General features: G+C 45.2%; 1 long non-coding RNA gene across 1 annotated transcript; it reads left to right on the top strand.

Moving 5' to 3' along the window:
• Positions 1–15,162: 15,162 nt before the first annotated feature.
• LOC130601605 (uncharacterized) lies at positions 15,163–47,075 on the top strand. Its single transcript, XR_008972719.1, has 3 exons — positions 15,163–15,340; positions 45,423–45,506; positions 46,901–47,075. It is a non-coding gene; the product is annotated as an uncharacterized LOC130601605 (long non-coding RNA).
• The last annotated feature ends 19,673 nt before the right edge of the window (positions 47,076–66,748 follow it).

The raw sequence follows: 66,748 nt of genomic DNA, 5'->3' as shown, positions 1-66,748 counted from the left end.
TACTTTAAAATTTTCTGGCAACAAGAACATCCCTGTAGATAAATTCAGAGATGAAATAGCTTGGAAAAAATCAGAAATGAACCAAACTGCAAGATTAAATTCAGTACATACACATGCAAAATACTAAACTTGAGAATGATGAACCAAAGGCACAGATGCAAATGAGGAACATGCAGGTTGATAGCAGTGCAGCGGAAGAAGGTATGGAGTTAAAATGGATCAGAAAATAAAGATGCGCCAACAACGTAAAGCTTTCTGGGAGACAGGACATAATTATTCTTTTCTGGCCCACAGTAGAGAAGCCTCAGCTAGATCACTGTGGCTCAGTTAGTTAAAAAGAACGCAGATAAACTGGGAAGGCTAAAGCATGGCAGCCAGAATGATGAAAGGATTCAAAACTATAACCTATAGGCAAAGGGTTTTATTTTGTCTAATAAAGAGAAAAGCAGTCAGAAATTGGAGCTTTTATGTAAAAAGGGCAATACTGAATTATTCCCCAGGTAATGTGTGAGAAAGATAAAACAAAATTAACCTTTGCAGCAAGAAAAATGTGGGTAAGCTACTGCATACCTGCCTGTACGGGTATAGACCCCTTGACATAAACAGGAGATTTCAGACAGAATAAATATGCTTAGTCCCATGTCAGTATTCATTAAGATTAATCCCATTCACAGGGAGTTGCACTGCTGGGCTGTGCTTATCTAGATTCATATCTGAGCCTATGCTGAACACGGCATCCTAAGCAGTTAGTGCTGAATAGCTGAGAGTGACTGGGAGTGAAAAGCTGCAGTGATCTGCACTGGATGGGTGTGGGATCCTCTGCTCTGCTGAAAGCAAAGCTCATGTGTGGCTTTCCCTAATCGTGCGTCTGATGGCACAAGAAAGGGAGCCTGTGCCATGCAGGGGCTGTCTTGATGATTCACATGAAGGTTTCTTGACTGTGCTTCTGGAGAGAGAGAATCTATTGTTGTGGGATACGGAAGTGAAAAAGGGGGGTTGGGGGGGTGGTCTTTAAACCAAGGAGACTGCAAATCATGCCTAGATGTAGAGAGATCCTATCTACACCACTATACAGTGTTTAACTCCACGAAATCAGAGTGGAAACAAATCTCACTTGATGCAGCTGTGGAAAATGCAAGCCTTTTCTACAGCTTGATCATAATCTATGTGTAAGTGCAAAAGAGCAGAGAACACAAAAGGAGAACACTGAGGGCTGTCTACTTCTGTAGCCTTCTGATTGTCTGGACATAATTATGGAACGGAAAAGGTTACCCAAAGTGAAAACACTGTATTTTTAAATAGAATCATAGAATCAAGGAGGTGATCTTGTCCATCTACTCTGTTCTTGTGAGACCTCACTTGGAGTATTGTGTACATTTCTAATGTTCTCAACATAAAAAGGACATGGAACTGTTGGAACAAGTCTAGAGGAGGGCCACAAGGATGATCAGGGGACTGGAGCACCTCCTGTATGAAGATAGGCTGAGAAAATTGGGGCTGTTCAGCATGGAGAAGAGAAGGCTGCGTGGAGACCTCATAGCAGCCTTCCAGTATCTGAAGGGTGCCTATAGGGATGCTGGGGAATGACTCTTTGTTAGGGACTGTAGTGATAGGACAAGGGGTAATGGGTGCAAACTTAAACAGGGTAAGTTTAGATTAAATATAAGGAAGCAATTCTTTACTGTGAGGGTGGTGAGGCACCGGAATGGGTTGCCCAGGGAAGTTGTGAATGCTCTATCCCTGGCAGTGTTCAAGGCCAGGTTGGAGAGAGCCTTGGATGACATGGTTTGGTGTGAGGTGTCCCTGCTCATGGCAAGGGGGTTGGAACTAGATGATCTTAAGGTCCTTTCCAACCCTAACTATTCTATGATTTTATGATTCTATGTGGAAGGTCCTACAACTGGGTCAGGCATCCCAGGCAGAGCTGCAGGGTGCGAAGAGTAGAGATTCAGAGAAGCCCTGTGGAGAAGGACTTGGGGGTGTTGGTTGATGAGAAAATGAACATGAGCCAGCTTCAGTGTGTGCTCACAGCCCAGAAAGCCAACCGTATCCTGGGCTGCATCAAAAGGAGTGTGACTAGCAGGTCGAAGGAGGTGATCCTGCCCCTCTACTCTGCTCTCATGAGACCTCACTTGGAGTATTGTGCAGTTCTGGTGTCCTCAACTAAAAAGGACATGGAACTGTTAGAACATGTCCAGAGGAGGGCCACGAGGATGATCAGGGGGCTGGAGCACCTTCCATATGAAGATAGGCTGAGAAAGTTGGGGCTGTTCAGCCTGGAGAAGAGAAGGCTGCGTGGAGACCTCATAGCAGCCTTCCAGTATCTGAAGAGGGCCTTATAAGGATGCTGGGTGTGGACTCTTCATTAGGGACTGTAGTGAAATGATTAATGGGTGAAAACTTAAACAGGGGAAGTTTAGATTGGATATAAGTAGGAAGTTTTTTCCTGTAAGGGTGGTGAGGCACTGAAATGGGTTGCCGAAGGAAGCTGTGAATGCTCCATCCCTGGTGGTGTTCAAGGCCAGGCTGGACAGAGCCTTGGGTGACATGGTTTAGTGTGAGGTGTCCCTGCCTATGGAAGTTGGTTGGAACTTGATGATCTTAAGGTCCTTTCCATCCCTAACTATCCTATGATTCTGTGAAAACAGGGCTCCAACATGTAGTAGCAGCTTTTTTTCCTGGGGTTTGGCCATGCGCTTGGGATTTCCAGGTTAAGTGCCCATCCCAGCACTGGGCAGCCTTCCATAGAGGCATTCCCTGGAGCTGTCTGTGGTACACACAACTTGAAGAATAATCCTCTGCCCTCGAAGTGAATGCTTCCAAAGCACTTCCCCTTCTCTGTTCCTTCCACTGGGAAGGCAATGAATTAGTCTGGCTTTGGAAAAGTGAAGCTTTAAAATTCTTGGGCTGTAGCTACTTCTGCAAATGGTGTCATTCAGGCAAACTTCATAGCACTGGACTTCTTGGCTTGTTATCACCCTTTATAAAATACATATTTTCTTGATAGGTTGAGCACCAGCAATTCCCTTGGTTCCATAAGGGACATAAAAGAATGGGTTTTGATGCCTCAGGGAGCTTGCAGTGTGCAGCGTTTTAAGGGAAAGGCTCTCACTTCATGCAGTGCTTTGGATTATTGTTCTTGAATATCCTGCTTCACATTATTTGTTTCTGTAATTTTTTTTTTTAATTTTCTTATTCCCAGGCAATAAAACACATTTGGTATAACACAGACAAGCCAAAAGAAGAAGAACTGTTTCACTTTAGGGATGTTTTGGTTCTGATGGACTTCATGATGGCTCCTGGCTCTCCCAGCATGGGGCAAACTGGAAGTCCAGAGCCATACACTACAGAGAGCATGGTTCTGGCCCCATGCACCAAGGCTCTTTTCTGTTTCTAGGTAGCTGTTAGCAACTGTGAAGGCAGAGCAAGGTGCACCTTTGCTTTCGGAGCAAGATTTCAAGGTAGGCATGTGTGAATTGGATTGTAAATAAGAAACAAAGCAGTGTCTGGCTTTCTCAATGCAGTTGTGTTGATTTCAAGAACACTTACCCTGATTGTTGCCCTTGCACAAGCAGATTTTGCCCCATGTGCAGGCTCTTGACTTGCACAATACAAGGAAAAGTGATGCCAGAACATAAATTAAGAGGCATGAATGGGTAAAATACAAAGGAGATTATTTTGTACTAATGGTTTAGCAAAGGCACTCAGACACTTCTAAAGTTAGCACATTGTGCTGCCAAGAGAAACACTGCAGCAGGGGAAAAATACCTCACTGGATAGCTGTCTACCAGCAGATACATCCCGTTTTTCAGCCCAAATAAAGCGTGACTCTGCCAAGTACAGACTTTGGTTTTATTTGCCTTATGTGGGATAAATAATTCCCCCCTCTTCCAAAATTATCACCGCAATTAATGCCAAATCAAAGCTGTATCTGATAATAATGCAGTGCATTATCTGGAGTAAAAACCTTCAGTCGCAGAAATTACCTTGTCTCATCAATTAGCTGAAACCTCGCTCAGCCTGTAATAGAGACTACCTAATTCACACGGGGCTTCTGATTGCTCTTCCCAGCATTGCTAATAGCTTCAGTTAGCATTGTATCAGAGACAGAACTGTGTGAGAAACAAAACAGATTTGGCAAATGCACATTTTATGAACAAAAATGCTGCTCTAAAAATACGTTGCCTTGCTCATACTGATAACTGAGAAGGTAGCAAAAGTCATGTTTGAAGTTGCTGTACAGCTTGATTTGAGCTTCCCCATGCTTGTTTTATAATACAACTATAAACATGAGAGCATGTAATTAAAGGCCTTATCAAATACATATGCAAAAGTAAACTAAATGAAAGACATGTTAGCAATCTTTTTTCTGGCACTTCTCGACTTCTGAGTGCCTGACACTGTAGTTTCAATGCTCAGGCAATCTAATCTTTGTGTGTGACATAGACAGTATTAAATGTTCCTCAAAGTAACGCCACCTGCCACTGAAATATCAAAGGGTCTCAGCTGTTCACTGTGTACTGTAAGTAATTACAGTAAGTAACGAGTCTTTGTTATTTTGCTACCACATAGGGCCCAAGGTTAGCTGGGTCCCCTTGAACATCTATCTGCAGGGTTCCTTGTCCTCTCTGGTGTGGAGCTCCTCACTGCAGGAGCCAGTGGTATCCCCAGGAGCACCTCAGAATCTCTGGGGTGACAGTAGATTAAGAAGCTCTTTCTCCAAGTGGACTGGGAGCACAGAGAGTTAGGCATGTGCATCTGCAGAAACAGGGTCTTCGTTGGAATTGTGACCCTTTTACCTTTAGCCTAGGGATACCATTTCAGTATATAAATCAGTGAAAGTTTTGGCAGTGGATTAACTTTATATAGGCCACATAGCATTCCCCCCCCACCAACATGCCCTGTCTGTAATTTATATTATTTTGTTTTTGATGGATTTCTTTTCTGAGAACAATTTACATCACCATTCATTTTGAAGATAGATCGTTTTGCAGTGTTTGAAAGATCAGCCTTGGCACTTGGAAAGCTGGCATCCAGATGTACAGCTTGCAAAAAAATATACTCTTGTTCAAGGGAGCAGTGGTGGTATGAGATAACCTTATATGGACCTTGCTATCTTCCCCTGCTAGCAGAGAATTGATTTCTTTTGCAATGAAAATTCCTCAAAGCAATCCTTTATCCTTGTAAAAGACATACAAAATAGGAAAGTACAAGCCAGTGAATTCAGAGTGAGGAATTATTAACAGTAATGTAACTTACTGGCATGACAGCAGGGATAAATTTGGACTGAGGACTCTCGAGTTAAGGTTTAAGAAATAGCAATCTTTGTTTAAAGATGCAACTCAGGAATTAATCAGGATGAATAATATGCTAATATATGAACAGCAGCGTTTAGATACTCCTAAGGGTTTCAAGGCTTTGTTGAACCAAGCACACATCCTAATAGACAGTGCTGCCTCAGACAGTTTACCATCTTGTGAGTTGAGGCTGATATCAAGTCAGATAAAGGAAGGATTAATATGCTCATTTTGTAAGCAGGGAATCAAGCCACAGCATGATTAGGAGCTAAATTTATAAAAAGGGTGCAGACTTTCTAGTGCTTTGCTCTCAGGTGCATTGATTGCTGGAGGCCAGCACAGGGCCAGCAAACTTGTGCCTCCTGAATGGCTGCATGGGGGAAGTGCCAGTGGATGGGATCTGCTGAAAAAGAGCTCATGGTGCTTAGGTGGTGTGATTCATCCTCAGGGAAACAGGGAAAGGAGGTGGGAAGGAGACATCTCTTTGTGAGGAGACCTCAGCGTTTGTTGCTGTGCTTCAGGGCTCTAATTCAGCCTCTTTGCTCTCCCTAAGTCATTTGGCTTCATACTCAAGGTGCCAAAATGTTTGAGCATATTTGTTCTGAGGAGCTGACTAAGGCACTATAGTTAGGTTTTGTGTTTGCTCTGCTCTTCAAGAACTTTCACCAAACAACAAACACAGTTTGGGGAGCAAGCGGTCTGTAGGTGTGACTGGGGCAGGTTGGGAGGTGGGCAAGCCACAGCTCAGTCCTGTCCCTCCTGGCACAGCTGGATCAGCAGTTGTAGGAGCAGCGGGGGGTCAGGTACAGTGACAGCATACAGGAGAAAATCAGGGGATCTTTCCCAGCTGTGTAACCTCGTGCAGGTCCCACCATGACATCCCTCCTCTGGATCAGGCCCAGGACTCCTGCTGTCAAAACAACTGAATTTGCTGACTGAATTTAACTAATATTCCTCTGTTTGTCATGCAGTTTGTCAGTGGTATGTCATGTCACAGATGACAATCATGACAAACACAGCCTCTTTGCAAGGGGGATCACAGAAATCATGTGTCCTGATAAGAGAAGCCTTCCCCAGAGCTTCACTTGGGCAGTGAAGAAGCTTTTGTGCCAGTGTCTTACCCTGCCACACTTTCCCTCACAAAAATCCACCTCTAAAGTTACAGTGCATCATGGGGCATTAGTAATAAATAAATGCAGGCTGGGTTTAGCAGAGGAGGTCAAGGATGCTACAGCACCCCTGCCTCCCATTCCCACCAGAAGAGATGAGGATCTGTTGTGATACATCATACCCCCATCAGAGCTGTGCCCACGCTGCTGCGGAAGTTGCCACAATGCCAGGTTTTTAACATCCTCCCCCAGGAAATAACTGTGGAGGTGCCAATGCTGTTCCCAGCAGCTGATTATCAGCTGCTTAAGATGTAACCCCACATGCACAGGGTAAAATCCTGGCCTGAAGTGGTCTGCGTGCAGGTGAATCCTGCAGACAGGCAGAAATCTGCTTCAGCCTTGTCCTGGTGAGCTGCCAGCATGAGCTGAGGGCCTCCCAACACTGCATTGCGAAGGAGCCTTTATTCCCAGGGAGCCCGCATGTGAAGCCCCTACTCACTTTAAACTAGTGCTTACTGGATGTAAAACATATGCAAACCAGGCAGGGAGAGCTGACTAAAGGTCACAGGAAAGTGAAATGGATCTCAACTCAAATATAACGCTAACTGTTCTCAGACAGGGAAGAGGATCACTGTTTTTCTACACAGTACTGCAGGGAAAGGCCATAAAAACTGGGGTCTCACAGAGGGTGGAAGTGGTGCTGCCCAGAGCAGGGTCTGTAGGCTGGGTCCTTTTTCAGTGATGCTTTGACATCAGTTATCTATTTTTCTGCCATCAAATTAAAAGGAGATTTCTCTTCCTGGCAAGAGAACCCAGTAGCTCAAATTCCTCTCTGCTCCTTGGACTGAATTATTTAAGCACAGTACTAAACTGTCTGAAAGACTGCTTTTATACATAAGCACTGCTTTATAGTCTGTTCTGTTCCTGTTTGACCTTCCTCTACATTTCCACTTAGCTCTTAATTTTCTTAGATGCTACCTTACTGTATTTATGTTTATTAGGACACAAATAAAACGTGTTCTTGAGAAAGAATGTTGCAAGTTTGCAGGCTTCTGCCTTCACTCTTTAATGTGCTTTTCTCCTCAGAAAAGGTGGTATACTTGAAAAATGTTAACTGAACATATTTTATACTTACAGAAGGAAATACATTTTCAAATTAGACATGAGACTCTTTCAAAACCTTTGAGGTGAGTTATTCAGCTGGGATTGAAGTGCATTATGTCTCACCATCAATAAATATGTCTTTTAAATGAAAGGCAAGGCCGTGTTTTCTCAAAGCTACGTTTTGACACTGCTTTGTTTTATAGATAGATGTTACTTCTAAGACTGCTCCAGGTTAAAATTTTCCTTATTTCTTTAGTAGGAATGAATAACAGAATTTTGGCTCTTCAGCTTGTAGAGAAAGGATCTATATACATGTTGCACATTTTCACTGATCTGGAAACAGGGTGACTTTAATTAGGCTCTATAGACGAGACATTCATGAATGAGAAAGAAATAAACCCCCCTTTATTTTACATGTTGAGTTCTGACACCAAATGTAAGAACAACAAAGCTCCTATCCGTGCCTCCCCAAAGGTCACTTATTCTGTTATGACTGTCACAGACCTCCAGCTAGATTCTGCCCCATTGACCACAACTCTCTGCCTTCTTCCTTCCAACCAGTTCTTGATCCACTTCACTACCTGATCATCAAGCCCACACTTCCTTAGCTTATCTATGAGGATGCTGCGGAAGACAGTATCAAATGCCTTACTGAAATCTAGAAAAACCACATCTACTGCTCTACCATCATCCATCCACCTAGTTACTTGCTCATAGGCGGCTATAAGGCTGGTCAAACATAACTTACCCTTGGTAAAGCCATGTTGGCTGCTCTTAATCACCCCCTCATCCTTGATATGTCTAGAGATGGTGTCAAGAATAAGTTGTTCCATCACCTTTCCAGGGATGGAGGTAAGGCTGACCGGTCTATAATTACCCGGGTCCTCCTTCTTGCCCTTCTTATAGACCGGCGTGACATTTGCCATCCTCCAATCCTCAGGCACCTCTCCTCTTTCCTGCGACTTACCAAAGATGATGGAGAGTGGCTCGGCAATGACCTCTGCCAGCTCCCTCAGCACCCGCAGGTGTATTCCATCCGGACCCATCGATTTATAGATGTCCAGATTGCTTAACCGATCCCTAACCCAATCCTCATCTACCAAAGCAAACTCCTCCTTTATCCTGACTCCTTCCGGGGCTATAGGAATCTGGGTCCCCCGGGGAGAGTCTGCAGGAGTAAAGACAGAGGCAAAGAAGGCATTCAGCACCTCTGCTTTCTTTATATCCTCTGTCTCCAGGGCACCCACCTCATTCAGCAGTGGGCCTATATTGCCTCTTGTGTTAGTTTTATCCGCTATGTATTTGAAGAAGCCCTTTCTATTGTCCTTGACCTGACTTGCCAGATTAAGTTCCAAGGAGGCCTTAGCTGTCCTAATTGCCTCCCTACATCCTCTAACAACTGTCCTATATTCCTCCCAAGTGGCCAGCCCCTCCTTCCATAATCCATAGATTCTCTTTTTCCGTACGAATTTGCCCAGCAGTTCCTTGTTTAACCATGCTGGTCTCCTGGCTCCCCTACTTGACCTCCTACTCATTGGGACACTCTGATCCTGAGCTTTGAAGAAGTGGTTCTTGAATGCTGACCAACTGTCTTGAGCCCCTTTACCACCTAGTACGCTTTGCCATGATACTTCCCTTAGCAATTGATTGAAGAGGCCAAAGTTTGCCCTTAGGAAATCCAGAAATGTGGCCTTACTAGGTATTCTATTCCTCCCACACAAGATCCTAAACTCCACCATCTCATGGTCACTGCAGCCCAGGCTGCCATTGACCGTCACTACTTCAACCAGACCCTCCTTGTTGGTGAGTACCAGATCCAGCAGCGCTCCTCCCCTAGTTGGTTCGTCCACCATTTGCAGTAAGAAGTTATCATCAATGCACTGGAGGAAACTCCTAGACTGTGAATGACTGGCTGTGTAAGTCTTCCAGCAAATATCGGGGTAGTTAAAATCCCCCATAAGGACCAAGGCATGCAGTCGTGAGGCTGCTTTCAACTGCCTGTAGAAAGCCTCATCAACTCCTTCGTCCTAACCAGGAGGTCTATAATAGACCCCCACAGCTGTGCCACCCGTACCAGCCTGTCCCTTAATTCACACCCACAGACTTTCCACTTGGTCCTCATCTGCCCCTGGACAGAACTCAATACATTCTAGTCGCTCTTTCACATAAAGAGCAACTCCACCACCTCGCTTTGCTGATCTATCTTTCCTAAAAAGGACATAGCCATAGCCATGACCACATTCCAGTCATGTGAGCTGTCCCACCATGTCTCTGTAATTGCCACCAGGTCATGACCTTTAGACCGCACACAGACTTCTAACTCCTCCTGTTTATTCCCCATGCTGCGTGCATTGGTGTACAGGCGTTTCAGGGAGCGAGCTGAGCACGCTAGTGGCACCCTTGGAAGGCGGGAGGCCTTCTGGTCTTCATTCATACTAGAACATTGCCCCACTAGTTCAAACCCAGCTACAACCCCCTCGCACTTCGAATCTAACCTAGAGCTCTGTGAGTGAGCTCTACTAACTCTTGCCCAGGTACCACTGGCTCAATGCCTAGCTAGAGACCAGTAACGGGGGGCTGAGGGATCGGTGTTGGGACTGGTCTTGTTTAACATCTTTGTCGCTGACATGGACAGTGGGATTGAGTGCGCCCTCAGCAAGTTTGCCAATGACACCAAGCTGTGTGATTTGGTTGATACGCTGGAGGGAAGGAATGCCATCCAGAGGGACCTTGACACACTTGTGAGGTGGGCTGATGCCAACCTCATGCGGTTTAACCATGCCAAGTGCAAGGTCCTACACCTGGGTTGGAGCAATGCCAGGCACAGCTACAGGTTGGGCAGAGAAGAGATTCAGAGCAGCCCTGCAGAGAAGGACTTGGGGGTGTTGGTTGATAAGAAAATGAACATGAGCCAGCAGTGTGCGCTAGCAGCCCAGAAAGCCAACCGTATCCTGGGCTGCATCAAGAGGAGCGTGACCAGCAGGTCAAAGGAGGTGATCCTGCCCCTCTACTCTGCTCTTGTGAGACCTCACCTGGAGTATTGTGTGCAGTTCTGGTGTCCTCAACATAAAAAGGTCATGGAACTGTTGGAACAAGTCCAGAGAAGGGCCACGAGGATGATCAGGGGACTGAAGCACCTCCCCTATGAAAATAGGCTGAGAAAGTTGGGGTTGTTCAGCCTGGAGAAGAGAAGGCTCCGTAGAGACCTCATAGTAGCCTTCCAGTATCTGAAGGGGGCCTATAGGGATGCTGGAGAGGGACTCTTAATTAGAGACTGTAGTGACAGGACAAGGGGTAACGGGTTAGAACTTAAACAGGGGAAGTTTAGGTTGGATATAAGAAGGAAATTCTTTCCTGTTAGGGTGGTGAGGCACTGGAATAGGTTGCCCAGGGAGGTTGTGAATACTCCATCCCTGGCAGTGTTCAAGACCAGGTTGGACGAGGCCTTGGGTGATATGATTTAGTCTCCCTGGTCTCCAGGTCTCCCTGCCCACGGCAGGGGGGTTGGAACTAGATGATCTTAAGGTCCTTTCCAACCCTAACGATTCTATGATTCTTCTATGATTCTACCCTTTTTCCCCTGCAGGACAGGGTTTAAACAACTACCGTTTCCCTCAAATGAAACAATAGATTGAGAGTTCTCCCTAGTCTGCCATTCTTCAAGTCCTATCATGTTTCTTTTGGGCTTGTCCCCAGCAGGCCCAGTTATTTCCCCGTCCTACCTAGTTTAAAGCCCTGTCAATGAGCCCTACTAACTCCTGCCCCAGAAACCTTCTCCCCCTCTGGGACTGATGTATCCCACCTGCCACCAGCAAACCAGGTGTCTCATATAGCAGCCTATGATTGAAAAACCCAAACCCCTGCCTTTGGCACCAGTCCCGTAGCCATACATTGATCTGCAGTCTCTTCCTATTTATCTCTTCACCTTTGCTTGTAACAGGTAAGGAGGCAAACACCACTTGTGCTCCAGACCCTCTAACCAGCCGTCCCAGGGCCCTGAAGTCTCTCTTCATTGCCCTTGCCCTGCTTGTAATAATTTCATCACTGCCAACCTGAAAAACCAGCAGCTGATAGTAGTCAGAGGGCTGCACCAAATCAGAGAGTTTCCTTTTAACATCTCCAATCCGAGCCCCAGGTAGGCAGCGGACTTCCCTGTGGGATGGATCTGGTCGACAAATGGGCCCTTCTGTTCCCCTCAAAAGGGAGTCACCCACCACAAGTACTCTTCCTTTCTTCTTCGTTGAGGAAGTTCTAAGGCATGGGGGTGAGCGACAAGCCCTAGGTGACTCACTAGATGGATCTACCCCTCCATCACCATTTACCTGGCCCTGTGGTTCCAAGACCTCATACCTGTTACTCAAGGGCAACTGGGAGGAAGGAAGGGATTGTGAGGGTTTTCGCTTACCTCTCCAAGGAGGGACCTCCCTCCATACTTCCTTGTCCCTTAAGTTTACTCCTTCTGTCTGATGGTAGGAGGGAAGGGGATCTATCACTTGTTCAACCACTTCTCTCTGCCCTTGCCTTAGGCTGTGGCTCCACCAATCAATTTCACTTTCACACTCTCTGATAGCTCTCAACCTTTCTATGTCCTCCCTCAGTTCAACCACCTGCTTTAGCAGGTCATCTATTTGCTGACACTGCACACAAGCGGTGTCACTGGCTCTCTCTGATACAAGTGCCAGGCTCAGGCATTCGCTGCAGCCAGAGACCTGCACGGCCCCATGTCTGCAGGAAGGCTCAGTCTGGGTACCCACGTTATTCCTCACTACAGGTTTTGATCGAGTGGTGACCATGATCTATCTGGTCCATCGGTCCCTCTACATCTCTCTGCACAAGCAAGCAGTACTTCCTCCTCCTGCACTCCAGTTGAGTCCTCTTGATCAGGCAGTCACCCCACTCACCTGCCCGCGTGAACTGCCTCAACGCACTCCCTAGCCGCTCGCACTCCCTGCGCAGGTTTTAACCGCTCACAGCTGCCGCCGAGCCTCCTGGCTCCGCCCCCGGTGAGTCAGCTGCTCGCGAGAGCTGAGCTGCCAGCTCCTGGGCAGGTCCTGTTGAGGACTTGAGGCTCCCTCCTCAATGGCTTTTGTCGCTCTGAGGTGAGGCTCTTGGACACTGATCTCTCCCCGCTCCACTTTGGTGTTGCAGGCGTCCTCTCTCAGTCTACTCACCTCAGCAATTGACCAATATCTGACTACAGCTCTTTCCCCTCTGATTTTAGCAGCTAACCAGGCAAATGGAAGGCATACAGATGAAGAAAGTAATTGAAGGCCAGTTTCTCCAAGGCATTTAACCATCATTTTCAAACTTTTGAGGATATTGGCACTTCCCTGCTCACACTAGAGGAAAGGGGAGGGATTGTGACTATAGATACACCTAAGGATCGATTGTGACTGGTCATGACCAGGATGTAAAAGCTGGGGCAGTTACCCAGAAGGGCTAGTTCACTGCTCGGCCAAGCAGGATATTGGTCGGTGGGTGGTGAGTGGTTGTATTCTCTTCCCTTGTTACTTCCCTTATCATTATTATTATTGGTGGTAGCAGCAGTGATTTGTGTTATACCTTGGTTACTGGACTGTTCTTACCTCAACCCGTGGGAGTCACATTCTTTTGATTCTCCTCCCCATCCCTTCGGGAGCAGGGGAGGAGGAAGGGGGGTGGAGTGAGCGAGTGAGCTGCGTGGTACTGGGCTTAAACCACGACACCCTGGTAGGAGACCTAGCAGGAAGTGTGCTCCACAAAATGCAGTGATATTATGTAGAAAGGGAAAGAGAATAAAAACTGATTTAGCATCTCCTCTTTAAGAGAAAAAGAGTAAGAAGAAAAGCAGAGATGGCAAATTTCTGTTTCTGTTCTGTGCGTGGATGGTACTATTTAAACATAGCTGACTGACACTTATACAGGAGTGATATTTTTTTTGATATTCCTGAAAATTTGTTACTATCTGGGATACCCTTTGTGAGAGGTTTCTGAGATTAGTTCCTGGTGACAGACAGCGTTTGTGCACTAATAGCTCATAGAGGAAATTGAACGTTATCTCTTGCTAACAGGAAGGATATTTGCTCCCTGCCAATGACTTGATGCTCTATGTGATGGTCAAAGGCTGGGTTCATTTTATGGGGTTGCTTTTCAGTTACCATAGGTGGATGACATTTGAGATGCAACAATACGAAGTCTTAGCCTCACACAGGATGGACCAGCTGGGATATGGTGTGATGGAAAATCATTGTCTCCTGAATAATTTTGTCAGTTCTGCTTTTTCTAGCAACCAGGACAAACTGTGCTCCCTGCCCCAGAAGAAATAGGACCTTGTAAAGCGAGACTTTTCCCTCCCATATGGCATCAGGTGCCTGTTAGAGACAGGCAGAAACCTTTACAGCCCTTACTTTTTTCCAGGGCTCTGCCTCATAGTAAGCAGCTCTGGGCAAAGGCTCCTTGACTCCTTGACAGCTTCTCAGGGACTTCAGGCTTGGGTCAGGAGCCACCCAGGGGGCATTCCCCCAGGGTTTTCTGGAGGTGGCTGCAGAGTTTTGGAGGCCAGGGGGGTTTAATAATATGGATGAGGCCAGACTATGCCAGTTGGTCTCAGGGCAGGGTATGTATGCACCTGGGGCTCAGAGTGTGTGTGTGTGTATACAGTAGCACCGGACAGGATATATTAGACAAGATGGCTGAGACAGAAGCAGGTTAGTCAAAACCATGCTTGGAGTCCAGATTGTTAGGACCCTCACACCTGCAGTACTATTCACTTATTTACAGTGAAAACAGAACAGGAAAAAGTCCCCTGAGAAATCCTGAGCTGCGGCCTTGGCTGACATCACTTAATGTGCATCAGCAGGGCACAGCCTCAGTGGTATGGACCAAAATACTCTGGAAAAAATGGAAACCCAGCACTGTAAACCAGCAAGTAACCTTGTGAAACAGTGACACAGGCACAAGTCTGGCTCTGCTCCAGGAAAACTCTTTCTCACCTGTCTAATGAGCAGCAGCCTCACCAGGGAGTCAGGGAGATTCATGACCATTTTACCCAACATGCTCTCTGTAACTTACTGTTCTCATTACTGAACATGAGATGATTTTTCATAGCAAGTGTGGAGGGAACTGGAACTGTACAAGCATTGTCCATGCTCTTGTGTCAGAGCCTGTTTAATGTTGAAGCTGATGAAACACCTACCTTCTTACAAATCATGCAACATTAAAAGCCCTGCTAGTGCTGTGGAGGGGGGAAATTTAATGAGGGTGGTGAATGTGAAGCACAAAATCTGAATGTTGACTTCTAAAGGTTTGAAATTGATACAAAGGATCTGGAAAAGATCTTCAACTTCCCAACCTATAAAAAAAGCTGCTTTTTTTTTTTTTTTTTTTTTTTTGGCACTACCAAGCCCTGGTTACTAGAAATGAGTAAAGGTGTTACTGAACGCATTGACATCCCACGTTTAAGTGTTGAAATGAGAAGGGGACCTCTAAGTACCCTTCTGAGTTGCTTCTCCTCCGTGTATTTGATACAGGCTCAAGTGCTGGGAGAGGTGGTGGTGTTCCCTGGTCTCCCTCCATGTCTTTCTAGGTGATGCCCCTTACTACTCATGAAGCCACGGAGCATCTCCAGCTGCCAGCCCTTCTCCTTCCCTAGTCCTTTGCAAAAGGGAATTGGCTTCATCTTCCCCTGCAGCCACAGCTGATGCTACAGTGAAGGCCTTAAGAGTGGGGTTAGTCTCCAACACACATCTCCAGCAATGTCCTCTTTAAAAAGAGTTCGTACCATGTGCATTCCGTGAAAGCCTGTGCTCCAGATGTGATCTGGCTATCCTCCCCACCCTCAGGAATACTGAGGTATCTGATGTTGCTGAGGATGGTGCTGTAAAAAATGAAGTGATAAGACTGCATATATAAACTGTGTCCTTGGAATGTGGGAGCCCAAGATGCTTATACTCTGAATTTCAAATATAAGCACTTGTAAGGAATTGGCCTTGCAAGACTTGCCAATGCCCTGCATCAAAATGGTTTATATTGTTTCTAAAATCAGAATTCAGTCAGCTGATCGGAGCTAGCCCAGCTAGAGCCGCAGCCGGCACGCTTCAGCGACCGCGAGGGTCAACGGAGATTAGGAAAATCAGACGGGATAGCACAGAGGCATCGCGATTCCCGACATCTCCCGATCCCCGACATCTCCCGATCCCCGAAGCCCCAGCAGCCCTTGCGAGAGAGCAGCTGACGTGGCAGGGGGCGTTCCCACGGAGACGGCGACCACCCATCTGCCCCTTGCCGTGAGAGAGCCTCTGACATGTCGCTGCCCACCAGGCACAGGGAGGAACAAGCAGGTCGTGTTGCTGACCCTGTTGCTGGTGTCCGACTGCTGACCAATATGGTCGCCTCCAGAAAGAGAGCTTGCAGTAAGATGACTGCAGCAGCTCAGACAGAGACCCCGTCCCAGACCGTGGCTGTTCAGGTCTCTGGGTGCAGGGAGTGCCAGAGCCTGCTGCTGCCGGGGGAGGGAGGACAGCATTCCACCTGCGTGAGGTGTCAGCAGGTAGAAGATCTGCTTAGCCTGGTGGCAAAACTTAAGGAGGTTGAGACGCTGAGGACCATCAGGGAGTGTGAAAGGGAGATCGACTGGTGGAGTAACTCCCTGGCGTGCCAGTTGGAACGGTTCCAGGGAGATACCCCCCAAAAGGGGAAGGACCCCTGCCCTCTCAGTCAGAGGGGGATGGCCCGAGACACCCCCTGCCCTGTAGCTGTTGCGCAGAGGTAGGGGACCAAAACGACAACGAGGGTTGGAAACGAGTCCCAGTTCGGCGTCGTGGGAAACCCTCCCCCCTTCCTGCCCTGCTTCCCCAGGTGTCCCTCTGTAATATGTTTGAGGCCCTGGATCTTGAAGGAGAGGTAGGTGAGAATGTGAGGCAAGGCCAGCCTACAAGGCCATATAGGAAAAGGCGGTCTTTTGCACCTCAAAACTGCCTCTGATAAGAAAGAAAGAAGAGTCATTGTCGACTTTGCACCTCAAAACTGCCTCTGATAAGAAAGAAAGAAGAGTCATTGTAGTAGGTGATTCCCTTCTGAGAGGAACAGAGGGCCCGATATGCAGAGTTGACCCTCATCATAGGGAAGTGTGTAGTCTGCCTGGAGCCCGGATCAGGGATATCACCAGGGCGCTCCCCAACCTGGTGCACCCGACAGACTACTACCCGCTGCTGGTCTTCCAGACAGGTGAGGGGGAAGCTGCTTCCCGCAGTCTGAGGGGGATGAAGAAAGACTACAGGGCCTTGGGGCGGATGGTCAAAGAGTCTGGGGCTCAAGTGATCTTCTCCTCACTGCTTCCATCTTCTATTGATGATGTGGGAAGGAATGGGAAGATTCAGTCCATAAACGACTGGTTTCGAGACTGGTGCTACAGGCAGGGCTTTGGATTCTTTGATAATGGCTGGTTTTACAGGGCACCATTCTGGACAATGACAAGTGGGAAAGTTTTATCTCACAGAGGCAAAAGGATGCTGGGGCACGAATTAGCAGGGCTCATTTGGAGAGCTTTAAACTAGATTTGAAGGGGGATGGGGCTGTAGCTGGGCTTGCCGCAGTGGGGCAGCACTCCAGAATTGATGAAGACTGGGAGGCCTCCTATAATCCTAGAGTGAAATGGGTGTGCTCAGCTGGCTCCCTGGAATGTCTGTACACCAATGCGCGCAGCATGGGAAATAAGCAGGAGGAGTTGGAAACCTGTGTTAAGTCAGGAGACTATGATCTGGTGGCAATTACAGAGACGTGGTGGGACAGCTCACATGACTGGAATATAGTCATGGAGGGCTATGTCCTTTTCAGGAAAGACAGGCCAGCCAGGAAGGGTGGTGGGGTTGCTCTCTATGTGCGAGAGCAGCTACAATGCACCGAGTTCTGTCCAGGGACAGATGACGAGCAAGTTGAGAGTCTGTGGGTGAGAATTAAGGGGCGTACTGGCAGGGGAGATACCGTTGTGGGTGTCTGTTACAGACCACCAGATCAGGGTGAGGAAGTTGACGAGGCCTTCTACAGGCAGCCGAGAGTGGCCTCACAGTCACAGGCCATGGTTGTCGTGGGGGATTTTAACTTCCCTGATGTTTGCTGGAAGGACCACTCAGCAACCCAGCCACAGTCCAGGAGGTTCCTCCAGTGTATGGATGATAACTTCCTCCTGCAAATGGTGGATGAGCCAACCAGGAGAGGAGCGCTGCTGGATCTCATCCTCACTAACAAGGAGGGTCTGGTTGAAGCAGTAAAGGTTGAGGGCTGCCTTGGTTGCAGCGACCACGAGATGGTGGAATTCAGGATCTTGTGTGGTAGGACCAGTAGAATAGCAAGTAGAATTGCAACCCTGGACTTTAGCAGGGCAAACTTTGGCCTTTTCAAGCAATTGCTAAGGGAAATCCCATGGGCAAGGCTGTTTGAAGGTACAGGGGCCCAAGATAGTTGGTTGGCATTCAAGGATTGCTTTTTCCGAGCTCAAGATCACAGCATCCTGACACGTAGGAAGTCAAGGAAGAGGGTCAGGAGACCTGCATGGCTAAATAGGGAATTGCTGGGTATGCTCAAGTGGAAGAGGAGAGTTTACAGGTCTTGGAAAGAGGGGCTGGCCACTTGGGAGGAATATAAGGCTGCTGCTAGAGGATGTAGGAAGGCACCTAGGATGACTAAGGCCTCCTTAGAATTAAATCTGGCGAGAGCGGTCAAGGACAGCAGAAAGAGCTTTTTCAAATACATGGTAGATAAAACCAACACCAGAGGCAATGTAGGCCCACTGGTGAACGGGATGGGTGCCCTGGTGACAGAAGATACAGAGATGGCAGAGTTACTGAATGCCTTCTTTGTCTCTGTCTACTCTGCTGCAGGCAGTCCTGAAGAGCCCTGTACCCCTGAGACCTTAGATGAAGTCAGGTCGACGGAGCGGTTTGCCTTAGTCGATGAGGAATAGGTTAGAGACTGGTTGAGCAATCTGGACATCCATAAATCCATGGGTCCAGATGGGATGCACCCGCGGGTGCTGAGGGAACTGGCAGAAGTCATTGCTAGATCACTCTCCATCATCTTTACCAAGTCTTGGGAAATGGGAGAGGTGCCTGAGGACTGGAGGAAAGCAAATGTCACTCCAGTCTTCAAAAAGGGCAAGAAGGAAGACCCGGGTAACTACGGACCGGTCAGCCTCACCTCCATCCCTGGGAAAGTGATGGAACACCTTATCCTTGGTGCCATCTTAAGGCATATCAAGGATAAGAGGGTTATGAGGGGCAGTCAACATGGCTTCACAAAGGGGAAGTCACGCTTGACCAATCTCTTAGCCTTTTATGAGGAAATAACACGATGGATGGGTGATGGCAGAGCGGTGGATGTGGTCTACCTTGACCTCAGCAAAGCATTTGACACAGTCTCGCACAGCATCCTCACAGCTTAATTGAGGAAGTGTGGTCTGGATGATCAGGTAGTGAGGTGGACTGTGAACTGGCTGAAGGAGAGAAGCCATAGAGTTGTAGTCTATGGGGTGGAGTCTAGTTGGAGGCCTGTAACTAGTGGAGTGCCTCAAGGGTCAGTACTGGGACCAGTATTATTTAATATATTCCTCAACGATTTAGATGAGGGAATTGAGTGTACTATCAGCAAGTTTGCTGATGACACTAAGCTGGGAGGAGTGGCTGACACGCCAGAAGGCTGTGCTGCCATCCAGCGAGACCTGGACAGGCTGGAGAGTTGGGCAGGGAATAACTTGATGAAATATAACAAGGGAAAGTGTAGGGTCCTGCATCTGGGCAGGAATAACCCCAGGTTCCAGTATAGGTTGGGGAACAACCTGCTAGAGAGCAGTGTAGGGGAGAGGGACCTGGGGGTCCTAGTGGACGACAGGATGACCATGAGCCAACACGGTGCCCTTGTGGCCAAGAAGGCCAATGGCATCCTGGGGTGTATTAGAAGGGGGGTGGTTAGTAGGTCGAGAGGAGAGGTCCTCCTTCCCCTCTACTCTGCCCTGGTGAGACCGCATCTGGAATATTGTGTCCAGTTCTGGGCCCCTCAGTTCAAGGACAGGGACCTGCTGGAGAGAGTCCAGTGCAGGGCAGCGAAGATGATTAAGGGAGTGGAGCATCTCCCTTATGAGGAAAGACTGAGGGAGCTGGGTCTCTATAGTTTGGAGAAGAGGAGACTGAGGGGTGACCTTATTAGTGTATATAAATATATAAAGGGGGAGTGCCACAAGGATGGAGCCAGGCTCTACTCAGTGGACAAGGGGTAATGGGTACAAACTGTAACAAAAGAGGTTCCACTTAAACTTGAGAAGAAACTTCTTCTCAGTGGGGGTGACAGAACACGGGAACAGGCTGCCCAGGGAGGTTGTGGAGTCTCCTTCCCTGGAGACATTCAAAACTCGCCTGGATACATTCCTGTGTAACCTTATCTAGGTGTTCCTGCTCCGGCAGGGGGATTGGACTAGATGATCTTTTGAGGTCCCTTCCAATCTCTATCATACTGTGATACTGTGACTGTGATATTGTCAGATCTGTTACTCCCATTATCCATTTAAATGTCTAATCCTCTTTTGAATTGTGCTAAATTCTTGGCGCTGGTACTGTCATGTGAAGTAGGTTCTAACTTTGTAATATTTTGATTTTTTTCTTTTTTTTTTTTTTACTTTATGTACATTCTGGCTTGTGATTTTATTGAATACCATCTGTTTCTTGTATTATGGGAGGGAAAATAACTGCCCTTCCTTTTCATCACTTTACCCTTGTATTATTCTGTTTACTTCAACTGCTTCTTTCCTAATCATCCTTCCCTGAGATAAGGGTCCCCATCTTTATGTCTTCTCTGGCATGCCTCTGAACACATCCAGTGCCTTGCTCCAGTGGGATCATGGCAGGGGGCTACAAGCAGAGGATAATGTGATGAACTTATTTGCTGAATACATTCAAGGAGGGCATAAATGGAGAATATTATAATCTCCTTATGAACAATAAGCAAGTAGAAAAATGACTGAATTAATTAAGTAAATTATTCAGTATGAATTATGTGTCCAGTTCTGTCACTAGCACTTAAACATAATGGTGACCAACTAATTAAAAACTGTGGAATGAAATTTATCATCTTGAATAGAAAGAAACAAAACGTTGTGTTCAGGCTATTCGAAAGCTGAACTTGGACATTTACCTTAAATTATCCATACTGCTGTGAGGTATGTGATCACTGATCATCATAACAGAGTTTTAAATAAAAACCTAGTTACTGTTTAATAACCCCACCAACTTTAACCTGAATGTTCTTTAGTTAATGCCCTTCTGTGTTTTGTGTAAGGATGAAGGATGGATAATCCCCAAAAGGGGAGGATTATTCATTTTCCGTCTGAAAGTTTCAAAGAGCATTTCAAATCCCAGAATTATTTGTGTAACATTTCTGAAAATGAAAGTCTTTGAAATGCTTGCAGTCACTTAAAAGCAGACTGTGAAAGGGCTTCCATGACAGGAACTGCTATTTATGTGGGATGAAAGCCAGACCTGTTGATCTAATTTTATATTGTAATAGACAGGATTATTGATCCTGCCTTTTCTTGGTGGATGCTCTAAGTGTTTTGTGCACAGCTTTCTCTCAGCTTCACTCAACCTCTCTTTTGGGTCAGTGACCTTTCTTGAGCTTTTTCCTTTGTGAAGAATGTGCAGACAGTGATGGTACCGGTGAGCGCCTCAGACGTCAATTTTCACTTCATGGCCATATGAAACGTCTTGTTCGGTGCTTGGGAAACTGCTTGAGCCTCACTGACAGCTTTCCTCCTTGTCCTTTCCATGACTGTCCTGAACAGGTTTCTTAACCACACTGAGGTTTCTTATCACTTGGAAAAATAGCCCTATAAGTAATCTTCCACACACAATAAAAGCTGGTGGTGTTTTCTATTGAGAACATTTCATGGCTGAAATACTCTGTCTTCACAGAAATTTGATTTAACTAAATTTTGGCAGGTAATTTATAACTGCCCTCCAAAATCAGAAAAAGCCTTTCTAAAGCTCTAGATAATACTGTAACATGTCTGCGTGAAGTATGCCATCGGCTGGGGCTGTGCTGGCTGGTAGGTCGAAGCTGACAGACCTCAGGGGGGTTTGGCAGGACGAGAAGGTGAAGGAGAGGTTTCTGAACATGGATTCCCACTTGGGTGGCTGTCCAGGCAGTGAACAGTTTGTTGGGATGGTGTGTTATGGATGGTCCCAGGTCTGTGGTGAGGTCTGGGAGCAGCAGCAATGGCACGCAGCACCCAGAAGTCTGCTTCCTCAGTCAGCTCCATGCAGAGAGTTTGTACAAGATACCTAAACATTAACTATGTTTTTACATTCTGAGAAGGAAATGGCAGCCTGCAGTTTCTGAGTTTGAGCCAGAAACCCATGCCTGTGATCAGCATTGTCTTCATTTATAGCACATTTTGGCCAATTCGAAAGAAAAAAAATTATCCCAGTCATGGGGCTGGGTTTATTTACAAGGAAAATTCATAGTGTAAAAAGGGCACCAGGCAGGTGAAACTTGTTCTATGCTGTCCCAAACTGGGAACAACAGCTTTATATGTTCTAATACAAGGAGTCAGCAATTCAATTAATTAGCAGCTTAACATTTTAGACCAAGCATTATAATAAGTCTATAAATTGGCAAGCCAGTTTCTAGCAATACTCAATAATTCATTTCCTGGTTTCATCCCATAATGTCTGATAGAACCAATTTAAGGCAAATATGAATGAACAAAACTGGATTTATGCTGGATTTGTTGCTTTGCTCCTCTGCAGCTCTGGCTGTCATTATCACACACCTGATTACAAAATAGATAAAATCTAAAAATATGGAGACATAAATCTGTAAATCAGCTATCAGAAAAGTCCTCAAGATGGCTAGTAAAATTATACCTTACTCACATGACACAGAAATAAGCAGAAAACCTCAAATAAGCAGAAAAAATAAGTATTTGAGAGCTAGTGGGGCTGGCTTGGACTGCAGGCATGGGCTGCTCCATAAGGAGGTACAACAAGTGCCTCTTTGCAGGAAAGCAGTGGCATTCCTGGAGAAGCATGAGGCCAAAACTGGGAGGACTGAGCAAAGCAGGATGTGGAATAAGCTCCATGGAACACCATATGGTGAAGTAGAATGTGAAAGTAAACCATGGAAAACGATTAATTTATGGGGAGCTATAGACGCAGAGGTTGCGTCACTGACAGCCCATCCAAATTCCCTGATCTTATCCAAGTTCTTAAGTTACTTCCTAGTAATCCATAATTAGAATTTTCAAAGAATGGTAATTATGCCCATTAAAGTTTTAGCAGCAGCATGTTTATATGTTATAAAACATCATTAGCTGCTTATGAAGCAGATAAACATTTTAGCACAAGTCAAAACTCAGAAACTTTTATCTCCCAGTTCCAGTTGGCTGCTGAGCTCCAGCCTGCCAGGGTGCTGCTGAAGACAGCTGCAAAGAGCTAGCAGCAGAAGATAGCTTCAGGGGGTTTGAAGACACTTATATTTTCCATCTGGAAAGCAAATCGAAGGATGTAATTAATTTCTGACAAATAATAGTGCTAGAATAGCCGAGATGTCAAAACAGTTTCTTTCTAGGGTGCTTTAGTTATCGTAATCAATAAGAATCTAATTTTGAGGAGGAAACCATGTCACCAGCAAGCATAGCTGCTCCGTGTGTGCATGTGTTGTGGGGTCCAGGCTGGCAGAAGAGATGGATGTTGTAATTGCAGGTTGTAATTGCAGATTGTAATAGATGTATGGGGCATGGCAGCAGCCTGCATTGATGGGCAGGGACTGGTGCACAACTGGTGCTCTTCCAGTGATGAGGTACACCATGCTGAGCAGGACAGCAGGCATCGTGTGGGGAGTGAGTGATGCAGCACCATGGCAATTTATATTTTCTCCCCAAAATGATGGATTACGGTCTTCATGAAGGACTCAGAGTTACACACAAAGCCAGAGAGGCAGCTGTGGCTTTGGGAAGCTAGTCTTCTTCTTCCCCTATTGCCTTCCTGTGTTTTCTCTCTGTGTTCTTTGTTGCTTCCTGTATTCCTCTCTGTCAGCTCTGTGACACCCTGGTTTTCACAACAGGGATAGTTTTGAATGTAGTTACTGTGATGCACACAATCGGCACTAAATTCTTCACTTTGTTACGTTCTTTTACTGCGGTGATACGTTTTTTTCCACACCCAGGCTCCTGGAAGGTCCCCTATTTACTCCTGGTTGTGTCTATGGTGGTTCACAGTCTGCATTCCCCACACTGTTTTATTCTTAGAACAAACTCTCTTCCTGATGGTATCTTTGGTCCTTTCTGTCACTGTTTGGGTATCAACTCAGAAACTTTCCAGAAAGATAAATTTTTGTCTCCCTGAATAGCTCAACTGGACAGATATGTAGACATGGAATAGGACAGGCACAAGCCCATTCTCTTGTGATATGCCTCTTTTTTTATCTCTACCTGTGTCTCCATTTCTTGCCTATGCCTTGATATAAAATCACTGCTTCTCTAATAGTGCTTAAAAATTTCTGTGTGATCTTAGAACTGTTAATTGCATTATAATTACTAAGAAAGTGGTGGCTGGGTTTGCAAAAGTCATCAGCCTGATTCCTGCAGCTTCCTCTCGTGCTACTTATCTCCTACAATTTTATCACAGTAGCACAGAGGGCTCTCAAGCGGAAGCAGAGCAGTGCAACCATTTTGTCAAGCCATTGCAAAAATACAGACTCTTTCCCCAAGGGTTAGCAGTCTGAATGAGCAAGGGGCTAAAGGAAATGTCATCATTTCACACTGAGAAAGAATAACTTGCAGAGAATATAAGTGACATATAGGTCTGACAGTGCTTAGACTTTATTTTTGAAGCTCAGGGGAAAGAAGCGTTGCCCCAGTGTTTGGGAAGGACAGCACTTGATTTCTTCATAGCAGATGACAAGGAAAATGTTGAAAGACTCTGATAGTCCTATCAAGGTAGTTATCAGCTTGTACAATCAGCAAGAATGAATTGCCACATGCAATCAATTAGTTCAATGTACAACCTACCCATGGAAATGAGGATGATAGCAGATTAACACCCCGTCAAGGTGACACAGAGCATGTACACAGCTCCACCACACCATGTCTGGAAGGTGTGCTCATCACTGCAATGGAAGTAGGATTGAAGCTGCTTTTTGGGGAATGGCTTTTTCACTGAAAGCCATGTGAATCTTATGGAGTTATTTACCATACTTCCCCTGGAGCTGGGGGTTGTTTGCTTAAGTCGCCAAGCTGCCTGCAGAGGACGATTCGCACCGTAAGCAACTTTGCAGGGCTGCAACACTGCTGCAAAAATAGAAGCAGGGCTCTGCTTTAAAAAGGTTTCAAGGTGCCACATTGCTCAAAGCCATGTGGTGCCATGGGGAGAAGCACAAAATGGAAAACAGTCTTTTATCATAAGTCACAGTTTCTCTTTGATTCCTTTAGGAAGGGGATGGGTCATGGCCCACAGCACAGCTTCAACTGCTGTGGCTGAAAAGGTATTTCTGTTCAGCAAGTGTTCATTGATCTGTGTGAAAAGAGTTGGTGGAGATGAAGCAGCCAACTTCTCCCCCTCCCCCAAGGCTTGTCCTTTTGGGGCCATGTGGATGGATGTTCTGAGCACATCTGCTCTTGGGAAGGCTGTTGTGGCTGTTGTGGCCAAACAGAGGGCTCCAGCTTCCTCCAGCGGTGGAAACACAAGTTTATTTAATAAAATGAAGGTCAGGGGGTGCTTTGCCTTGCAGGAAATCTGTCTCAATTACAGAAGCAAGAGTGTAATTCAGAGGTGGGAGATGGATGGGCTGGAGGTTGAGGAGATGGACGTGGTCTCTGGAGAGCAGCAGCCTGGCTATGGCTGTGCCGGATGGTCCTGCCTATGGACACCTCTTCATCAGAGGTGTTGTGGTACCTGCGCTTGCCATCACAGCCCTGGCTTCCCAGACACAATACATACCAGATGTTGTCATGAGCAGCTCTGTTCTTTGTGTAGTTGGTTTACTCACTTGCAGCCCTTTGTGTTCCACCCCTGCCCTCTGCTCTGGGCATCAAGACCTGGCTGGTGGGAATTGCCTTGGCTGCTGGTGAGGTAAGGATGTCCACATAAAACCCACAATACCCACAGGAGTTGTGCATCTTTGAGTCTGTAAATGCTGCTCTCCTCTCTCCCCATGCACTTCTGGGATTTAGCTGATCCAGTAGAACTTATTTTAGAAATCCAAATAAGAGAGCTTGTGGGGCACCCAGCTGCTGTTGCAGTGTGGGAACGGCGGAAATAAAATGTCCCAGTTGTTTCCAGACCTTTCACTTGGGTTTGTTCTTACGTTTTCTACATCATTTTGATCTCTGGTCTATAAGGCTGTTTTTCTTAAAAGCCGTGGTCCAGTTTCAAGTAATCCAAAGAAACATGTGACTGGTCTGAACATTTCAGTTTCTCCAGCTAAACTCCTGGGTTTCAAGTTTCCAAGGCACTGAGCAGTTAAATCATTTCCAAATCCTTTGTGTATCATCTCTAACTCTTCACCTCAGCATTGTTCCTCATTCTGGGACAAAAAGTGGATTTTCTCACTTGCTTCTGGAACTATTATTCACCCAGGCATTTTCTATTTCAATGGCTGTGTCCTGCAAATCTCTGCAGCCCATATTATTTCAGATGGTTCATAGAAAACCAATTTTAGCTGTAACAGAATGTTCTGAACTTGCTACCACATTTTTATTGCTCTTTGGCTCTGGATTGATTTTCTCTTATTAGCTGGAGCTGACTGTGTTTTGTTTTTTTTTATCAGACAATCCTGGAAAGCAGCAAATCAGTCTGGAGCTCAGCCGCACAAAGGGAAGTTGCTTTGCTTATTGATGCATGCTTTTAGATCACTTAAAATGTAACAAGAGCCAGCAATTTTGCTGAATTGGTTTGGTTTTCATTTTGATTGAAATTCACAGTTTACAACATTAGCAGAATTACTTTGCTGGAGATTCTTATCTTCCCTGGCTAATTTGAATGAAGTGAGGTATGTAAATGTATGTACTTTGCAAGCTGTTATCTTTGCCATTTCAAAACAAGATTGATTCAGGCGAAAAGCTTTAAAATTCAAGAAGAGGATGATTGCTGGAGACCTTGACTGGTGAAGAGGGCTGTGATTTTGCCTACAGTTTGTAAAGAAAGCTAGATAGGGTGTTTTTGCAGAGCTGAGGAGGGAGATGAAGGCAAATTTGACAGCAGCGACTGTCATTTAAAAGCAGAGAGCAAGGATGCCTGGCTGCAGGAGATATAATCCTGGCTAATATTTTTAATGGAAACCCCTTAGGTGGGAAGTGGCATCTGAGGAACCTGTGGGAGACAAGGCACAGCTGAGACAAAGCTGAAGAAGATAGATACTGGAGTTCAGAGAGGGCTCTGAGGGAGCTACAGAGGGGATTATTGGGCAGCCGAATATTTTGAGGTATATGTTGAATTAGACAATCCACAGGAAGAAAAAAACTACCTGGGGGCAAGTGCAGCTGCTGAACCAGACTTGAAGCATGTACGGGCTGAGCTAGAGAAGGGAAAGGAGAAACAGAGGGAGAAGGTAGCAGAAAAGCAGCCAGCCCTACACAGAGAAAAGTGGAGAAGCAGAGGTACTTGTTGGATGTAGTTGGGAATGATACACCACATCACTGAGGCAGAGCTGAAACACCTTTACCCCCATGCTAATGCTCTCAGAGCTCCACTCTCCTGCTGAACCTTGGTTTCATGCCAATAGAAGTGCAAGTGTTTGGGTCTAGGCAGGCAGCAAACAGACAAGTCAGATGTGAACTTAATAGCTGGGAAAGGAGTGAAGTCCATGGGAAATGCCTGAGCTTTGCTCACAGAGCTGCCTGAGCACCCAGTGGTGGGGGAGTCTCCAGATGACCCTCTGGGAAAGAGGGACTACCCATCATTGGGCTGCAGTGTCTGGTGACCATCATTAGATTCATACAAATAGGGCATTCTGTTGTAGGAGACCCTGGAGAGCAAGATCCTATATGGGCTGAGGGATGATGGCCTATGTAGAGCAGGAGTTTGCATTTTTGCCAGAATAACCTCATAGAATCACAGAATTGTTTGGATTGGAAGGGACCTTAAAGCTCATCCAGTTCCAACCCCACTGCCACAGGCAGGGACACCTTCCACTAGACCAGTTTGCTCAAAGTCCCGTCCAACCTGGCCTTGAACACTACCAGGGATGGGGCAGCCACAGCTTCTCTGGGCAACCTGTGCCAGGGCCTCATCATTTTCACCATAAAAAATATTTTCCTTCTGTCCAACTTAAATCTACCCTCTTTCAGTTTAATACCCTTGCCCCTTATTCTGTCATTACAGGCCGTGGTGAAAAGCCTCTCCATCTTTCTCCTTACCCTTTTTCTCTCCTATACAGTTCCCTGTGGCTTTACTTTTTAATTTTTTTTTTTAATTTTTTAACCCCCATCAGGAAACAAGATGGCTGTTTATTGGTAGACACTGATTTATTTTTAGCGTTGCAGTATGTGTATTGACTTGGACAGAAAATGGTAAGATTACTTTACAGTGGAGGCTCATGTTAGCATGATTAATTTTCAGCATTGAATAGTCCTGCACTCAATGCAGGTACTCTTATTTTTGAGACAGTTTATCTGTCTTTTAGTATTACCTAGTATTTTCTTGCTCAGCGTTTAAGTCTGTGAAAAGTGGTTCCCTGCAATCCAAAGTCACTAAAAAAAAAATTCCAGCAAGGAGATAAGACTTAAAATACATCCTCTTTCAAATACAGTTTCAAACCTTCCTTGCTTGGAAAGGAGGAATCTCTGTAAATAAGTAAGGCATGGCAGTGATCCCACTAGGGGAAGGGCTACAGCAAGCATCACTGGGAAAAGTTCTGCTTTCTCATGCATGTCGATCTGTCCCACTGTTGCCAGCATTTCTCCTCCACCAATGCCTGAGCTTGCTAAGCAGTGTGCAAGTGGATGCAGGGGGATAGCAGCTCTGCTCTACAGAGATAGATACTGAAGAAATGCCACAGGCAGCAGCAGGGCAGAGCACAGTGCCCAGCTTTCAATGCCCTGGCAGTCCCTGTCAATCGACTGATGTTGCATCTCCAATAGCTGTGGGAACTCCACCACTGGTCAGCATTGCCTGATCATCAGCACTAGCTTCCCTCTCATCTGGTAAGATTTAAGGATGAAAGCAGGCTGCCTCCCTCAGCTCACCCTTAAAAGGAAAGGGAACATTTCTTAGCAGCTTTAGTGGCCTTTGGGATCTTTCCTGAGGAGAAACAAAGATGACTTTGCCACCAGTTCCCAGAACAGGCTGAAACGTCAATGCCTTTAGGGGCTGAAATATATGGAAGATAATAAAATTGTCAAAGAAAGCTTTAAAGTCCAATGTGTGGGAGTAAAAAAGGGCACCCAGCAATACAAATAAATACATGGCTGCAAAGACTTTTTGTTGTACCACAAATTACATAGGATCCTGTGGGCATGGGGCAAGCCTTATGTTTTCCCCCTTGGTGGTGGTTTCCTGCTGGAGGTGGTGGGTGTGTCACATGATTGTCATCTGGATCTTGTTTCCTAAAAGCATTTAAAAAATGCTTCAAGTTATATTTTCAAGTTGTTCCACTCAACACCTCCAAACCCGCACCAGAGTAAATGAACTAACAGCAGCACTTCACATTTAGAAGCTCTAAGGATTACAGAATGCTTATGCAGTGTAAGCAAATCCTCCATTTCTGAACATTCAAATTCGTTTTTTTTTATCCGAAGTTGGGTACAAAAGAAAATCAGACTCATTTTTAAAGAACTGAGCATTCAACAGCTCTTGATTCTGAAAGAGCCACGGACTGTTGAACACATTTGAAGATCAAGCCATTTATTGCAGTGTTTACATTTTAACTTAGTAGCCTAATGCTAAGCACTCATTTCCAAAAAAATCCTTTGCTGTAAATTGATTTTCCAAGAACACAAAACATAGAATCATACAATGGTTTGGTTGGAAGGGACTCTCCAACCCCCCTGGCATGGGCAGGGACAACCTTCTACAAGGGCATGTAGACTTAGGACAAGGCGGAATGGGTTTAAACTGTCAGAAGGGAGATTTGGATTCGATGTTAGGAAAAAATTCTCCACTGTGAGGGTGTTGAGGTCCTGGCACAGGGTGCCCAGGGAAGCTGCGGCTGCCCCATCCCTGGCAGTGTTCAAGGCCATGTTGGATGGGGCTTGGAGCAAAGTGGTCTAGTGGAAGGTGTCCCTGCCCATGGCAGGGGGTTTGGAACTAGACCTTTCAGGTCCCTTCCAACCCAAACAATTCTAAACTTCTATGATTCTTCTTACTGATAGTGTGTGAGCCTGTGTTCAGGAAAAGGCTGTAACATGGGGATTTATTTGCCCGTGTGTTTCCTTGTGGAAACAGTCCTTGCTGCTGAAGCTGCCCAGGTAAATCCCTTGGAGGAACAGACCCAGGAGCCCCAGGTCCCAGCTCTGTTCAGGTGCCTTGGCACCATGCCCACAGAGAGACATGAGCTGTGTCTCTTTCTAACAACCAACCTACACATCCTGAAATGGAATCCCAGCAGCTGGTAAGTGCTGCACTATGCAAATCCACTTGCATCATGTTATGAGAGCAGAATTACTTCCGTGTGTGCTTGAGCTCCTACAATCCTGCTTGCCTGCCATGTTTCTGCTTAAAAGTGCTGCTGGGTAGGAATTAAATTCAAAATAAAAGTGATATCCCCACACAAAATAGGAAAATTGTAGAAGTTATGATTTTCCAGAATGAAAGTGTACTTATTCAAGTGCTTTATTGGTTACTTGTAGCAGAAGAATTCTCACTGATTAAAACGTAGTTAAGTAGTGTTATATACGATCAGATAAATGCATGCATTACAATTTTATCAGTCAATGTGTAACTTCTTCAGGGACCAATTCTGGTAAGGAATTAACTCTATTTAATATGTATGCCCATGGCAGTGGGGTTGGAACTTGATGATCTTAAGGACCTTTCCAACCCTAACTATTCTATGAGTCTATATATTGTTGCTCTCTGTTGGGTGCTATGGGAACTGCCAGTTACAAATAATTTGAGTGGGACTGGTTAAGTGCAGGTAGAATAGATTAAAACAAATAAAGGCTTATTGTCAAGCCTCCAAAAGTTTTCATTTGGTGGCATTTGGAATGGATATCCATTTATTTAAACCAAACCAGAACGTGACTAGTGTCCGAGTGTTGTCAATATCTTTTTGGCACATTTCCAGTAATGATTTTGAGAAATGCAATTTGCTGAATAAAAGATCTGGGGAACTTGTGAGGAGGTGGGGAGCTAGGATGGGAAGGGGGGAGCTGGCAGCCCGGCAGCAAGAAAAGAAAAACAAAACCCTAAGGTCCCACATGGCATCACAGGGGTGGTGCATGGGAATCAAAGTTTCAGAGAGGATATCTGCTCTGTCTCTGAAGCACATCTTCACTGTTTTTTGAGGTTTGGACACCTACCTCAGGTATAAACCCCGTTATCTTTGGAGAATGTTGGTTTGGGGAAGGAAGATAAAGTATGTTGGTTTTGGGAGGATAGATAACCGTTAGAGAGTGCCTAAAACAATATGTTATGAAGAGCATGGCCTCAAATGTATTTCAGATTGCTTTCTTCAGGATTGCTTTGTCCCCTTCTTCCAGCTAACAGGCTGCAGTCTCAGGCTTTTGTTAAAATAATGTCTGTACATCTCAATAAAGCTACTGAGTGACCACATCTACTGCAAATGTTGCCCAGCCATGACTTGCAAAAGGTCAATAATACATTTTTATGCACTTAGTAGAAAGTGTAAAAGTAAAGTGCAAAGAAAAAAAAAGTGCAGTCTTCCACAAATAACTCATTTTACAGAACAGCTTTTCTGAGAGCTGGGCCATTACTATGTAAGTGGATTTTTTTTCCCAGAGAGTTTTCTAATTTGAATGTGTAAACTGTTTATTGTGGGCAGCTCACTGAGCAGCCATCTCTGGGCAGCACACTATGGCTGCATGCCTTTTCTTTCAGTCACCACCCGTTCAATACTAAATCTTCACTAAGCAGGTCCATCCAGAGATTACACATCCCTTACAGTAAAATGAATTTGACTTTGCTGAATGTGTTGGAGAATGCTAAGGCTGAAGCAATGGATGTTGGAGCTTTCTTTTCTCTCCTCCCTCTGGATAGCACATTCTTTCTTTGTCAGATTTTTATTTTTAAGCCTAAAAATCTAAAACTGGTTTCATATGCTGAGAAGAAGGATTTATCAAATAACCGTGTGGGCTAAACTGATTCCAGTTTATAGGGAGAGAGGCAAAAAAGGAGTAGAACAATCCTAAAATAGCAGGCATCAAAGAAGGGAGTGTGAGAGGCTATGAGCAACTTCCTGTCTGAGAGCAAATTCAAGATACAGTTTTCTGGGGAAAAAAAAAAAAAATCATAGCTGTCTGATGACTATTTTAGTGTAAATACAGCAGCATGTTTTAATAACTGAGTGGGAGACTTGCATTAGAACTTACAGTCCTCCTTTATTCTCCTGAAGCAATGACATTAAGATTCCTAGAAACCACCTTGTTTATGTATTAAGTATTTCTGCTTTCTTTTTGCCTTTGAGTTTACTTTCTGTAATGCCCAGTTTTTCCTAGAGTTATTTATACAGTGTTGAGTAATGGAGATGGAGTAAGGTCTAAGGGACATGGTAGAGAGAAAAGCAGAAAGAGGAAGAAAGACAGGTGGAGGTTTGGAGGAGGTAGGAGCAGTGTGTGGGATTCACCCATGCATGAGAAGCCAGAAGATCCAGATACAGAGTGTGGGTCAAGATGTTCATTTGGGCAGAGCACACCCAAGAGGTTGTGGTAGGTTACCAATATCACTGTACAAGCCCACCTACCAGTGGTTGTAGCATCTGCAGATATGGGCAAATACTGGATGCTGTGGCAGCTGTGTGGACTGTCTGTTGAAGATGAGTTCTGCAACTGTCCACCTTACCTCAAGCTGCAATGGTTTCTTTTGATTGCAGGGCCCAGGCACCTTGCTCATGTAGAACAAGATGCACAAGACTGTGAAAACATTGAATGAATCAGATGCCTTTTATTTCCCAAATGACAATGTGCACACTGTGCAGCTGACTTCAACAAGGGACATCTTTCAATATCTGCACAGAACTGAGCTTAACTATAAACAGGGCCATGATGGGTCTGTCAGAAGAGAGGGAGCACTACTATATCTCTAATGATGCAAGGTAACAGAGCTTCCCATCAGTTCCAGTTTTAAATCCCACATTTTCCTTACAGGAGGAGACCTTGGTTCTTGCCATGGGTGTTGTTCAAAGGCAAGCTCTTTTCCTGCTCTGTTCTCCGTTTCTCAGTGTTAGTGTTTGTATCCTAATTTGCTTATAGAGGGCTGCATATTTTTCCCCATGAAACATAGCCTGGTGTGAGCATGCAGCATTAGTACCCAACCTGTGCCCCCATGAGCAGCTGGAGGGAATGAAGATTCTACAGATCTCAGAAGATCTCTACAGAAGACTACAAATGCATGCGAAGGAGGACAGTTAACCACTGAAAGAACTTCTAAGCGCAAGTATGGGCTCTATGCTACCTGAAATAATCCAAGCAAGACAGTTTTCTAAGAGAGGTCTCTGAGATCAGCAGTCTTCCATCTGTGATAGACAGGTATCTTTATCATACAAGATATAACATTGTTTATGCCCTAGCACATAAAAAAATAGGCCTGAGGCTATGAGGAGAGCAAGATATATTGTTCCTCCCAGAGTCTGGCTTGCTGTTGTGTAGCCCTGGAACAGGGGAAGATGGGGACCACTGCTGTGGTTTGCTAGCAGGTTTGGGGTATGTCTTGAACTGCTGTTGCTTGTGGGAAGACATTCAGTAGTCTGCCTCAGCCTTGAAAGTGAAAGATAAATAACTAACTCCATTGGAATCAATAGGAGTTTTGCTCTGGATTTGGCCAACATTTCACCCTTTGACATCTGCCCTTCCCTCTGGCTCTCCCATAAAACTTCTGAGGAGCATCAAGAAGAGTCTGGGTTTCCTTTTGTTGGACAGGAGTAGCGAGTGCTGATACCCATAAGACGTTCTGATTCCTGTTTAGCTTAAAGCCTTTCATGCTGTGTGGACACCTTCACCACTGAGCACAGGGCAAGAGCAAACCCTCTCTGAGGAGCGGGACCAGGCAGGGCCTGGCTGACCTGGCTCCACCATCCTGCAGAGCAAAAGCACTTGCACAATGCCAGACTAACTACAGCCATGAAATATTTACTAGTCCTGTATCCAGCGTTATGTCAGGAGGCTATATATGTACTTACAATTCTTTTATCCAGACATTGTCACATCTTTGACCTTCCTCTTTGGTAGACTCATTCCCTCTAAAGAGAGCTTGGTGTCTTTTTTTCAGCAGCTGTTGAATAGGGAATCACTTCTCGTAATGGCATGTGCTGTTGCTTTCTGTTTACAAACATGGAAGTCATGTACTGCACAGCCCTGGGGCCATGCTTCCTGGCAAGCCAGCTGGATTGTCCATTACTCACTCTCAAGAAAATTGATCCAGCTTGACTTTGTGTTTCTCAGAGCTGGGACACAGTGCTTGTAATGAAGCAGAGATTAAACAAAGCTTATATTTGTGACATTTGTTGCTTCCTAGTGCAGTGTCTTACCCTGCCCTAGAATATTTTCAAGATACCTCAGTTGTTTTAATATAGGAGTATTTGGTAGAATAGACAGGAGGGAAGGTAAATGGGTTACTATTAAAGATGTTGCAAGAGAAAGTTTGCAGGTTAGGTAGGACTGGCATAAATACAGTGCCAAACCCTATTAATCCCAAGTAAAATGTAATTCTCGAGGAAACAAATAAAAATGTAAAACAAGAAGCTGGGATACAAAGATTTCCTGAGAGAGGATGATGAAGTATTTAAACTCCTCAAACTGATACCACCTGTCTAATCGGGTCTCAATTTTTAGATGTTCCAGTTCTCTCATCTGAAAAAACAAAGAGACTTACTTGGAGATGGATTTGAAAGCAAATCCTATTTCAGATAACCAAGGGATGTGAAAAACTGGGGTTCTTGTCCAGTCTAACAACAGAGCCTGGGGGCAGAGTGAGCTCTGCCTGAATAAAAAGGCAAGGGAGCTTTGTATCCATGTCAGCAACCCAGTGTGGGGAAGCTGTTGAGAGGTTGATGTAAATTTCAGCTCTCTCTGTCCTCCTGAACTTGCATTCATAGCCTCTAGATATGAGCATATGGAATGACCATTTATTGTGTTATTAATGGATATAACTACCAGTAATAAAACTTCTAAATTAGAAAGGACTCAAGTCAACAAATAGACATTAAGAATTGGCCCTGAAGTGAGGAGCTGTGAAGATGTACCTTGCAGGGCCTCATTCCCCTGTGGGAATGAGGGAGGGGGGAGTCATAGCTTTGTGCACATCTACACACTGATGCTCGGCTATGCTTGCAAAGCTTGTGAGAGTTGAGATCAAAGATTCCACTCATGTAAGGGTCAAGCCATGGGCCCTGGGAGTATATTCAGCTGTGCCTCTCTCCCACAGACACAGCCTATCTCTCCCTCTCATTTTCCTGACACTTTTACAGCAGTTAGGATTATCTAAGTGTTGGCTGACCTTTGTGACTCCTCAAGCCTCATCATTTTCATGTGATCCACACACGTGTCAGTGTGTATCTGGGTTGAAAATGATGTTACTGCAAAAAACCAACCACCACCCAACCACCACCAGTCATGTATCTACCTCAGAGATGCATATTTGAGTCCTTCTGTCATGGTACAGTCAGAGATTACATGCAGTCCAGTCTAACATATGGCCAGCTTCATCCTGTCTGGGCTAAATTCCTCAGAACATGAAGCAAGGAGTTCATATTGCTATTTTAGCTGGTAGTATATTACATGAAAATGATCCTGTGTCTCTGTTCACTGATGTAATAGGACACTAATGCAGCTACAGCTTTTTGGTGTGCACATGGCATGAGGACAGCTCTCTGCCTCGACCTGGGCAACACTGAGTCTGGTCTAAGGAGAACAAGCTCTCCTGGCATGGGTGACATTTGAGTCCAGCACTGCTGGGGTAAGGAAGTGCCTAATGACAATGTGTGCTCACAGGGTTAGGGGGTACGGTCATTAGTCGGCAGAGAAGGAGATGCATGCAGGTCTCTCAGCCAGCCCTGGAGAGCATCCAAGGTACCAGACTGTCTGATGTTGGAGTGGGGCTTTCTAAATCCTGTTTTTTGCGGATCTTTCACTTTGTATAAAACAGTGAATTCTTCTTTGGGCCAGCAACAGCTATAATGTACTATGGACTATGAGTCTCAGGTTGATGGATGAGGTGTTCAGTGCCTACTTCAATAAACATGCACTCATTTTACAATACTAGGACTCCTTCAGCAGCAGATGCAAAGTGAGCCTGACCCCTCTACATCATATAGGTTGTGCTCTCCATAGTGATGGAAGACTTTAATCTAGCAGAATCTAAACCAGATCTCCAGTGTCTGGTGTTGTACCTGTACTGATGAGTAAATTAACCAGCCAAACCTCTGTTTTTTAATTATGATGCCAACATCGTGGCCCAGCTTACTTCCATGAGGATAATGCCTCTTCCAGATAAGGAAGTTGCTCTCTTTGCTCGGCCAAGACTATGCTGAGACTATGTTCAGAGTCCTGCTGGATGGACAACGGATATGTGAAGTACCAGGCCCATGGCCCAGCCCTCTTTCTGCTCACCTTACTTGTACAGGTACAGTCTGGCTGTGCACTGCTCCTCTGTTCATCTTTCTTTGGCAAGAAAGGACTGACCAGGCTTAGGTGTTTAATTCCGGCTGAAAGGAAGCAACTTCCTCTTACAGAGGTAGGGTCAAATCTTTGCTTCTCTGCTTAGCCTTAGCGGATAATGTGAGTAGTTCTCCTGTATCTTCTGTATATCTCTTTTTAATGGCCTCTCTCACTACTAATCACAACCTGGGGCAGTGATCTGTAAAATTAGAGCCTTACCACAAAAACCACAGGCAGAAATAAATCCCAGTTGTGAATCAAAGTCCCTGGTGTTTTACATTTGCTACAAAATGCATTTTTCATAGGAGGCAGCTGGAATATGAGTGCAGGGATGTCTGACCGCCAGCAGCCACCCTCAGCCCCAGTCATGGATAACAGCTTCTCCCTTGTATCTTTTCTGGCAGCTTGAGAGTTGTTCCAGACATTTTTCTCTCCTGCTCACCAGTCCTGGTGGTCTGGAGCAGTGAGCTCCAGACCTCACTGCTTTCTTCTTCATTTCACATGCCATATGCTCTTACTCAGTGGGCTCCACCACCATGCTCTTCATTGTTAAGTGACAGGTTGCTGGCAGTGGTATGTACACCTAATGCATAACAGCACCCCTGCACTCCTTCTCCCCTTCCTATCTCCCTTAAACTGATCATGTGTTAAGACTGGAGTTATGAGAGCAATTCCAGCAGGCCAGGGCTAAGCTCCTGAGTTCATAGCCACCATCATTTTGTATGATTTCTGGCTCCTCTGAGTGGCTTCCCACACTTCTAGCAAGTGTTTTAAGAGCTTGTTGCTTTGCTTATAGCATCAATCCTTATCATCTGTCTCTGAGCAGGACCATATTTGCACTTGGACTTCATCTAGCAGGAGGTTGAAAGCTGTTCCAAGGCATGGAGTGCCCTTGATTTCTACTGAGGCCTTTCTGCTGTTCTCTTCATCCCCCTTCCTTCCCTTTTCACTTGGGAACGGGCCAGAAAACCCTGTTCTTGGCTCTTGATGGTGGCATTTGGGGACCTGCAAGAGCTGGGACACTCCATCTAACCATATTATGAAGGAGACAGCCTCCACACAGGGCTGTATGCCCTGTCCAGGTTTGGGGTGCAGCCCACCCTATCCACTCCCTTTGCACAACCCTGTGAGCATGACAGAGCTGCAGAAAGCAGCCCTGGGCAGAGACCTGTGCTGGTTTTGGCAGGGATAATTTTCATCATTGTAGCTGCTATGGGGCTATGTTTTGTATTTGTGCTTGTGTGTTGATAATTCAGGGATGTTTAGTCACTGCAGAGCAGTGCTTACACACAGTCAAAGCCTTTTCTGCTTCTCATACCACCCTATCAGTGAATAGGCTGGGGATGCAGGGGAAGTTGGGAAGGAACACAAACTCCAACTGAACAAAAGGATATTCCATACCATATGACATCATGCTCAACATACAAAGCTGTGGGAAGAGGTGGGAAGGGGGGACATTTGGAATTAGGGTGTTTTGTCTTCCCAGGTCATCATTATGTGTGATGGAGCCCTGAACACCTGCCTGCCAGTGGGAAGTGGTGAATGAAATCCTTGTTTTGCTTTGCTTGTGCACACAGCTTTTGATTTACCTATTAAACTGTCTTCATCTCAACCCACAAGTTTTCTCACTGTTACTCTTCTGTTTCTCTTCCCCATCCCAGCAGGGGAGGAGTGGATGAGCAGCTCTGTGGGGCTTAGTTGCTGGCTGGGGTTAAATCATGACAAGATCCCACCAGCAGTTTGGGACAGATCTAGCCTAGTTCACAAGTCCACCAGAGTCAGCAAGGCAGTTATCAGGGACAAGGAAGAATGCACTCAGGACAGAGGAGAGGAGAGGTGCTGTGACCACACAGCTTCCCCTGGAGATGAGTCGAGCAGGGGACACCAGCCCTCTTTGAATATGGTTACTACTGTCCATAAGCAAATACATAAGAATGAACTTGGCATCTGTCCCTGTCAGTGTAAAAGACAAACTCCAGACATACTGCATCCCCATCTCTCTGCTCCACCAAGACCAGTGGCTGAAATAGAGCACGTTTGATTTGCTTCTTTGGGTAAGGGTCCAAACTCATTTGAATCATGGTAGTGAGGGATATTTAGGTTAACTGAAGACAAGCTGGAGGTGTGCATAGTTGGTTATTTACTTCCAGACATGGGTCTCATAAGCAATATAGCTCATGTGCTGGCCATGCTGCTGACCCCAAAGGACTGTGCACAGCCTTTCCCTGGTGTCTGCAGGGAGTCTCATTAGCACTGCTGTGGTGCAGGGTGCTGCTGGCTGATGTTATGCCAGTGCTTTGGAGAGGGTTGCTAACAGCACTCTGTGGCCAAACTCCTTTACACAATTAACCCAGCTGTATTGTGCCCCTAAATCAATCAGTTGAAGTCTGGGCTCAAGGCTAAAGAATTTGAACCTCCTGGGCCCTGCTTCTTGATCTGGAAATCATTCAGAAAGTGCTCCTGTGCCAATGGAAACCAAGTCACACTCCGCTTCATTTTAGTGGGTTTGCAGCGGGTGACTTAAACCCCATCAGTTAAGTCTGAGACTGCTGAGTTTCAACTTCTTGTTTGTTTTGGGACCATGCCTGGGAACACTGCATATGAATCAGAGCACTGCTGTGCTAGGTACTGTAGAAATACAGAACAGAATAGAGATCTGGGTATATTTAACTCACAAAATGTTAGGCTAGTTTGACTCAGTGATGAAAACACAGCACTGGTTGATTTAACTCTTGCAGGAAGACCTGTTTGGACTGTAGCATGCCCTGAAATGGCTTCAAGACTCATTGGGGGGACTCAGGTTAGGTAGATAAGCCTGCCACAGTGGTGTTGGCATGCAGCAGGCGTAGCAGTAATGATCAGAGAGATAGTCATGGTCTTGTTCTTATTTCTAACAGATTTTCTACCTGTTGGAGGAAGAGTGGGTATGATGCATTTGAGGCCATATTAGTGGTTGGGAAGAAAAGTAAGGGAGGAGAGGGACAGAATGGGATATTACCATTTTATAGACCCTTTTATAGACCATTTTAAAGCTCCCCCAGAAGAACTTCTGTGAGAGGTTAAATCGGCAGAGAACATAGAAGTGAAAGAAATAGGGCTGTTTCTAAAAAAAATCTTGATGGCATTCAATGACAATGCAGGCTGAAGCTTTTGTTTTTTAGATATTCATTAGTATTTACAGCCATAGAAGCTGCAGATGTCCACACAGTAAGTAAGCACAGACCATGCCCGGGGCACGGACAGAGGAATGGAAAGGAAGATAGATAGCATTGCTCCACATTCATGTTTCCCTGGTGCTGGGAATCCACCCAGTGCCAGGTGGTGATTTGGTGCCAGTATAAGAGGAGGCTGAAGCTGATGCACAAACCTGTTTGACCCCAAAAGCCTCTTTGGGTGATCAGGACTGGCTGGAGGATACAGATGTCTCAGACCTCTCTCTTCTCACTGTAGAAGTACTGGAAAGTGGTGCAGAATGAGTGCCACCTCTGTGACAGGGATATCCTGCAGACTGGGGGCATTTGCATGTGACAGGTACCACTCAGTTATGATCCTTGCAGGTGATGCTAGGGCAGGATGGAGAGATGGGCCACCACTTGTGCTGTTTTCCCCCATTATTTGAGTGGCAATAGTGCCAGAGACACCAGCCAGGGAGCTTAGTGCCACCCTGACCTGCTGTTCAGGTAACCATTGCAGTTGTTACTGCAGCAGTTCTGTTTTTAGCACAGAGCATACTGACAGAAAAAGCAGCTGGAGCACATTTATATGTTTTTTGTTTTGGAGATGAAAACGCCCCATGCCCACCACCTGCACTGAGTGCAGACCCACTGATGGCACAGAAAGCACTGGTGCAGCTGGAGCTGCTGCTCTGTGTGGGTTGAGGCAATTCAGAGAACAGCAGCTTTCTGGTACCAATCCCAGTGAGTGCCCAGGGCTGGGCTGCTGTCTGACAGACGTGTGTGACTGCTTGGGCTGGGAAAAGTACCTGGGACAGCCCATGCCCTCGTGGGAGCAGCCACCCAGTTTTAGGAGAGTGCCACGAGAAGGGACTGTGCTGATTCCAGCTCTTTTCTTAGGGCTGCAGTTGTTTGCTGCCTTGATCCTGAGGATCTAACTTCTGAGCAAATACCTCTTACTTTGTGGGTGTGTTCCAGATGCTTTTCTTTGAAATTCATGGAATCATAGAATGGTTTGGGTTGGCAAGGAGCCTAAAGATCATCTAGTTTCAACCCCCTACTGTGGGCAAGGACAATTTCCATTAGACCAGATTGCTCCAAGACCCACCCAGCCTGGCCTTGAACACTGCCAGGGATGGGGCAGCCACAGCTTCTCTGGGCAACCTGTGCCAGTGCCTCATCACCTTCTTTAATTAAATAAATTAAAGCTTAAGGACATGAAAATGCAAATATTTAAAGCCCAAGTGTCTCATCTTCTCTCTCCCTCTTTCCTTTGTGGTCCTGTTTGAAAAGCAAGAAGTGCTTTGGGCACCCTCACCAGGGCTTGTCTCTCCAGGGTCTCTGGCTTCCCAGGGGCGAGACACCTCCTTGAGTCTCAGGATTTCTTCCCTGCTGAGAGACAGCAAACAAACAGCCGGTGCCATGAGGACGAGGTGGTCTGCCTGGGGCAGGCCCTTCTTCAGTAGGCTGGGGGCTGGTGGGGCCGGCTTTCCCCAGTGGGGCAGCCCCCAGCAGCCTGGAGGAATGACTGGAATTCATTGATCCATGCTGGCAGCCTCCCCAGGTCTTGCTGACAAAAAGTGCCTATGCTTTATCTGCTGGGCAGTTTTGAACAATTAGTAGGAAACAGGGCAGAATAAATAGTGCTGCTCGACCTCTGGCCTTTCTCCTTTGGTCCACAGAAGTTCAAGAAATTCCAGGGGCTGGGAGCCAAACATCTGTGTTTCCCCTCAGGAGGTGCCAAACGCTGTGTTCCCTCCAGGAACTGGGCAGGGTATATTTAGAAAATGAGATTCAGAAGCCACCAGTGAGTGGGTAGAGTACATCTGAGCTGTTGCTGTCCTGCTAGAAAGCTTGCATAAGCTTGGGCACATATTTATATCTTCATCCACATGCACTGGATCCTACATACATAAGCATGAACTGACAGGCACTGTGTTTTCTAAAAGTCCTTGCTTTGTTGATGCAGATAATTTTAAAAAATGGGGATTTAAGGACTGTGGTCCTGGTTCCCCAGCTGAAATGTAGGCAGTCTATGCCTGCCAGCTTGAGTGAAGCATTTCCAGCATCAGAGCAGAGCCAGAAATGGTTGTGTTTTCAGTAGCTCTTTGTGTTCCCATTCTCAACTGTGTGAAATCGCTGTGTGTCATGAGGGCCATTTCTCTTACCACTGCCACCAATACCTACCTAAGCTGATAACAGAATTGGAGAAGCACACTGGTGTACAGCTTGAGGTTGGAAACACTTAATTTTGATGTATCCAGGGTGGGGAGGCCCATGTAGACTCCTGATTGGTTCTGCAGAAAAAGGTCTTGTCTTAATGGCATCCGCCACCAACACCATTGCCATGTTTTCAGCTTAGAACCTTGTTTTCCCAGCCAGCAGAGATGTGAGAGCTCAGTTATGGTGGTAGAGTTGGCACCAGAAACAATATACCACCCCTTACTCCTGAGAGTCTGAAGGCCAGAGAACAAATGGGAAAGTCCAAAAAGAGCTAATGGAGCAAAGAACAGTGAAGGTCCCAGAACAGGCTTCTTCCACATTGCATGTGCTGAGACCAAGCAACCTGGAGTCAGATGCTTCTCAGGTGCACAGCTTGGACCCACATTGTATGATGGCTGGAGAAAGGAGATGCTTGGGATTAATTTAAAGCTTGAGAGAAATTCTACCTTGTCATTCTTCTTTTCCCAGGCTTCAAAAGTGGGCAATCTCTCAGTTTTGTTACGGGTCAGGTTTAGTAGTGACTGAGAGGAGTTATTGGGAGAAATGCTTCATGGTTACTGGCAAATGAAAAATAGCAAAATAAGAGGATAAGTTATTGTAATTTATTGTTTAGACACAGTTTGTCCTTCGCCCTTTGGAGGGCAGATGGGAAAACAGAGTACTTCGGGTCTCCTGATGGCTTATTTGGAGCAGTTTGTGTTCAGGATATTGCCAAATTCCAGCAGAATTTCTCCTAAGGAACTGAGAAACTCCTCATGACAGCCGAGATCCCTACAAATGTCTTGTGCCCATCCATTCTGCATCTGTTTTGGACACTGACAGTACATGTGGGATAACTGGTTATTACAAACTGTTCCCTGAGGCATTTCGCTGATCCATTGCCAACTGGTTTAGCAATACTTCCCTGTGCAGTCTCCATTTGTGATAAACTGTCAGTCCTACAGTGGAGTGCATCTGGAATCTTGAGTATAGTTTTGCAAGCCATAAAGAAAAGCTGTGTGTCTCTGTAGCAGATTATAATATTTTGATATTTCCCAGATTGCTTGCGCTCTCATGCTTTAATGCTACCCAGAGTCTTCCAGAAGAATGCTCATCACACACGTGCCCTAAATAATGTGCTTATGATATTTATAGACATGCAAATTTGCCCATTTCTGCCTGTGTGGTTTCAAAAATAAATCATGAGTGATGGCCTTTTTAATCTTTAGTGTATTTTCCTTGAGTTCTGAACACTGAACACATTTGTAATTACTGCCATTATTGCTGCTGGTTGCTTTATTAAGCCTACAAAGTGCACTCAGATTTAAAGGTAGAAATCTAATTACAGCTCAGACCTGGGGAGAAAAGACAGCATTTGGTGGTAGAAAGCACTTACACGAACACCAATATGTTTCCAGGAGAAACATTTTTTTGTTTTGTTCTTGTATGTGAGCATCCCTCTGTGAAGCTCAGGAAAGGATGCATGACATCTTGTGCCATTGTGTCTATGGGATCACAATGGCTATTCATAGCAAGGAATTGTTTTGGGGGTCATCCAGCTCCTCTCTAATGGCTGCAATGAATCAAGCTGTGTGCAGGCGTCAGATAATCCCACAGAAGAATTCAAAACAGGCTTATCTCCAAAATACAGAGAAAATAGGAGTATGTGTCATTGTAAGTGGTTTTCTGGAGTGACAGAAGTGTGCAAACTCTTTGCGGTGTTGTATAACATTGCTCTGCACGTGTTGTTCTCCTCCTTCTGCAAATCAACCATTTAATGTAATTATAGCTGCTATTGGCAAAAGGCACTCACAGCACTAGCTAGCTTCTGAAGAAAACTGCTGCTGAGATGGGAGTGCTTTCAGCTTAGAAACATTTAGGAAGTGATTGAAAGGACCTTAGGACCTCATAGCAGCCTTCCAGTATCTGAAGGGGGCCTATAGGGATACTGGGGAGGGACTCTTCATTAGGGACTGTAGTGATAGGACAAGGGGTAATGGGTTAAAACTTATATAGGGGAAGTTTAGATTGAATATAAGGAGGAAATTCTTTCCTGTTAGGGTGGTGAGGCACTAGAATAGGTTGCCCAGGGAGGCTGTGAATGCTCCATCCCTGGCAGTGTTCAAGACCAGGTTGGACGAGGCCTTGGGTGATATGGTTTAGTGTGAGGTGTCCCTGCCCATGGCAGGGGGGTTGGAACTTGATGATCTTAAGGTCCTTTCCAACCCTAACTATTCTATGATTCTATGATTCTATGACATTTGTCTTTCAGCCTCATGCAATCCAGAGGTAAACGGTCTTACTGTCCCCTTGATGGTGCCTGCTTCTAGAGGAGAAATAATGATCTGGAGTGGCTAAAAAGAAAGCCTCTTTCCCATCCCTTTGTAATGAACTGTGTTATGACTGTCTCCGGTTGCATTTTGTTTGCATTTGGAATCCCAGAGACTAACTCCAGAGAATAATTTACAGGGCTGTTAAAACTAGACTCACGCAGATGTCCACTTACATAGAATCATAATGGTTAGGGTTGGAAAGGACCTTAAGATTATCTAGTTCCAACTCCCTTGGCATTGGCATGGAAGACTCTTCAAGACAGGTACTCAACTGATGCGAGAACTCAGATCTAACCAGGAGATGTTTATGTGTCTATGTGTGTATTCAGTTATATACATATATGTGACTACTCTCTGTAAAGAACTTCTAGAATTTCTAGCAAAACTGTTGCTTTGACTGGCTTTTACCTACTGCTGAGTGCAAGAGGGACAGATCATTACTGACTGGGTTTATGTGGCTTTTGAGTGAATGTAACTTGGGTATTGTAACTGCTTGTCTCAACTGACTGCAGGGAGCTGTGGGCTGGCAGTCCTGGGCAGCAGATGGTCTTAATTCTCTTGAATTTACTGCTTGATGCCTCTGACTCCCTCCTGCAATAGTATCAATGACAGCTCAAGTGGTGGGTTTAAGGTTTGGCACAAAACCTAAGCAAAACTTTTGTATTCCCTAAATCAGAGCAAACTCACCCCTGGCTCTGCACTGTGTCTGGTGGAAGAAGAGTTTTGCAGCTTCGCCTGGCACAGGCACCCCTGCATGAGGGGGTTTGAATGAGGGCAGTTGAGCTGTGCTGGAAGATTAATTATCTCCTCTCACAGAGGGTAGCGGCAACCATCCTTTACCCATCCTCGCTCTATCAGGCCATGGCAGAGATATGAAGCTCAAACAGGAGGGTGTGATTTATATTATGAACCTTCAAAAGGGAAACTGCTGACTGACTTGTGTGCTAGCTCTCATCTTTTCAGAAAACCATCTTCAAAAGAAAAAGGGAGTGAAAATATCTCTGAAACTCATTAGAAAAAAAAGATAAAATGTTACTTGAAATTATCTTCCAGGGTTTGTCCCTCAGTGACAAATTGTGATAGATTAAGTTCCAGAAAGCAGCATTTTCATGGCCATGGCCATGGCTACTCAACAGAGAGAGGAGTTTACAGCTGGATTCAACAAGAACTTATTGAGACTTGGGACTTTTTGTGCTGGGTGCTGTACAAACACAGAGCAAAACCAGAGACAGGCACACAGTACAAGGAAGAAGTGATTACTCTCATCCTTGAACATGTGGGCACCAAAAGCACAACACAGGGATTACTGGTTAAACAATTTACCCAGGACCTGAGTTAGCTCCTGCCAAGAAAAAGAATGCTGTGTTAACGGGACGTTTAGTTTGACTGCTCTGATATTTTGGGTTTATTTTCAGCATCATCCAGAAAGTCTGAGGCAGTGCGAGCAACTGAAATGAGATATTTTCAATCTCAGAACAGGGCACTTACCAGAAGACATGGTAAGTATATATTATGATGATGGTGTATTTCTCATCCAACAGTTTCTCAAGAAACTTCAGGAAGTTTTCCAGCACATTTAGAGCATGTCAGTGGACTCAGATTGGAAGGGACCTCCGGAAAGCCTGTGCCCCAGCCTCCCACCCTTGCCTAAAGCAGGGCTGAAAGCCTTAAGCATGAGAGTCTAAGCCTGGAGTGTTCCCTCAAACCCCATTGTTGCAGGGCTCTCCCTGGCACCCAGTCAAATAGGTACATCTTTTCCCAGTGCCTCTAAATCTGCCTGTATCTGACCTTTTATTAGCACTTCTTCTGTCTATTCTGATCATACAGCACTTAAAAAGGCTTTATCCCCCCTGCTCAAGCCCTTAAATCTTTCTGGACTTGTAGCTTCATTTCTGTCTCCTAAGATGTCGTGGTTTAAACCCAGTCAGGTAATTCGTTCACTCACTTCCCCCCCTTTCTTGCCCTCCCCCTGCTCTCGGAGGGACAGAGAGGAGAATCAAAAGAATGCAACTCCCATGGGTTGAGATAAGAACAGTTTAGTAACTAAGGTATAACACAAATCACTACTGCTACCGCCAGTGATAATAATGATAAAGGAAATAACAAGGGAAGAGAATACAACACCTCAGCACCAGCCGACCGATAACTCGCCCCCCTCAGCCCGACCAAGCACCGACCGATACCTCCTCCAACCCCGCAGTCTCCCAGCCCTTCCAGCTAACTCCCAGTTACATCCCGGGCATGACGTGCTGTGGTATGGAATAGCTCTTTGGTCAGTTTGGGTCAGGTGTCCTGTCTCTGCTTCCTCCTGGCTTCCCCTCCTCCCTGGCAGAGCATGAGGCTCACAAAGTCCTTGGCCAAACCAAAACATTGCTATCAGTTCTGTTCCCAGGCCGAAAGTCAAAACACTGCACTGCACCAGCTACCAAGGAGGAGAAACATGACTGCTACTGCTGAACCCAGGACATAAGAGCAGGTGGATTTTCTTGTCACCTCCATGCTGGGTCAGGGAGCCCAACATGGCACAGCACAACATGCTGGGTTCAGGGCTGAGCCTCAGCATGTGCAAAGTCATGTTGCCAGACCAGGGTGTGCTCAGGAACTATGCCAGGCACTTTGGTGGCTGAGCAAGCAAACCAGCTTTCCCAGCACCGTGCAGGAATGTCCTCTGCTCGATGGGATTTACACAGGAGTAATCTGAGTTTAAGAGTTGAGATCCCATTGTCGGGGACATTCCTGCCATCCCTTTGGGCTCAAGCAACAACTAGCTGTATTTGGATAAAGCAGAAATGAGCTTTCTTTCTCACTGCTTTGCTGCTTGGTGCCTGTGTTTGTGGTTTTCCTTTTTGCATTTCTGAATAGCAGTGAGCTGACAGGCTTTCTTTTTATCTAGAAACCAGTCTGATGAAGACAGCACCTTGGCAAGTCCCTTCACACTCCTCACCATTTCCCCAGTACCCTCAGCCCTGACCAGGGATTGTCACCAGGAGCTCTGCATTTTCATGCTTTTCCTGCTGGATCTCTTTGAGACATGACAGCTATGGCAGTTATTTCATTGTTGTGGTTACCTGGAGAAGGGCTATTTTAGCACATAACTGCTCATGCTTTACTTATTCAAAATGCTTTCTATGAATGTCTCACACTGAGCTTGACTTTGAAGGAAGTTTTGAGAAACTTTGAGAAACTTTACATTCTTCCAAGCTTTCAATTTTTGTTATGCTTCATACCCCAAATTGCAGCCCAAAAAGAACAAAGAGGAGAGTCTGTGGTAGTCCTTACAGTTTGGGCTGGGATCTAAGAAGACCGATTGCCCCTTCCCAGCCCTGGAAGAACCTGTGGTGGGACACTGAGGTCCTTCAGAGGGAACCCACAGCATGACCAACTCTCAGACATCCCAGAGAGCCACAGCATGGCATTAGTGAGACCAGTATAAATTTAGCATAAATAAAAGTGGTTTGACACCCTTCTCATTGTGTACACAAACACCATGTTCAAGCAAATCAGTGAAATCAAAGCAGCACGATGAGAGACGTCAATTCAGGATTCATGCACAACTCACTGGCAGCAGAATCTGCCTACTGAACATTAAAAACTAAACCAAAATGTAACTTACAATTTTTCTGAAATATTTAAGCTTTGGATAAATAGCTGTCTTAAGATCATTCAGATGTGCTTTTGCTACAGCACCATATGCATTTAAAACATCAGATTATCTCGGTATGTGAGCATCTGTGTTGAGTGAAGGATGGATATAGCCATGCTGGGGCAAGCACACATAAGAATTCTGGTGGAAATCCTATACCAAAAGTGTTCAGAAGTTAAAAATGTGACTGGAAAATAATAGTAACATTAAGCAAAGGCAAATTTATACCCACCATTGGTGTTCAGGGGCTTCATTTTTTTAACTCCTTCCTGCTGAGAAACAGGTATCAAACCACACATTCTAATCCAAGAAACCCTGGTTTATTGGATGTTCAGTGAAAAAGAGGAAACTTGGCTCATTTTTTCATACCTTGCTTTTTCAGTAAAACACACTGACCTGCATTTTCCCCTGATTTTTGCATAGCTGATGTAAAAGCCATCTATCACGTAAGATGGGCATGATAATATTGGTGTCTTTAATCACATCTCCTATTAGGACAAGGTAAGAAGGATAGGTGTGAAGGAAATGAAAATTTCCACAGACACTGACCTGCAGAGGCTCATATTCAAACGATAAACCTGAGGGGTTTAACTTTGACTTTGCAAGCTAATACAGTGTTTTAGAGCAAGAAAGCAGAGACACGCTGAGATGAGGAGTGAGGCAGAAGTGTTTTTTGCCTTCCTATGTAGACTACCTAACCCAACAGTGAATCTGCTCAACTTCTTCAACTATGCAGGACTGAGCCAGCAGGAGAGAGCAGACTTCCAAATTTACACCATAGCAATCATGATGGCAAAAGCCACAGCTTCTTAAATCTCTCTAGATCAGGGCTGCCTATGCTGGCCTTGGTGCTCCTGCAGGGAGCCAGGTCAGGGAGATGAGCAGTCTGAAAATGACTTTTTGGCATGGCTTTGTATGCAGCCACAGCAGTTGGCTAACCCACCATTCCGTGCAGTTGCAGGAGAGCCTTCCAAGCCCTCCTCACCAGCTCCAAGATGCTGTCAGGTGTGGGGGTGACTGGTCCTGTAGTGTTGCTCGCAGCATCTCAGTTCTCGTCATGTCTGTGAAATATAAGATGCTCTCATGGGGTTTCAGGTGCTGCATGGAAGAGCTGGTTTTACTGGCCACATCTTCACTGGAGTTCAAGCTCCATTTGGTGGTAACAACCAAAATGTGAAGTGCCAGGGGTTAGTCACATGCTATGCTACTTAAGTAACTTGCTAAAGAGCTGGTTAGGGCATTTGAATGTGCCAGCTGAAATAGTTTATTCAACTCACAGGCCTAGCTGCTGAGGGTGCACAGGGAGGCAAGGCTAAGCATCAGAAATTTAATATGAGCCATTCATAGCCTTGACTTATTTTGCCTTTGACTTGGTGACTGCTGTTGCAGTTCCTGACTTTTTGAAGCAGAAGACATGGCAGGCCCCATACATAAAAACATTGCTTCCTCCAGGAGGCTTTGTTTAGAGGGGTGCCAAAAATAAGTAAGGAGGTTACTTGGTCATGAACGAGTTTTCAAATATTGGGCCTGGACAACCTGAATATCTTTTGTTTCTTGTAAAAGGAAGATTTGGGTTGCTGCGGGGAGGGAAACGGAGTTCAAAATTTGAGGTCCTGTTTGAGTTTCTGGGTTTATTCTTGCCTCTGCACTGGACAAATCACAGCAGTAAGCCCCCTAGCTCCAGGGAGTGGGCAAGGGCTGGAGGCTGGTTTCTGGCTAGATGGGGCAGTCCCAGGGCTCAGCCTTTCCCCAGACCAGGTCTGCAGCAGTGGTGATGCCCAGGGAAGGCAAGAACAGGAGGCAGGCGCCTGGTGGCAAAGGGACACACCAGGTCCTTGCTCATCTCCAGGTATTGAACTCCCCTGATCCACAGCTTTTTAACAGCTCAGTAAACCTGACCCTGAAAACTCCTGGGGCTCATTGCATTGATGCGTTGAAACAGGGATAGGAATCTGCATGCAGAGCTGTCTGTGTGTGTTATGAAACCTGCTGCATGCAGAGCTGTCTGTGTGTGTTATGAAACCTGGGGTATGTGGAGAGAGAGGGAGGGCGAGGAATGTTTAGGATTATTTCTGGTTTGTACCCAAGGGTGCCATTTGTTCACATAAGTATCCTTAGCAGAATAAAATACTTTTTATTGAAACATTTTTTTGTTGCTTACTGGCAGCCACTCCAATTATCTCTTCCACCACATCCCTGAAGCCAGGCTCCAAGGTAAACAAGTGAAAACCCAACAGCTGGAATGCAAAGCCTTAGCTGAGATTGAAAGCTTTTAATAGATCATATTCTGCACATTTATATTATCTGGGGTGTCAGCAATAGAAAGAAATAGGAGATTTCCTAATCTCACCAGAAACAACACCTTGCTGCCCCACCTGTAAGAAATCCCCAGTCCACAGCAAAGGCTTCATTAGTCTCAATTGGTGAAGAACCCGAGTAGGCACAGTAACAGCTGATCTGGATTTCCCACATCCCCAAGTTTTGGGGTGTAACTCGTGGAGAAATTACTTTGCATTAGAAAAAGAGTCCCACGCAATGAAAGTCCTTATAAAGCTGTGCTGAATTAGCCTGAATTTTTACTTCAAAAGAGAAGGCTCCCATCACATAGATGTGTTTGGTTTCAGCATAATTTCAGAATGAAACATTATTATTATTTTGAAGTGGGTTTTTTGATTTGTTTTTCACAGCATTGTTTGGTATCACAGTTGAAAATAAAAAAAAAATAAATTTTTTAACTAAATTAATTTTTTTTTGTTGTTTGTTTTGAGAGAGTATTACTTTGGTGAAGACACATGGAATATCAGGATAATGCATAACTGATGAGAAAACAAGTTCAAATCACCATGCCCCTTGCCACACAAGATTTTGATCCTGGGTGCATGTCTCCTTGTGGACCCATTGGGCAGGTGGGATAGGAGAGAAAACCATTGTTGATTTTTAGCATGATAAGGACAGCCTCTGAACAGTGGCTCACTCCAGAGATGTGTGTTAGTGCACCCTGCTGATTAAACACCAGCGAGGTTTTGAATTTTTTCTACTGGTTTTTGGACAGAGGGAAAAACATCTTGGTGTGTCTGAGATAATTTCTGCAGAAATCTTGGTTGTTTTATCATCTCCTTCAGAGCAATTCAGATTTTACATGTCTACAGAGAAATATGAACTCCAGGCTAAGGCTAGCCTAGAAGACGGGAAAGTCTCTAAGGGAAAGTCTTCTACCCAGTCATGAACCTTCACTGCAGCAACACCATCAGCACACTGACACACAGTGCAAGGCAGTGCATGGAAAATGTAACTGTGCCAGGTTGAAGCATTCATATCAGTGAGATCTTGTTTGCTTCTTGGCCTCATCTGCATAGACGAGGCAGTTCTCTTTTCATGTACCCCTTGGGTCAGTTCTTGTGCCCAGTATACCAGATCATGTCAGTGCTCAGGCTTAAAAATCAGCCCAATCAAAAACGCCCAAACCTGAACTAAACCTCATCTCCACCCAGATCAGCAAAGCCATGCTCAGAATTTCCAGTGTTGCTCAACAAAGCTGATGAGGAGTGACGAGAAGACTGCAGGGTTGGGATGGTGAAAGAGCAGGACCGCTCCTTTTATTGGCAGCTCAACCACTGGGATTAAGCCAATCATAAACTACATCCTTGGAAGGACACCGCTTATATTTGCAAAGCGTTCTGGGATCCTCCAGTTCCAAGTTATACAAACTTTTTATATTGATGCCATCATTTATGCTCAATGAACATCTAGAAATGCCATGAGCATATCTAGTTATTATGAGCACATCCCAGTGATGCTCCCCTGGGCCTGACATACACATAACAGAGGTGCAGCCTGGGTGTGCTCCCCATGTAGTCAGCCACTCCTCAGCTAGGGTCATCTTCCATTAGTGTTATAAAAAGCCCGCATTTTTCATCAATGTCTCAGAGAGCTCCACATTTGGCCTGTGTAACTCATCAGCTGGCCCTCTGCTGACCTTGCCGTGCCTGGCCAGGGCTGTGCCCTGCTCCTGTTGCTGTTGGATGACACCTGGAGGATTGCTGCTATTCCTGACGAGCTTCCCACCAGCGCAGAACACAGCACTTCCATGAGCTGGGCTGGGTGCGACCACAAGCAGCTGCTCAGAATCTGTGCAGACAAAATTCCCAGCTGTAGCTGTCTGTTCACGTAAATGTTTGGAGGCCAAGGCAATAGAATATGAGAAACACATTCTTACCGGGCATGGATTCAAAGGGGGTCGCATGTAAAGGGATTAGAAGTGACCAGCCCCACAGCTGTTGACATGGTACCTCACAGCAATCAAAGTGCTGAACTATGTCCATGCATCAGGATGCAGCAGATGACCTGAACTTGATTTTACAAGTGAAATGTTGAACAATTTGCATGAAAAATGCTTGTATTAAAAATATGCTAATATTTCTGAGTGAAAATCTGAGGCTTAGCATTCATCTGGGACACATGAACAACCTGAGGATCTGGGAAATCCAGTGAGGAGAGTGGCTAAATGCTATCTATCTCCCTCATCTCCTCCACCAATCTTAAAGTTACTGAGTGCTAAATTGGCATAATTTAAAAGGCTTTTTGACTTCTCTAAAGTGTATACTGACTCCACCTCTGAAGGCTGCCTTCCAGCCAGGAATGAACTAGAGCACTGTGGTCTCTGCTTGTCCCACTGTGGCACAGGAAGCAGAAGAGATGAGGGAAAAGAGGCTGTGGGAACTTAGCACAGATCTGTGCCTGGTTCCCCCATTTCTGGAGGAAAGCTTCAGTGATCTCCTTCAGGCAGCTCTAGGCATGCTGGAGGGGTGGGAAGGGACTGGGCTTTACTTCTCACCAGCAGCTGACCCAGAGCAGGGGATCCAAATGTCTGAGTGTGGACATCTGCAGAGCTGATGTCTGCATCTAAGGCAGCTGCCTGAGGCTCCAGGCAAACAGAGAAACAAATTGAGGATGTGATTCATCCGTGATGCTGTGGGAGCCTGAGTCAGGGCAGAGGAGATGCTTCTGTTGCAGTCTACAGGAATGGTGCCTACACTAAGGGGCTCAGACAGAGCTCACAGCCTTAACAAGGTTTGGGTTTCTAGTTCATTTTCTGCTACAGGGTCAGCACACCGGGCTTGTGACCCACTGGGGTGCCTTCTTTCCTATGAGGTTGGTGAGGCACTGGCACAGGTTGCCCAGAGAAGCAGTGGCTGCTCCATCCCTGGCAGTGTTCAAGGCCAGGTTGGATGGGGCTTTGAGCAACCTGGTCTATTGGAAGGTGTCCCTGCTCATGGCAGTGGGATTGGAACTGGATGAGCTTTAAGGTTCCTTCCAACCCAAACCATTCTATGATTCTAAAGGCAGTGGCAAGAGGCAGGATCTTGATGCACACCTTCAACTCTGATCTTGAAGCTCTTGCTGGGAAGCCTCCACTGCATGGTTCACAACAAGAGAAGTTCCTGCTTTAGCTTCTATGTATAGTTAAATGGTGGATGCTAGGTTGTGCACTTGGAACATGGGGTAGTTAAATGGTGGATGCTAGGTTGTTCACTTGAAACATGGGGTGTCAGCGCAGACAGATGCTCTACAATGGAGCGGCATGCAGGCTGTGGCTGCAGCAGCCAGGCAGGCTGGGATATGACAAGAAGGGGCTGAGAAGGCAGGAATTACATGGGGCTGTGGTGTCAGTTTTGTTGGAGGCATGAGGGGGATTCTTAGAAAATGAACAATTTCTGAACATGACTTCTGATGGCAAGAATTTTGTCCATGCTCCAAAGAAGGCTCAGTGATTAAAATAGGTATCAAGAAATCAAGACAATGATTCTACCCTGAGGATCATCAGCTCAGTTTGGGCACCTGTACATCTTCATGGTCTGTTGTACTTGAAAGAGTGGTGCGTAGCTGCCCAGACTCAGAAATAATAACAGATGGTGTAGTAGAAGGTTTGGAAGGGGGATTTGGAGGAGGAGCTGGGGAGTGAGCTCTGTTTTGATCCTAAGAGAGCATGACACTGAAGGGCTCTGGCCTTTTCTTCATTCAAAAGTGGAAAGAAAGTACTGATATTCTTGCCAGATCTATACAAGGTTATGATCTTGGTTTTGCCTTCTTGTCTTGGGCAAGGTTGAGGAACACCAGCTGCACAGACAACCTCTGCTCCTTCTTTGAGAACAACCTCCTTGCAACCTCATCCAAAGAAGGGCTTTCAGCACAAAAAGGCCTTTTCTTCCAACTTGTTGTGCTGTTTCTCATCACTTCTGGTCAGTACAGCCTCAATTGCACTTCTCATCCTGCTTCATAGTAACTTGAGCTGAAAGGCAATACTCAGGGGCAGGCAGGGATGACGCTGTGCAACAAAGATGTGAGATCCCTGTGAAAAAAGCTGCTATGCACAAATAAAAGCATGCTAGAGAAAGTATAAGGGGATATGGCAGGTGTGTGTAGGCTGAAATGGAAAGCCAGGGGCTGGAATGATAGATTTATGACAAGACTGGAGGAGAGGCTGTGGAGATCTACTTATTATAGCTTAAAAAATGGTTCCATCAGAAGGCTGTCATGAGTGCTCTACTGTGCAAATTTATGACATGCAGTGGGAGTGATCATGTCTTCTGTACTAGCTCATCAGAAAAAAACCCAACCTTTTTTCCATTAATAATGTTCATAAAAGTGCAATGGAACTTCTTCTCAAGAAAGATGTTTACCCATTGGTGGGTAAACAAGCTCCTACATTAATGATAACTGAAAACTGACTTTGTTGTTGTTATTGCTGAAAAGGAAAATTCCAGTGTTTATCTGAAAGTTTTTTCACTTCCAGATTTGAATTTTAGAGCAAGCAGAGTTCTTCAGAAACACATTTAAGCCCTTGAAAACCTCTTCTCTTCTGCTTGAAAATATTTTGCAGTGAGGTATGTCAACTTCTCTTCTTAACTATTATTGCCACTTACCCCACAAAAGTAGCTCCAATACACTGCCAGACAATCTCAATAGAATATGATTTAGTCATAAGAAATAAATATTTCAGGGTGCTGCATGTAAACAGTTCATTTTAGTCAAAGAGTAGATTTGAAGCTTTCTAGTAGGTACTCTAAGAGTATGGCCAGGGAGTATTCTTCAGTGTCCTCGCTGCCATCAGTGGAGGATCATGGCCAGAGCAACATACCCTATGAGGAGGGACTAAGGGATGTGGGTTTTTTAGTCTGGAAAAGAGATGCTTTGAGGGAACCTAATGGTAATCTGCAGGTTTCTTTCAGAGAAGATAGAGCTAGGCTCTTTTTTGGAGTTGTGCAGCAACAATAAGAGGGACAGTGGACATAAAATGTTCCTGGAAGGTTCAAACATGATATGAAAAGGTTTCCACCATAAGAACAGTTGAGCCCTGGAGCAGATTGCCCAGAGAGATTGTGCATTCTGCTGGGTTGGCCTACATGCAGGTGAGAAAGACAGTACTTTCCAGCTAAAGGATTATTTATGGATAAGAAGCTGAGTTACATATTCTTCATTAATGAGTTTTAGGGAGAAACTGTCAAAAGGCAGTAGTAAGAGTCCCACACAAAAGCCACTGGTTTTGCAGTTGGGCATTTCCCTGTAGCATTATGTCCCACCATGCAGGAAAAGGAGTTGTGCATCTGTCAGCAAGGTAAATATCTCCAACAACTGAAAAAAAATGATAAAAATTCAGGAGGCTCACCATCATCTCATGTATGTTCAGATCAATGTACTGTAAACACTGACACTTAATTCTGGGGGACAAATCTAGTGTTTCCCAAAATGTCTCTTATCTCTGTCTTCTCTTCATCAGGTGACAAGAACAGATGGTGACTTTTGCTTACTTTTGATAAAAATGAAGATTCTTCTTGTAAGAGGCAATAGGTAAATTCTAAATCTAGGGGCATAAAGCAATACAGTATTAAGTTGGGGGTAATTTATCCCTAAGAATCTTTATTGATGGGGTTTTTTCACAAATCAGAAGCTAAATTTTAGCTCATAAACAGGGTTGTTCATCTTAGTGTAGCACATTTTTTGTCAGCCAAAGCAAAGCATTATATGTACGGTATTATCTTTTGCACAATGGCACTTCTAGAACTACTGGCAATTTTAGGCTTTTTCAGGCTTCGATTTTACATATGAGAGGCACACATATTAATAACATTTTACAAAAGCTGTCCTCCTTTGACCATCAGTAAAGTACACATTTTTTAGTTTTAATCTGTACATGTTTTTCTTAATGTGTCTCTGCTTATCCTTTTGTGAGCTTCCATTCAGCTTAAATGTTTCTTCAAATCCCCAAACATAGAACCGGGAAACAATAACCAGATCTGTGCAGAAATGATTTCATATTCAAATTATTGTCTGCTGTAAGGAATAACTTCCCTTACATTTTGAGATGCGCAATTGAAAAATTTCTACATGATTTCAAAGGGCCTCCTGATACCAAGAAATGATCAGCAGTAAATTATCTTATGGTTTTCTTCTAAGGTCCATGAGGAAAGAAGAGGTTCAAGGACCCTTTTACATAATTTTCTTTAAGATTAGAAGAATTCATAGAATCATAGAATCACAGAATGGCTTGGGTTGGAAGGGACCTTAAGGCTCATCTAGTTTCAACCCACCCTGCCACTGGCAGAGACACCTTCCACCAGATCAGGTTGCTCTAAGCCCTATCCAATCTGGCCTCGAACACTGCCAGGGATGGGGCAGCCACAGTCCTCCACTTTAAAAGTACCTGGTATTTGAAGGTCAAGTAGTGAATAGTATTACATTAATCTCCCTGAAATTCATAAACCTGCAGGTTAGACTGGAGAATTTGCTGTCACAGTTCAGAGTATCTGCTTGTTCTTAGAGGGGCAGGCATGAATTGTTCCCTTTCCCTTTCTTTTTATTGCAACTACAGGGAGTAAGGACTTAAAGGAGCTGCAATTTTTCTCAGTGTCTCTTTTAGATTTAATTGACTAAGGACCAGATGGGAGATACTGACTGTTCTGATTTTCATTATCTAATGTGGTCATGCTGCGGCTGTGAGAAAGAACTGACTGTAGGAAATGGCTTCAGTTTGTGTGACTATAATTGCATTCAATTTAAGCTGCATGAAGAATAAACAGAAGTGTATTGTCGCCAGGGTTGTCAGTATTCTAAAAGATGAATTTTGATAAATTAAGGAAACTAACAAAGTCACTTGAACTGAGGAGCTCAGATCCTGGAGAGCGGAGAAGATGGATTTCTTTCAGGCAGAGCTACTGAAACTAGTCAGAAATGGTATTCCAAACAAGAAAATAGGCAGGGAAGAGCAATGCTATGGTAAGTAGACAATGCGGTTTAGGGTGTAAAAAATAAAACAACTGACAAATAGAGACAGCTGGGTCAGAGCTAGGGAAAGCAAGTGTAAAATGAGAACTGTTGAGTGGGGAGATGACTTAGACCTGACAGATATGAAGCAGCAAAATATCTTTGCCTGTATGAGTAGAGAAAGAAAGAAAGAACTGAGGACCAAATACAGACTAAGGATACTTTATACAGTTTCCAGAGTAAAGATCTTCACTTGAGCATCTAATTGCAGGACTTAAGCAGAATTTAAACCCTGTAACCTGCTGACTCCTTTTCTGTAAAGACCTGGTTAGCGTTCAGGAGTGCTCTTTTTTTTGCATTCTCCTGTGTTATCTTCACTTCATACTCGCAAGTGTCCATGCAAATAATCATTTAGGAAGGATTGCCAAGGTACCGATTATATGTGGTGGGCAGGTTTGTTCAAGATGGCACTTGACAGCATAATAACCACAAAAAGTAATGTACCATTGTTCCTACAATGATAAAACAGGGGTGAGTGAGCAGAGGAGGCAATGAAAGTACAGAAGAATTGATCAGATAATACCAGCATAACCATGCAGACTGCACATGAGGTCAAGACCACAGAAATGAAGGTGGGGAGAGAAAAGCTGCTATTTAGACTAAGAAGAGATGAGTTTTAAGCAAATGCAGTGCAGTCAGGACATAAAGGTCTTCTCAAAGGTTGATCTAGAAAAAAACATATTACTGTGGTTAGCGAAATCTGCTTGAATCACTCGTGTCCAGTTGTTATGGTATAAACCTCATGCTGTTATCACTTTAGATTTACTAAATAGCTTTTCTGTTGTGATGGGCAATTAAAATGTCCTGCTTCCATTGCCCTTGCCAGTTCTGTCCCCTTTTATTCTGGTAGTCTATGGTCTGGAGGTGAATGAGTGTTTGGGGAGATCTGATTCCCAGTGTTTAACTTCAAACAGGGACAGTCAGGTAAACTGAGGCAGAGCCACTTGGACTGACACCACATTTGCTCTGTTGTTTCTAAGGGCTTGGGCATAAGTAGAGTTCATGCTTTCACTGGGGTTGATGTACTAGAGAAAAGAGTGATCACACAAGAAAGACTGAATTTGTATTGAGATGATCTGAAATCAGTTCTCAACTCAACTGAGATTTTACTTGTCCCTGTCTAAATGATAAAAAAAAAAATCAAGAAAAAACAAAACCCAAAAAACACCCTGGCCAAAAAAAACAAACCCAAATCCAAACCCCAAACCCGAGGCCATTCATTTGCTACTTACTGTAAAGCATTTGGACAGAGGAAATGTATAAAATACCTTGTGAACCAGCACGACCTGCTAGGAAACTATTTTATGTTTTTCTTTGTTTAACAGGCTGGAAAATCTTAATGTTTCATGTCATGTTAAACTTCCTCTATGCTTTATAAATAATTTCTAGATGCAAAACTTTTTCTAGTGCCTTGGCCTTCTTCTCAGGAATGCATGCAGAGGCAAGCTCCCCAGCACATGAAACACTCAAACAACTGTCCTTTTGGTGTGCTGCCAAGTGCATCAGATTTTCAAGCAGGTCCTGCACATTGAAATGCAGCTATGCAGATTATCATTACCTGGAAAAAGTGAAAATTGCTTTTCTGGAGGGAGGGATTGCAAAAGTGGTGGAGATAATTTTCTACGTTTCATGCGGATTGAACTAAGAAGCTGAACTAAATTGCCATTTGCCTCTGTTTAGGGCAGCAAAAAATGGAAAAGCAAGGAGTAGTGCAGAATATCTTCTTTCATACTCCCAGTGCTAGGGAAAGGTCACTACTGGATTCTCCCAGAGAGTATCTAGGACCCAATGCTGGGGACAAGGGAAAAAAGAGAGCTCAATTCTCTTCTTATTCCACTCTCTGCTTCTTGAGCAAACCTAACCAAGAGGCTGGTGAAGGTGCTAACACCTACTGTAACCTGCCCAGATCATCAGGACTCTTGTCTTCAAAAGCTTCACTTTCTCCTGGCATTTGCTCCAGGCCATTGCACCTCTCTTCATTAACTGGGGGCAGAGCTGGGACATCACAGCTTGCTCCCAGGAGAATGCTCTGAATCCATCACAAACCAAACTAAACATGCTTGCTGCAACAATCATGCTGCTATTTTGTCAGGTCAATATGTAATTGTTCCTGTTGCTGGAGGGCTCCATTACTCCCTTCATTAAAATGCAAATTTTACTTTAATTAAAAATGCTGGGAGCATTTGCACAATTTATGACCAAATATCAAGAGGCCAGCAACCCCCACGCTGAGGAGGGGCAGAAGGGTGTTGAAATAACTCCTTATCTCAGAACACTGGGGATGTTTTAGCTGATAAAGGAAGTTCTTCTTGGACTTTTAAAATTAATTTGTTCTCCCTAGATTGGAAAACAGACAAAGCAGAAGAAGCTCAAGCAGAATTTTGTTCTTACAAATAAATGTGCTTTCTAAACCTATTCACATGCAAAAGAAAGGAAGAAGAAAGATCCCATCTGAAGCTGTGATACAGCAATAATTCAGTGTTCTCATTTCTGCTCAACCCTCCCTTTCTCAACCAGAAATTTTGTGTATCCACCTGTATAATCTGGCTGCTAGGATCCCTCAGTTCTGATTGGATTAAATCCCATCTGCTCCTAACTTGTCAGTTTGGTAAAATTTCCCGTGTGATGTGTTAGGGTGAATGGGCAGCTGCTCCTTGGTAGCACGTACCAAGTCAGTGAGATGAGACCCTCAGGATGTAGCTGTCTGATTTTTCGTGCTTTGAAGTGGGACTTTTCTACCCAGTTTCTTCTCTGAGGTGAAGAGCTGAAGTAGCGCCAGGAGAGCCTGGGCTTGCTAGTGCTCTGCGCCTTGCTTTCTTAGTGGTACTGCTGTGGCGGCGTCCATATCTGGCAGCTGCGAAGGTGGGCTCAGTCTGGGGATGAAACCCTCCATGCAACCTCGTGAGACATTCACAGCATATAAAACCACCGTTCACATCTTGCAGTGCATCCTTGGGTAACTGGGGCCCTTTCACTCTGCCTGATGGGAGGAGAGTGTGCAATCTCTCAGGTACGAAGCACTTGGGTTAAAGGATCAGGCTGGAGGAAGTCTTTGTTATCCCACAGGACACCCCATGCTTACAGCCAGAGGCTCTACCTCCTACTTGGATGCAGCTAGCCCAGTTTGAATTTTCAGTACCTTCACCTTACCAAGATGTAGTCTTTCCCCTTATTTTCCTCAAGCAATTCCCAGCTGGTTTGCATCCCTCTGCCTCCAGTGAAGCCTGTGGCAAACATGGTCCTTAGTTCTTTCAGGCATGACTGAATCATAGTGTATCACTGGGCAAAAGAAAACATCCCCACAGCTGTTTTCACCTGATGTGAAAACACCTTCCCCCTCTGAAGTGAAATAAATGGCAATAGAGGGTGGCAGCTCTTTACTTTCTCTGGCTTCCTTACAGGTGCAGGAGAAGCAGCAGTGTGACCGGTGTAAATCATCTTGTGTTCATGCCTGACTGTGCCTGGGAGTACGTGGAGAGCAGGTCAGGCTGGCACAGAGCTCACTCCAAATCTGCTTTTGTAAGTGCCTGACTCTGCTGCCTCTTATGCCTGTATTTGAGATTTTTGTTTCTATTCTTCATCCCCTTGGAAGGATAATCACATACACACAGTTCCAGCAATGTCTGTCCAGCATCAAATTCTGGCACATATATAAATCGGCGTCAAGGCAAATTTTGTTAGTCATTATAAAATTGGCATAAGTTAAGTCAGAATCAAGCCTCCTGAGGGGCTGTTGGGCCCTGGAGAGCCTTGGTGCTTGTGTGTATGAGCATGCATCTGTAAGCAAGAGGAGGGGAGGCAAGAACTCAAAATACAGCTATTACTCACACTGCAATGCTACCATAATGAGCCCTGGCTGGGATGAGCCAGGCTCCGGTACTAAGTTCTGTACAAGCAAGGAATAAAGCAAAGGTTCCTTCTGCAAGGAGCCCTCTCTCCTGTTTAGTGACAGAATGAAATGAAAATGTGGGAGTGTGGAAGGATGGGATAGTTATAGACGGTTGCCTTTGCCCAGCTTCACTGTGGGCGTGGCACCAGTGCTGTGGCCCAGACCATGCATGCCTTTCTGCAGAGTTTAGGGCATTGCCAGGTCTCATCCGTTATTTGCTCACAGTGACCAAAGGCAGGCATGAATTTCTGCCAGGCAAGGCTCTTTATGGCTCCCTGTAGATCATACAATGGATACTGAATCACTGTTCACAGATAAATTGTCAGCAAGAATTCAGTACTATCAGAGATTACATTGTTGGGATTGTTTCCACATTCTCAGCCCTGGTAGTTAAATGCATTAAAGAAACAAAATATGGTTTGTTTTTCATTTGGTTGAACTATTCCAAGGTTTCGGAGGAAAAAAAAAAATAAAATCATCCTGCGAAGTCCAGAGTTATAAATAGCTGTGCTGCATGTACTGGGGTAAATGCTGCATTCCTCCAGGTACTTGTAAGAAAAGGGATCAAGAGAATGTGAAACTTGCAAAATTTATGGTGGTCCTTGGAAGGGTGTGATGTGCTCATAGAGGCAAGGCACATACCAAACACGAAGTCGACTAGCCACAGAAGATTTATATTTCCCAGCATATCCGTCCCAGTGGCACCATATGTTTATATGGACTGTAGGTTTATTATTGGAGATTGAAGGTCTGCCTCATTGCTTCTTACTGGAATCTTGTGGATTTTTTTTTTTCCTGAAGAACACTGGGAGTAATCCCTGCTCCCACTTATATCCTGGGTCTATTTCAGTTAAAAAAAAAATAAATCTAAAACATACATTCTCTTTTCTAAGCAAGGAACAGGATTCCTGAAGCTAGAGAAGGGCAGCAAGCCTCCTCATTTCCATATCTGTTGCTGTGAAACCTTGTCTTCTTATGTAAGGCTTTTATGAAAATTTACATTTTCCTGGTTCTGCATACATATCCCATCATTCTAGCTGTGTAAACAACTCCCCCACCTGAAAAGCTGCCAAAAATGCAGGAGCATCCCCAGTCTGCAGCAGAAATAGACCTGCAAAACTGTCAAAACAGAGGAAGCAAGAGAGGAGGACTGGAGTGGATGCATTTCCCCAGCAGTCTGGCAGCACTGCCAGGATGAAGCTCTGCACCCCTGTGCCCTAGTTTGCCCCATCAGTGGCAGGGACACAGCGGTGAGGCAGAGCTGCTGCCTAACAGAGCCCAGTGTGACTGCACCAGACTGGTGAGGACATGCATGGGAAGTGCAATGAGAAAGAGAAGGTCCAAATGCGTCATGGGATCTGATGGGCAGGGGTGGCTCAGTGACAATGAGCCAGGAGGGAAGCACTGCCCAGATCAGTGCCTTACCCTGAACATGCGGGCAGCCAAGAGCATGCCGTGTTTTTTTGGCTACCTGCTCTTTCCAGCTGGGGGGATGCAAGCCATAATTTGTTAGAGCAACACAAGCCAACTATTTTCCCAGGCACTCATTCCCGGGAGCTGGTGACATGTGGGGATACCCCCAGGATAGTGGCTCCCCAGCCAGGGAAGGGAAGGGTCTCTTTCACCCTCTGCTGAGACTTCAGACTTGCCAATAGTAGGAAATAATCTCTCATATGAGCACACCCTCAAAGAACTGTGATAGCTAAAATAATATTAAGTACTCCATAGAGATGGGAGCATTGTGGTTAACCAATGTGTAACCCATGCTATTAAGCAGTTCCTGCTCACAGTAAGGGCTGTTATATTTACTGTCATTTTACTTACTTAAGTAAGGTGTCACTTTCTTCTAATATAAACCATGTGAATCTGTGACTTCTGCCCTGCAGGGCTGCTCTAAGATTGCAGTTATTCCAAGGACAGAAACACAAACTTTTAAGCTATATCTTCACTGGTGAATTAATAGGGGGAAGCAAGGAGAGGGGGAATGGGAAGAGTACAGGGATGTTGTCCAGGAAGCTAGGGACCACGTTACGAGAGCTAAGGCCCAGTTAGAATTAAACTTAGCTAGAGGTATTAAAGGTGACAGGTAGGGATTCTACAGGTACATAGCAAATAAAAGACTAGGGAGAATGTAGGCCCCCTCAGGAAGCTCTCGGGAGAACTGGCTACACAGGATTTGGAGAAGGCTGAGGTTCTGAATGACTTCTTTGCCTTGGTCTTCACTGGCAAAGGCTCTGCCCAAACCACCCAAGTCTTGGAAGGCAGATGCAGGGACTGTGAGAATGAAGACCTTGCGCCCACTGTAGGAGAGGATCTTGTTGGAGACCATCTTAAAAATCTGAACGTGCACAAGTCCATGGGTCCTGATGAGATCCACCCGCGGGTCCTGAAGGAGCTGGCAAATGAAGTTGCTAAGCCACTGGCCACCATATTTGAGAAATCATGGCACTCAGGTGAAGTTCCCGACAACTGGAAAAAGGGAAATATAACCCCCATTTTCAAGAAGGGGAAAATGAATGACCAGGGAATTACAGACCAGTCAGTCTCACCTCTGTGCTTGCTAAATCTTGGAGCAGATTCTCCTGGAAGGCATGCTAAGCCACATGAAAATCAACAAGGTGCTTGGTGACAGCCAGCATGGCTTCACTAAGGGGAAATCCTGCCTGACCAATTTGGTGACCTTCTATGATGGGGCTACAGAACTGATGGACAGGGGTAGAGCAGTTGATGTCATCTACCTGGACTTGTGTAAAGCGTTCGACGCTGTCCCACATGACATCCTTGTCTCTAAATTGAAGAGACATCAATTTGATGGATGGACCACTCGGTGGATAAAGAACTGGCTGGATGGCAGCAAAAGAGTTGTGGTCAATGGCTCAATGTCCGGCTGCAGACGAGTAACAAGTGGTGTCCCTCAGGGATCGATGTTCGGACCGGTCTTGTTTAACATCTTCGTCGCTGACATGGACAGTGGGATTGAGTGCGCCCTCAGCAAGTTTGCTGATGACACCAAGCTGTGTGGTTCAGTTGATACACTGGAGGGAAGGAATGCCATCCAGAGGGACCTCGACACACTTGTGAGGTGGGCTGATACAAACCTCATGAAGTTTAACCATGCCAAGTGCAAGGTCCTACACCTGGGTCGGAGCAATCCCAGGCACAGCTACAGGTTGGGCAGAGAAGAGATTCAGAGCAGCCCTGTGGAGAAAGACTTGGGGGTGTTGGTTGATGAGAAAATGAACATGAGCCAGCAGTGTGCGCTTGCAGTCCAGAAAGCCAACTGTATTCTGGGCTGCATCAAAAGGAGCGTGACCAGCAGGTCGAAGGAGGTGATCCTGCCCCTCTACTCTGCTCTTGTGAGACCTCACCTGGAGTATTGTGTGCAGTTCTGGTGTCCTCAACATAAAAAGGACATGGAACTGTTGGAACAAGTCCAGAGAAGGGCCACAGGGGACTGGAGCACCTCCCATATGAAGACAGGCTGAGGAAGTTGGGGCTGTTCAGCCTGGAGAAGAGAAGGCTGCGTGGAGACCTCATAGCAGCCTTCCAATATCTGAAGGGGGCCTATAGGGATGCTCGAGAGGGACTCTTAATTAGAGACTGTAGTGATAGGACAAGGGGTAATGGGTTAAAACTTAAACAGGGGAAGTTTAGTTTGGATATAAGAAGGAAATTCTTTCCTGTGAGGGTGGTGAGGCACTGGAATGGGTTGCCCAGGGAGGTTGTGAATGCTCCATCCCTGGCAGTGTTCAAGACCAGGTTGGACGAGGCCTTGGGTGATATGATTTAGTGTAAGGTGTCCCTGCCCATGGGAGGGGGGTTGGAACTAGATGATCTTAAGGTCCTTTCCAACCCTAATGATTCTATGATTCTATGAATTTGAGCAGCCAGGATGAATTCCCTGGCCTTAGGCAGGTGGTCTGCACATTAGTCATCTCCACATCTCCAGTCAGGTTGACCACACTCAAACAACCGGCTGGGAACAGACTCTGGCCCTTTTAAAATCCTAAACTGTCCCCAGGGATTGCAAGGGCAGTAATGGTGGCCCAGACCTAAACCATGCTATGTCAGTGCTGCTAATTTAACAGTAAGTGTAATCATGTTTTGGGGCTTAAACCTGCAAACCTGGACCTTCAGGATGAGCTTATTAGTGTAGATGTAACATCTCTTTCTCCATGGGAAAGGAAACAGGAAAAAACTTCTCACTTATTTACATAAACTATTATGCTGCTTACCCAAAATGCTGCCTACTGATACATTAACTTGACTGGAATCTGTTTAGGCTTTGATTTCACAAGCGATAAGAGACTGTACATCACTGCTGTGAAAGCACATGCAAAAGGCAGCAGAAGGTCATGAGCATCACACAGGTAGCCCATATCTGCTGCTTTTGAAAAGGGCAGTGCTGCCTGCAGTTTGGTTTGAGCCAAGACCAATGTCCCATCAGCTTTATGGCATGCATTGCTTAGCTTTCTAGCAGAGGTGGAGTCAGTAATACCTGATTTTGAAGTTACTGGTGTCATTAAAGGAGTCGCATGTGCTTAAAAGTTACCTGTCCGATTCCAGAAATCAGTAGAGTTGAGGGAGTCTTGCCCTTTGGTGGGTCTGGCTGTCAGAAATACATTTGTAACCACATATGTAATGTTTGGAAGAATCAGGGGTCAAAGCAGGGCCCACCCCTACCTTCTGCAAATAAATCTAATCTCTCTCTCCCACTTTCCTCATTTTGTATTTGAGCTGCAAAGATCCAAAACACTTCCTTGTACAAAATTAAAATGCACAGTGTCACTCCTTGAGGTGATGCTTATTCTCCAGGATGTCAGCATTTCAACACTTAGACTGATCTTCTAAGATAAAAATTACCCAACTAGATGAAGACCTCCTGTTTCTGGATTCAGGTTGGTTTATGGGAGCTGCAACTTCATGATCTCAACGTGGTCTGACGGAAGTGAGTTTGGGCAAGAAACCAGAAGTTATCCACATTAAAACAAGCAAAAGGAAATGGATTCAGTCTGTTTCAGTTTACTGAGCTTGGGGCTCAGATGCCCTGTGCTGTCAGATGCTCCTCATGGAGCATCTATGTACTGCTCAGATGGTAGGAGGTAGGGAGAGAGGATATTTATCATTCCCTTTCTGAGATGCTCAGTGCTTTCATCACCCCATAACCACACTAGCTGCGTGACCTCAGCTGTCCCCTGCAGACTCAGGGGTTCCTGGGGTGGCTGATCACCTCCGAGCACTGGCTTACCAGCCAGTCCAGCCTGCAGGATGCTATGCCTACCAGTTAAACCCAGACAACATAAAGTGGGCCATGAGAATGGTTAGTCATGGCATGCTCCGATCACAGACACTGTCTCTCAGCTGTATTTTCCTTATCTGAGTGAAAAAAGCACTGCCTGTGACTCTGCCCTGGCCTAAAGGTAACCAAATTGATCCTGTGTATCTGCAATTAGCAAGCCCTCACAGACTTTCAACTTAAGACAGGAAGAAGAGTGATAACAGAGGGATAGCTTTCCACACACACTGAGCTGGCAAGGACACAAAGGACACACACAGAAGATTCATTCTTTTTATTTTTTTTTTTTTCTGATTTCATCTGACATTTAGCAATTGTAACTTTTCATTTGAGTAATAAATGGGTTTGTCCTTTTCAGCAAAACCGCTGTGGATGTAATACTCCCTTTATGGTATGTTTTGCTGAATTCCAGATGTTGCTGTTTATTCAAGACAAAGTTCATCCAAAGAAGGGTCAAGAGAAAAAAAAAACAATAAAAGGTTTGCTGAAAGAAAAAATAAAAAGGTTTTGACAGCAGTTATTTTGTATAGGTCTTGCTGTTATATGAAGCTTTACACTGAGCTGAATTATGGCAACAGAGTGAATCACTCTG

This window comes from Pezoporus wallicus, unplaced genomic scaffold, assembly GCF_028554395.1.
Source record: "Pezoporus wallicus isolate ANWC-B61680 ecotype Strahan unplaced genomic scaffold, APGP_CSIRO_Pwel_v1 contig_6412, whole genome shotgun sequence".
Taxonomy (NCBI): Eukaryota; Metazoa; Chordata; class Aves; order Psittaciformes; family Psittacidae; genus Pezoporus; species Pezoporus wallicus.
This window is presented reverse-complemented; position numbering and strand designations above follow the sequence as displayed.